A 72,089-nucleotide genomic window follows, 5' to 3' on the forward strand; every position below is an offset into this window, starting at 1 on the left:
CTGAAAGAAGATTTCCATCCTATTGTCACGTGGTAGTGACAAATCCGATGACACAGATGAAAAGGAATGGTCTGGGAGTGCACTGAAGAAGCTCTTTATTCGGCTAACTTGCGCTCGCAAATGAACTAAGTGATTCGGCGACTGCAATAGCAACAATCGTACTCGGCTGTCATCGAACAACGAATGCCTGTCGCGCATGTCAACGCTCAATTTAGAGGCGACGAAGAAACGCCTAGATAAAGCCTCAACCGGTGACTAGCATGACCTGGAAGATTGTAGAAACGCACAAGACTGGTTAGAATATTCGAAATACAGCTCGAGGCATCTTGAGCGACAAAGAAAATGATACAGCATCGTCCAGAATCGATCCGCGCGCTAGATTCACAGAGATAAGGTCGCATGCCAGCGACTGTCTAAAATGAACAAATAAAGATTCGAACGATTCGCGGCACTATTGTCATTTTTGGCAGCACGTGTTTCCAAGCAACACTTGAAGCTATTTGCATATTTCTGACCTCTTAGTTCTCCGGTCGAAATATTGTCGCATGACAAGAAGTACAGTCAATTTCGTAAATGTATGCGGGAAAAATAGGGCCAACAAAACAACCCATCCTGAAATTACGTGAAGGAGAAACACATCGGGCACATAATGGTGCTGTCGCACCTTGGCATTGAATGTCTCAAAGAAATGCTTTCTGCTCAAAGAACTCTTTGCAATCGAATTCTAAATTAAGCTGCCGGGAAAAAAAAAAAAAAGCACCGCAAGTGTACACGCGCACTGCGTCTATACAGAAAAAAAAAAAAGGGGGGGGGGGGGGGGGGGGTACTTTGTTGATGAACACGGAACTCACAAGTTCAAGCGCAGAAAATTGAATTATTTCCAGCAAGCTTCCTTCCGATTTGCCAAGCGCCATTTTTTTGTTTGTTTTTTTATATAAACCAACTTAGATTTGTTAATGTGTTTTGATTCGATGCATTTTAGATAGATTTTATAAAATAGGAGAAATAATTCGTTTTCAGATGGACTTCCACTTTTCAGAACGCATTCTTATTGACGACAAGAGAAAACCTGAGAGAGTTTCCATCTCAGCGCTGAGCAACGCATTGGAGGACGCATCAGATACGGTACAAGCGCAATTTCAGCCGGGTCCAGTACCGCCATCCCTAGTTTTCTAAGAAATCGGTTTCCCCATATATCGAATTGAACCATCGACATTTATGAAAATGGTAGATATACCCTTCCCGTCGATCTATGCGAGCTCCAGCTCAGTGTCTTGGTACCATGGTTGCCAACACCGAACTAACCTGTGAAGTAATGACGACTTCTGAAATTTTATAAATATAATATTCAACCCTTTTTCCTAAAGACAAGAGTTCATTGAAATCGTTCGTCTTGCTTGGGAAGTCGGCGGTCAAGAATATCTTCGGAGAGCCATTGGATAAGGTAAGAAATGAGACACCGAAGCGTAAGTCACATGCCTGGACCACACGCGATATTGGAAGGTGTTGCGCTGCTTTTACCTCACAAAGATCTTACATTTAGTCAAATATATAGGCGGATTCTTTGTTACAGCGGACAGCTCGATGCATAAAATGGTAATCAATTGGTCTGTAGACAATTTAGGATATTTAAACTTGTGACCTAGCCTGAACGAGTCTCTAAAATTTGTTTAAAGCTTACACTTAAAGACAGTGCTAACGCTACTCCGCATGCCTAAAAAAGTGTTTCACAATTCTTGCTCCGGATTATGCCATAAGTCTGTTATCTTCAGCGCGTTCTAGTTTCAGAAAGGTCAAGGCAGCCTCATGTAGTTGAGTGTCTCCAACGGTTATAACTGGAAAGCGCGGAACCAACCCCTTCATGACTGGAAATTCTAAACGTGTCTTGACAGCTAAGGGAGCGCCACATCGCTGCTAAACAAAGCGAAAATCTTCTTTTCTATAAGCTTAACTATTACTCTCGTAATTAGTTTCTTTATAATGACGCACCTAAACATTAGCTGACAGTCATAAGACAATGCATACATTTCGCCCACCTCCATTTGGAAAGAAGAAATGCAGTTCGGTGGCGTATGAGTGCGAGCGAGGATGAGATACAATTTGATCTAATTAAGCTCATGGGCCTCCACTGCATATGGCGCTCAAGAATAGTTCGTTACCATTGTGATAAGGACGCACGACGTGCCCAAATTTATTTTCGGGAGAGCGCAGACAGGTTTCTGGCAATTCAGAAAGCTGCTGCGGAACCTACCTAGTGGCTCTCAAGACTAGAGCCTGTGTTGTGTATACGTGAATTTTAGTGGGGTGAAGCCAGGCCCATGCTGGCGATCGCGACGGTGTAGTATGCAAATAGCGTTTTGTGTGCTTTTTGTTAATTTCGTTTTGGTAAAATGCTGTGTGTCAAAGCCAGGCAATAAAGAAATAAAAGCGGTTGTGTGGCGGAGTGGTTGCGTGCTCGCCGCGCACTGCGAAGGAACCGTGCTCGATTCCGCGGGTTTCCATAAAACTAACTGTTTCATTACTTTATTACAAGGCCAACACTGGATTTTCTGCGACACGGGGCGCTTAACGTTATCGCGTTAAAATTATGGAGATAGTTAAGCTCCGCCTTTATGACACAATAACGTAGGTTACCATCCTACATTCAAAACCCCGCTTTAACCACACTGTATGAGCGCTCTTGCGTGTCGTGTAAAAAAAAAAACGCGTTTTTCGCAAAGCGAAAATGCGCCACGCGGCAAACGCCCGCGCCATCGTCGGCGAATTTACTCCCGCATAGCACAGTAACCGAGCGCCGTTTTTTTTTTTTAATTATTTTTGCACAGCTGTATGGAAGACGGCGCTCGCTGTTGCTGCGAGCTTCGCGCAGTTCTTTTTTTTTTTTCTTGCGCCAAGGGTGTCGGTCTCGGTCTCGGGACTCGAGAGATCGACAACCACCACCTGGTCGCTGCTCGGGAGCCCAGTTCCGAACATGTCGCGTACCCCTTTGTGATTTTGAGTGTTTTACTGTTTTGAACTATTTCTCAATTTAAACCATGATTAGGTTGTCTCTAATAAACTGCTAAATAAATGTTACTCCTCAACCATACTAGTTAGTCCCCATCTTCAAAGCAACGGAGCTACAATCCCACAGTGTGGACGGCACCCTTCGTCGCCAGGCACGCTTCGTCGTCTATTTCGCTGCAATAGTAGGAGGAGTCCAAGACTCTTAAATACAACAGAAACTGCTTTCATGGTGTCGACATCGCTTGTTCGTGGGTCGGTTTCGTAAAGGTACTGTTTACACACCCGTTGTGGTTAATGTTTCGTTTATCGAAAGCTACATCTCTAACACCACGACTTATAGTGCCGCCGCTAGCACTTCATATTTTCGCGTGGATATTCCTGTACGAATAATCTCACAAGTAGGAAATGATCCCAAATGTATTCGATAAGTTTTCGATAAGTTTTGGTGTTTTTGTTTTGCTTTTGTTTTGTTTTTTTTATTGTTTGGTTCGGTTTTGTAAAAGTGCTATTCACACGCACCTGAGCAGCTGGAGTTTGCACTGAGCGCCGAATGAGGTAAGAAAGGCCCTGTTCCACCGTGATAATAATAATTGTTGCAGTAACCTAATATGGTTAAAAGTGCAGAAAACGAAGCTATTGTATACTGATTGGTTGAATTGGGTTGTGCTTCTTTCCACAACCACAGATTTCTGTTTCATAGTATGGATCAACGAATCGAATACACAGATACATCCCGACAAGTTCATCCCGCTAGTGCTGATTTGGGTGCCAACAGCTAAACTTCTTTTTGAATTTTATTGATGAACTGAATTTTATAAACTGTGCGTCATTCATTAACTTAAATATGAGGCCCTAAATTATTTTTGGGGGGAAAGATTAAAAAGCACATAGAAATGGCAAGCAGCTTGTCTGAATACTTCAGTCACGTTTCTAGATTGCCACTAGTATTAAATTGCAGCATCGCCAGTGGGGCTCGATGGTCCAACAAACTGCCCCATGGCAAGAGGCATGCCGTCCGCGTTGTCGACCACTAGGTACGCGAAAGGCCTATCGGCGTGAAAGGCGAGCGTGGCACTCGACGCTTCAATGGCGCTGGCTTGTTCGGAGTCCGATGAGGCTTGCGACAGGCTTGCCGCTAGTGCAGGACCCACATCGAGTGAAACTGCGTTCAGCATATTAGACACGTACGCATGGCCGTGCCGGCTGACTGCACCCATGTTGGTCTGAAAGCGATCGAAGAGGAACCCGTGTCCGAGAGTGGTCAGAGCCGACTTCAGCCCGCACACAGCCGTCACCTACCGATGGAAAAAAATATGGGTACACTATGAACAGGAGACAACAGCTCTGCGTATTTATGAGCATTGCGCTTTCAGTCTCCGGCCTCGCTCTCCTACAAGCCATTAGCACTTCATTAACTTGGCCTCTAGATATGATTTCTAACGCAGAAGTGTGAAGTGCATATATTAGATGGGAAGTGTACAGGGGAGATGTTTAATCGTGAAAGTATAAAAACAAATAATGTTACTATATTTCTTGAGAGTGCAAGATAGTCAAATATCATTCATTTAATAAATCCTTGGTCGCAATGATTCTCAAAGCCCATTTCCAACTGTCGACGTGACACTCACGCGGAAACGTAGGCTGCATAAGGCAGCTATAAAACTCGACAAGTCACCCTCAAAATTCGGCAGATTGCTTATTGCAAGGGATGCAATGCCTTCAAACTACAGAGGTCGAACCAAATATTTATAACGAGTCCGGCGAAAGTATTGGCAGAATATCTTTGCAATTGGTATTGTAAGAAAGGTTAGGAGACGCGGGACTCTACCTGGCTGAAACACGAGTTTTTATCAACTCTGTGAGGTCGCATTAAATTTCATTCCTATGTGTGATTTTTGATCGGAAAAATTCATTTACAATCACTGTGAAAAAGGGGCGTCCCAGAACCAGATGTTGCTGCTAACCTTCTGTCTCACTTCGCGCCGTGATGAACTCCAGCCTTCCATTGTTTGACTCATGATTCAATGTCGTTTTTAGCGCATGTATTTTGAGTAGTTGAATGCATTACCATTTACGGATAGTTCGAGCACATAGACCGTTTCGACGGTGCAATTGACTAAAACAGTTCTGCAATACCAGCGTGGCAATTATTTCTTCAAAAGTAAAAAGCTTAAGGAGTGTCCTTTTGGGCACTGGGATAGGTTCTGCACAACTAGGAATATCTCTTAAAAGAGAATTATCGTTTCTGATTGCCCGGCATTACAAAAGATGCTGCGATAGACGCCTAGAAACGGGCTTTATATACTTAACAGAATCAGTACGCTTCCACAAAAACAGAACAAATAGCTGACATTTACTGCCGGGCGATTTTTCGATACAACTTCGCTAAGTGCATAGTTGTCTACAGGAAGTATGAAACTCAATAAAGTCAGAGCTCCTACTATAAAGTCGCGCGTGCAAGTGGCTAGGGGCTTTACATGTAGCGCTATGCTTAGCTGTCGCAAATGCCCACCTTGAAGCGAGGGAGGGTGACATCGATCAGCGTAGGGACCATTTGCGTCTGTATATTCAGCAACAAGTCTGGATGCTGGATCAGGGCCTCGCGAACTCTCCTGAGATTGGCGCCTTCAAGAGGCTTCAGCAGGAGCAGGCTCAAGTTTCCCGATAGGAGTGGCAATGCCAGTCCCTCGAAGCCATTGTCCCCAAACGTCTTGTAACCGAACGTTCCCACCGTGTTCATGGACTCGACAGACTGTGAGCTGCCTGAGGAAGTGTAAAACGGACGCTGGATTCTCGCGCTCTGGAATGGCTGGTCGAACGACAAGTTCAGTGCGACGACTCCAGCCGTCAGGAATCTCGAGTTGGAGTCGATTTCCGAGGTCTTGTCAAGCAGCAATCTCATAAGTACCTTTAAGAAGAAAAAAAACAGTGCCCATGTACACACGTTATTTCTCGTGGGTATTTCTGATTAGCCCCAAAATCTGAAATCTAAGTTCATCTGGATAATGTTTTCTCGAACATTGGCTGCCTAAGGCGCTAATGCATGTTTTGTAGAGCCGTTGAAAGCATAACGTGGAAGCGAACTTGTGGGCAACTTTTGGAAATGTAGTTCGTGAATAAGGCGGATGATGAGTGTAGGATGAGGATTAATTTGCAAAATTCGAAAAATATGGAAATACCTGTCGTGGTAGCTGTTACCCCATTCTATAAGCAACGTCCCTTTGTCCATTTCACAACATACAGCGACCATGTAACCTCTTGCGTCGTCCAACGACGCCTCAACCTTCTCCATGCACTACGCTCTGCTACAGCTGCAAAACCTCGCTTTCCGCACTGCTCCTACAGTTAGCTATTCACAACAAATACGCCCCATGCATCAGCACTCTAGTCCTTTCTGTGTTCCATGTACTACTTTATTTTCGCTACTTCGTTTCATAAAGACTACTTCTATTCTCCTGCCGCTTCACACTTCCCTATATGCCCCACTGACTGCACATACCACCTTAGCGAAACCGAGCGTTCCTCCCGTTAACGGCAACCGCTGAACAACAACTCACTAACGCTTACCCGAGAGGTAACTCGGCAAGCCCAGGAGTTGATACCGACCAGGGCTGCCCTCTGGTCAAGGAAGTTGACAAGGAGAACGTCGGCGCCGTAGTAAGTCTCCAGGGCATCCCGGTAGGTCCGCGTCACGTCAAAGTCGCGCTGCACGAACGCAGCCGCTTCAATGCGGACGGTGTCGTTCGGCAGGTGCGATAGTCGATGCAACGAGTGCGCCAACACGTAGCGAATGTCCGAGTCCCTGAGCAGCTCCCAGTGCAGGGTCTCGAGGAAGCGGTCTATGGTCCTGGCCACGGCACCTTCCAGCACGACCGCGAAGGACAGAGCGAGCGCCAGAGGTGACAGGAGAACATTTCGTTCCAGGTGCTCTCCGGCGTCCCTAATGTAGCATGCACTCAATCAGTCAGCGCCTAAATTGTCAGCCCTCGACCAGTTCAATCAATCTACAAGCATGTGAACGTTGTTGGGTACTCAAACATGTTGATGTATATCATTATATGGTATGGTATAGTGATGCATGGTACGGGGAGGCATGTTATGGAACGGCATGTAATGTCATGTTCTTTTTGGTGTCGTATAGAATGAGCAATTTTCTACAATTTGCGTTAAAAGCAGCGCAAAAATGTCAACCTCAACATAGCAGGAAGGGCGTCATTTTTTGTTCGTCTCCCTCACCCCTTGTTCAGTGCTCTTTCATCCTGTGTAGCCATCTTCTCTCTCTCATTCTACCCTTGTTCCTCCTGAGCCGCTTTAAATATTTGCGCGATATATCTCAGCCGGGGCAAAACTGTTCCAGCTTTCTGCTCTATACCATGCATAGCTGGAATTATTGCAAAATTCAGATCTGTGCTTTGGCTACAAGAGAAGCCCTAAAGAAGAGTTCCGATCGACCATCTGTAGTGGCGACTGTAAACGGCCCTACAACTGTGCATCTCGCACGCTTTTTTTTTCTTTTCAGAGGAATGCATTGTGTTCTTGGTTTGTGTGCGACATAGTGCTATGCCTGTTGCTTCAACTAAAATAGAATTTAAAATGTGCTAGCATATTGTAATAATCGGTTATGTGTTTTTATGCGTTGAGAATAGGAACTTGCGAATATTAGAAATTTTAAATGCGAATTGCACATATTTTTTATTCGATTCGTATTCGTACTCGAAAAACTGTTATTCTAAATTTCCGAATATTTAAAAATGACCGAGCGCACCAAAAATTTTCGATTACACCGCAGTTTTTCTGCACTGCGCACTTCACCGCAGCGCTTCACCACGTTGGTTGTGCAGTGAAACATCCTCAAACCACGATGGGGGAATTTTGTGAAAGGAACCTTCCTTTTTGTGAAGGGGACCTTCCCGACAGTGAGCGCAAATCGAAGCATTTGACGTAGCCTTGAAAAAAATATGTCATCTTACTTGAGTTGTTTTTTTATATGCAGACATTCATCATGCATCATTCATCAGATAAAATTACTGTGACGCAAACGGTTCTTAGCAGTTTTTTTTGTTTTTTTTTTTTTCAAACCCGTTCGATAATTCGAGCTTTCAGCTAATTCGGGCATTTTTTCCTGGTTCCTTTGCCACAGGAGTATCTGTTGTACATGCGATTGTCCCACTCACCGCTTCGGTGGCTTGACAACGGCTAGCGTCACAGTCGATATAGTAACTGTAACATATGCGAGAATATGTAGTGTAGTGCCCGGGCAAGCCGCCCAGATTCCGCTCAGCCGAGCGTCAAGCTTCTCCTGCTAACGCCCCTTTGCAAGCCGCAATGCTGCTCCGCAAAACAGTAGCCTATTGCAAGGAAGCATCAGCGAACTTCATGTTGACACACACCTCAGAAATCCAAACTGACGCCAGTCCCCTAGCGGCGAATCGCCTTCACGCCGCGGCATATTTGAAGCGGGCGATCAGCGCGCTCGCTGATTTCACCTCTCGGGCCACCGTTACGTGCTGCCTCTAGATTGGACAATTTGAATATCAATAGCTTTCCAGGCTATATAAGCGAGCGCACTGCCGCTGGAGACCGAGACCTCCACGAGCGTTCGTCGAGTGTAGTGCCGCACGCGAGGGGACGCGTCATAGTCTCCTCAGCTCTCGCTGTGCGACTACGGTTCTGTATGGCTAGTAGCCTCCGGCCCCCGTGTCAATCTTGCACTGTAAATAATGTATAACGGCGCGTTCATCGCATCGACGCTGACTCGGTTTCATCGCTACCGCCAAGGTAGCAAGCAGCTCTCGATTACGAAACGGGTGACGAGAGCTACGGGCCAATACCCTTCGACGCAACAGTAGCGAGCAGCGACGTATGACAGGTTAACTTGTTTTTAGTTATGACATTTTACGACACCTCGTCATATTCGGTCTTGTTTGTCATATCCGGTTTATTCTGAAATGGTTTTGGTGCAAATATTTCCTGTAACAAGAATTTGTTTTAACATCCCAGCTAAGGCTGCCGCCTCGACTTCTGTTCCCAAGGGTGCGGAATCGAATCCCGGCCTCGGCGGTCGCTTTTCGATGGAGGCGAAAAGCAAGGCGCCCGTGTGCTGTGCGATGTGAGTGCACGTTAAAGAACCCCAGGTGGTCGAAATTAACGGAGTCCTCCACTACGGCGTCTCTCATAGCCCGAGTCGCTTTGGGACTTTAAACCCCACAAACCAAACCAAACCAAATACAAGTAATAAGCTAAAAGCTTTTCTTGCTGTGTTTCTCTTTACGTGCGACTTGGGTGAATTCACAGACGTTGTTTGCAGAGCTTCGCCATGGTTCGTCATGGTGCGGAGCGCGGGCATGACCACGAACGCCTGAAAGCTAACATGCAGACCGACGCGCGAATTCAGTTCAAGTATAGTTGTCTAGAAGCTTCTAAAGCTATAACAAGTATAACTCAGGAGCCACAAAACCACGGCTGAGAACCATAACGGACGCTTAAAACCCACCTCTAGCATGCTCACCGCGTTGGTATATTATTGTTGCCTAGCTGGTGACGGACCATCCACATGATGAGCGGCATCATGCACTCAGACGCTGAGCATGATCATGATGCGAGATGCTCCGACTGCTAATACAAAGAAAGCTTTTCAATAATGCACGTTTTCGTAAACACAAGCATTTTGTGGTGCATCACTCCGCATAACAAGATAACGTCGATGATAGTAGCGACTTCTGGCTATCATAAAGCCAACTATTTCTGCAATAAAACAGTGTTTTTGTTAGGCCTAGAAGAAGGTCTAGAGGAAGAATCATGTAACGAAATGAAGAAGAGGGCATATTAGTCATCCCTCCCATCCCTTATAGGCAAGCTAAGACAAATGGAACAGCTTGTACCCAATTTCTAGCCTGCATACGTGCCGAAAAACGCACTAACAACAATTCCGAAGCGAGAGGCTCCCCTTCAGCGCCCACCGCCATGTTGGCGACTTTAAGTCATCATTGGTGATCTTGAGCGTGCGTTATGGGAGCGTAACCCACGTGCATGGTTTCTTTGTCTGGTTTATTCACCGTCTGATTTCTTTGGCAAATTTCGCTGCGTCACAGCAGCAACATCCGGTTTTAGCGTTTTCACTATTCAGGTAAAAGCGGAAATGGCGCCTTCAAAACGAAGCACAATCACCATACGGACCCGGATTCTTTTCGAATATGGAAAATAAATCACTGCTTTGAGTGCCCGTGTCAGCTCGTGGGCACAAATATCCCATTCGTTCTGGTCGATTTTGGTTCCAAATGATGTCTGCGAACATCACTATTAGCACCTTATCCTGATCTTCATCGTCAAGCGAAACTTCATGTCACAAAAAGGTGGAGCTTAAAGCACGGTTATATGGGCAAGCAATTTTCTTCTGTATATTTACGCGCATGGTCGATATGGTCGATCTACGCGTAGTTGGTCATTGAACCAACTAGCCCAGGCAAAATGCTTGATTCTATGCATATGGCATCAGTAATTTTTTTTTGTGTGTGCGTTATAAAACCTCTGTACCCGAGAGGACAGCCCACTAATAATTGCATAAAATGTACTCACTGTCCGCGGGAGGCGTGATGGTCCATGATTTCAAGCGTGAGTGACGCTGCACCTCTGTTCAGGACATCCCTGGCCGCCGAGCTGAACACTGGGGTTGGATCCTTGCCGGCAACACCGTTCACAGCGACCAGGACGAGAAGCAAGCTGCAAGCTTGAAAGCGCACGTTGCATGGTAGGGCGTTAGGTTGCTTGTAGGCCGTTAACAACAAAGCTGAAAACAACGTAGTCTTCAAAAAGGCATCCGCCACTGTCGGTGTTTCAACGTTCGCACATGCGATCCCTGCGCATATCCATGACATCAGTATCGCTAACAAAGGTATTGCTGCTCAACAGAGTGGCATACCGTTTTAAAATTCGCATAAACGAGCATAAACATTTAAAAGCTCTAAATTAATGTTTGAGGATGTAATAAAAGTCTGAACGCAGAAGCCATCTAGTACACACCTGTGTAAATAATTTTCGACATGTCCCATGTGTGATCCCTCGTTGACCTGCTGGCACTCTGACCTCAGCTGCGATCTTCTTCTTCGTTGTAATGGCACGTACACACAGTGGGGGATTGGCCAGAATTCGTTGTAGGTGACATAATATAATTGATCTTCACGCCGATTTTCTTCCACTTCATTTTCTTCAGATGCAAAGGTTTTCTCAAGGGGACATAAAAATACACTGCTTAAGTCCAGAATGAGATGTTTCTTGCTTTTTGTTGTTACATTTTCTTGCTTATGTCGATAATCGGGCCTTCGCCTGAATTTTGTTCCCAAGAATTTGTTAGTGTTCACGTTCCGCGATGTCTAACCTTGCGCGGCCACAGGCAGTGAAAAAAACAAAAGTAAGCTCTATCGCCAGGTGCACGGTCAGGTGACTGTTCCGGAATGGCCCCAGTTTCGGAACCCCACGTGATTTTATTGCTTTTACCAGGTGACGCTGCAATTTTTATTCCTGGAGTAGCTCTTTACACTCCCGTCTTCAAACGTTTTTACCCTGTGGCTCAAACCTTTTTTAACGATTTTACCCTTCATCTGATTGCCCGCCCTTGCTTTCTACACTTTTTTCTTGTTTCCCTTTCCTTTTTTCACCTATACATGTGCCTTTTTTGCTCAAATAAAGCTCGGTTGTTAGTCAGCCTTCTGTACTTAAATTCCTCCGCGCTGTGTAGTGTCTTTCTTGTTAGCTGTTTTTTACAGAGAGAAATAGGTGTCGCAGCGGAAGGGTATACGAAATAATCTCCACCACCTGGGGATCTTCAAAGTGCACTGACATCCCGTCGAACATGGACACCTATTACGATTTTCCTCTACATAAACGCTTTAAAATGAATTCTGAAGGACCTCCGACGCCGGCACTTCAGTAAAATTGAAAGCAAAGTCCTCGATTGACCCGCCGCGATGGCTGATTGGTTAAGACGCTCACCAACTCGCGCAATATCATGTTCGAACCCGATCTCGTCGGCCGCGTTTCGATGGAGGCGATACGCAAGAACTGTCTGGTATTAAGTGAGCTTTTGTGAGCAGGTAGACACGACAACGTGCAATCCACACCGCAAGAGTACGGTGCAGTCTGCATGCGGTTCCATCGGCTCCGGTGATATGTACAACGTTCCGTACTCACCATGAGAAATTCATAGGTTCGAATGCACTCCGCTTGGGCTTTTTAAGCACTACATGTGCCCACACAAGCGTTAGATAGTTTTGCTAGGCTCTATCCAGAGTGTAAACTAGTAAGACCGGCAATACTTGTGAAAGCATGCAGTTTAAATTACGAACGCCAGGGCGCGTGGACTGAGACGTCATGGCCTGGTGGGCTGACAGGAGTCGGGAAGCACGATAAAGATCCCCAGGTGTTAGTAATGATTCCGTACCCCTTCACAACGACACCTCATTCTTTTTCTTTTTTCATTCCCCCTTTCTAACTTTTCTTACGGTGCTTTTCAAGTGTCCACCTAGTTTTCCCTTCCTAAATATTACTGCCTCTCCCGTAATCGAGTGATGTAAGCATGAAATGTTTACGATCATAGCACGTTGACGGCAGGGACAACAGCCTTCTGCTGCGACGTAAAATTCGCAAAGTGATCACTTTCTGCAATACGCTTCATTCTTAGCTCTCATCAGGCCCCATCCCTTACAAAAATGAGTGTGTAAAATACGCCTTTAGTTTTTTTACTTACGTAAAGTCAGTTAATAAAGATCTCACAAAAAGAACGCACTAATGTTGTTATCCAGTCCACACCTATCAAATATTGACACTCGAATTGTTGACTGGGTGTACTGATGTTGACTGGCGACTTGTATTGAAGTGGCTGACTTAGCGCATATTGTCAACACAGCACTAATTCTGCGATTAACATTGAAATTGTTGACTGAGTGTGCTGCTGTTGTGGAGTTTACAAGTTTTTGACTACACACAAAATGTCGACCTTGCTGTATAAGCATCCAAGTTGTTGACCACTTCGTCAACTATTGCGCAGTAGTAATCAAGTGACATATGTGCAAATGATTCAGTCTATATGAAACAGGTCTAATCAGCTCTCGTTTTTTTTTTTTCGAAAAAGATTTATTTGAATGATATTTCATTATTTGAACATAAACACAAAGTTCTCATTACAGAGTCACATAACCACACACTGCACTTCCATACCAATGTACAAGCGACGACGGGATCACTTCGTGACACGGTAGGCCACAAGTATTAAATACAGGCGTATTAAAGTATTAAATACACTCCACAATTCTCACTTAAATCTGATGCCGTGCGTGGATTGAAGGTGATTAAAACATGATTTTTCACTGCAAAGTAAAGGCCACCACATGCCTCAAATGGTTCAGATTATGAGGAAACCAGTTTTGCTTATCAATTTTCGGTGGGATTTGAACCCAAAACTTTTGTTTTGCGAGATTGCGAGCAAGACACACTACCGACTAGGCCGCACTTGGAAAGCACCCCTTGCACCCTTTCGCGGAGTTTGTGTGCCCTTAATATTTTGCGTTTTTTTTCTTCATTTTTTGCTCCCTCCCCGTATGTAAAAATATGAGCTCATCTACCCCCGTGGTGCATACAATATTCATCAGCCGAGACAATGCATCACTTACAATATTTATTCACTCTCAGGCAAATAAGTCTTCAATAGCTGTGCCACCTGTGCTATGTGCCCTAACACACGGAAGTTGTCTCACGACTGAAGGAAATGTACAATTCGATTGAACAGCCTTGATCCGCAATTTATTCTTGAAAAATGCTCTGCTGCTTGTTCCCTGTTTGCTGTAGCGAGTATAGCGGGTAATCATATACTTGGTAGTAGACTTGAGCAGGTTGCGCCCCGTACGCCGGCACACCGTACGGTGCCGGTGTGACGTACGGTTCCGGAGTGAAAAATTGTGCTTGTGGAGGCCTGTGCAAGAGAAAACATCCAAACGCTCAGTTTCAAAGATACTGTTAGGTATCATGCGCTGCGTTAATCAATGTTACGAATTCTTGATCCCAGTCATATCATTAACCTGAAGAAGGGCCCCTGCCCCTGACCTTCACTAAACTTGACTCGAACAAGGTCCAGAAATGTATTCTGCTAAACAACTAATCAGATTATCAGCAATACAAAATATAGCACTTTATTTTTGTTTGGTTGTTTTGTGCACTAGCAACTTAATGTTCAGGCACGTGAGTACGCCATTCTACCCTGCTCCTGTTTGAACGAATCGATGGTCCTTTAAGTTCTCTCCGTGAAGCGTGACCAACAAAAATTTCGGAGGTTTAAGCAGGGGTTAAACCTAGTGATACAAGCTAAAGCTGTGAGAGTAGCCACGGTAATCATCAACTTACACATCGAGAACTTAATTATCTCGTCTACCCACCTGACTATCCGCCATTCACGGTGTTAAATAGCTGAGATGCTCCTTGCGCGTGTCGTGACGTCATTGAACAATGACGGACGCTCGTAATAAGTATCGTTTTTTCGAACCGGTCAGCCGGCTTATATAGAATGACCAATTGAGGGTGAAGGCAAGGAATATCGTGAGAATCCATAAGAGAACATTCGCTTTGGGCGTTTCCCAAAGTGATGAGGCGGTGCGATTACAGCACGTGGCTATAGGCTAATACTGGCGGCGTGTTCTAACTTTGATCCCTTAAGGGATGTGACCTTTGAACCATTCAACCATTAACGGCAGACAAACAAGCAGCTGCGACCCCCGGCTGCATATCAAAGCCTCGTTAAACAAGTCGTGAAGCTACGCTCACGTCACTGCCGCCACCATTGTCGCCTCGAAGTGTTCATAAACGACGATTATGCGAAATAAAACTGCACTGCGTAAACGAATCAAACGACGTCAAGAAAGGAAAATTTACTGTCACTGTTCATATGTAGGCATGGTCCCAAAGAATACCACAGATTCCCCACTGAGTCAACGCCTGCAATTATCGAAAGAAGAGAAAACTGAATGAACTTGCACAGAAGGCCCTCGGCTCCATTACGGGAGTTCCAGACAAGGGGCATCCTTGTAGCTATAGTTACGACACGCCCCGATGCGATGTGAAAGAATGTTATGCAATGCGGTCCGACGCAACGTGGCGTGACGCGTCGTCTGCCGCATTAACGTAAACGCAGTACCGGACTTCGTGACTGGCACCTACCGTTGCGGCGGCGCGGCGCGCGGCGAAGCGGCAGCACGCATATACGCCTGGCGCACTCGCTCCCGGTGCTGAAGCTTGCGCTGGTGGCGATTGTAGTGTCGCGTGATCTCCACGATCTCGCCGAGCACACGCGAAGCCATGCCTTTGACGACCAGCAGTACGCACACCACCACCACGGCCGCCACGCTGAGCATGATCGACTTCTGCTGCACCGTCTTGGCGAAGCTGTTCACGCAGTTGCGGGTGTTCACCTGCGGTCACAGAATGCCAACAGCGGGGCGACGTTTTAATCTTTCCGTTCTTCACAATCCTGCTCTTACACATTCTTACTAAATGTTCTCAGCATAACGTCAATAGTATACCGTTATTATCTGCCAATGGCGGTGAAACATTGGTGCTTGGTACTTGCGCGCTACCAAGAGTAAGAAACAAGTCTGCATAGTGAAGAGTAAAACAGGAAGCCTCGCAGTATCTGGACTATTTCAGACATTTATTTCAAATGTAATCCGTGCAGAGATTTTGCTGTTTGTCCTATCCATGCAAAAGGCATTCGTCGTATTTTAATTGCTCGGGCACAGAGCCCAGCTTCTTTAGCATTGTATTAAGAGAAATTGACAGACAGCTGTTTAGCATTAAGAAAGAATGCACACAACTATGTGGAGGATATACAGGGCTATGCAGATTGCACTTCGCCCAATGGAATTTTCACTACGGTTGCTACAGCGTTTGAAGCAATGATTTTAATTTCCGCACGTAAGCAGCTACAGGTCGATCCAATATAAGGCAAAAGCAATTCATGCCCACCTCTTGATAAATACTAATGTTAAGCTGATAGCACATTGTGGGTTTACAGCCCGCCAGAGAGGGCGAGCAAAGAAATGACGGCACACAAACTTGCACCTGTGGCCAGGGGGACAAAGCAACGGGCGGAAGCGGAGCTCCAGTTTTCAAGGAAAACAAGCGCGCACATATTGTGGGGGCAGTGCGAACTAAACCGGATGTCGCTTTGGATGTGTGGTTTGTCATTTGCCCCCATCAATGTTCAGCTGCGAAATATTTCCCGCGCCGACGCTGAGGAGCTGGCATTGACAGATATCATCGTTTTTTACGCCTGGCTTCAATCGCCAATATTTCACGACGCCAGAAGGAGTTTTTTCGTGTTTTTTTTTTTTCGGAGTGGAGGCAGCTAGCCGCACTATTGTGCTCTGCAATGAAGCTCCATAAAGTGTTTGTACACAGAGATCATGTCTTGTATACGGCCACCTCATGAACGTTATACGAGCTTATGAACTACTGAAAAGTTGCAGAGCTTTCTCACATTATAATTAAGTGTTAGCAGCACATGTACAGGCAGTAGAGCAAATCCTTGAAAGCGAATGATAACGATCCATTGAAAGAGCATTTCAACATGACACATTGCACGTGGATGGCCAAGGTGGTGGTTGGAGGAAATGTAATTGTTTCTATAAGCGACTGACTATACATGATATCCATTCGACAAAACCAGCGCCTTCTGGCGGATCAGTTCTATAAAATTACGCGCTGTAAAACTGCATAGACGTTCGATGCACAATGAGCGAGAGGCACATCCACTAAATTACATTTTCGGATGGTCAAGGAAAGGGTTCTGCGGCAAGCCACCACAAAACAGGCGGTAGCAAATATGCAGCAAGCCACGGACGGAAGCGTCACACTGCATTCTTTAAAGATGCACCGGGTCGAGCCCAAGGAAAGGGAATAGGCACGACTGATTTCAGCAGCAAGAGATCGGCAAAGATTAGCACTGATATGCCTGCTAACCAACCTTCGTCCAGGCCTCCTGTTCGCTCATAGCGAGCACATTGTGGCCGCAGAAGCGCCGCTGCAGCACCGTCTCCAGGCTCTCCTTTTCTGGGTCGCGACAGCACGAAGACGGCACCGAGCACCGCTCGGCGCTGGGGTTGCTCTTGGAACAGTTGAAGTACATGTTGCTGTTCCAGTCCAGGTAGGCCGCCTCGGTCACACCGCAGCATTTATACTCTTCCTGTACATATACGTGTAGGACGCCATGCACTAAGGAGGATCTCCCTAGAATGCCTGCGACGATTGCCGCTATTTTGTAACATTTTGACGCGTTCTCGCTCGATTTTGTCGTGACGTCAGGTGTGACGTACGAAAACAGGTAGGAAAAAAACACGTAACGTAGTCACAGGCACGACCCCTCTGACCACGAGGCCACCCATAGCCACCCCATTTATTCCCGCCATATAAGCGGAGAAGCATCCTGTTCACTCTTCCAGAAATGAGTTGGGTGCGCGTACCGTGCTCGGTTATTTCACCGCGCAGCCAACCCATATCAAATAACCGCAAAAAAGGCAGTTGAAACACTAACAGAAAATCGAGGACATCTTAGCCTGAGAAAGATTAACACTAGCGAAGTTTAATTTAATGTCTAAGGCGTAGTGATTTAAGAATCAGCCTCCTTTGCATCGCCTTTCCAGGAGCTGATATATTTGGTTGGTTGGTTTGTGGAGTTTAGCGTCCCAAAGTAACTCAGGCTATCAAAGACGCCGTAGTGGACGACTCCGGAAACGTGCACTGACATCGCACAGCACACGGGCACCTTGCCTTTCGCCTCCATCGAAAAGCAGCCGCCGAGGCCGGGATTCGATCCCGCATCCTTGGGAACAGTAGTCGAGCACCGTAACCACTGCGCCACCCCGGCGGGGTGATTTCTGTTCTTAATTGTATTGACATTTTAGTTGTCTTTCTCGCGTATACAACTGCTGCTGGTGGTACATGAACCGCACATATGCGAGGAAATGGCATCATGGGTAGGCTCTCCTATTAAAAGCCCCGTCGTAATGCCTAAGGAATACGTTCGCAAGCGGTAGCGTTTTAAATAAGACGCCAAGCTAGGAAGGCTCAGCTCAGAAAAAAAAATATATATTAACCCGTTCCTACACCACACCTCTAAGCGGAGAAGCATCCTATTCACTCTTCCAGAAATGAGTCGTCTATGCGTTAAAGCCCTGGACATATCCGAGTGAGGTTCACTCCGCCACTTCCAGTCACAGTCAGCCGCTCAGCGACGAGCGACAGGGAAGGATCTTCCTACTCCAACCGAGCGTGGAGTGCCGCGCCGTAGCCGCTGAGTAGGCAGTGTGATCATGACGGTTTCACAAGCTGCCGTTCAGCAAGCAACGCTCTTGGCCCTCAAGAAGCCCGGGAGCAGACTTCTGTCACAGTCTGCTCCCTCCACAAGGTCTGCTTAGGCTACCCACGCCGTAGAAAGTGTTCGGCACCATCCCACAGCGCAGCAGGCATTCATAACGCCTGCACTCCAACCCAAAAGCGCAGCGCAATGCGCCACGAAGTAGCACAGACCTTAGATACCGCGCAAATTTCCAGTGAACTCAGCGCATCCACCGCGGACACGTACTCTTTGTCACGGCACCCTCCACAGACGCCGTCCCTGCTCCTCTGTACAAACGAGGACGTCCATGGCCGCAACTTCGAGAATACGCAGCCCTCAATTCGGGGCCCAACCTGGACAGCATTCGCCACCGGCAGCTTGGGCATTGAACCAGCCGCCTCCCATAAACACCTGTGCCCACGCCTAAGGCAGACATGTCTCTGGTACAGAACATAGGAGCACTGTAGCCTTATATAGGAGCAAGTTCGCTACATGTTTAGCAATAGCAAACGGAAAAACATGTGCCGAAAACTTTAGAAGCTTTTGCTGCACTTCTGAAGACTACACTGTTCCTATCAATATCATGTACCTTACAATATTCCCAAGTTGCATCACAAAATTAGCCTTGGTTTGATCCCGGTTAAACTTATTAAGGCGTGCGAAAGCACTGCTTGGCATGATTTGGCGTGTTTTAATTTGTTTGGCAGTTTAGCACTGAGATGCTGGCACTCAGTTTGGCGAAATGTTAAATCTTTATTTTTGGTGCTTAAGGAAAGAAGACGCTGTACCAGCTTCACTAGTCGCTGCACACCAACGTTTAAAAATAACGGCATGAAGTTGGAGGTACAGACGTCCAAGGTAGCACCGAAACATTACAGCAATGTTACATATTTGTTTCAATCGAACGATATTTTGATGATATTAATGTTCTTTTTTTTTTCTAATGTTTTAGCAATGTTACATATAAAGATTAGTAGAATATTTCGGGAAGCATATATTCAACATATATCTGACGTGTACGCAACGTAACTGTAATATTCTTGAAAATGATAAGGCAACATTGCGCGAGCATGTAGGCTCACCACTTGTAATGGTACACTTCTTTTGCGCTTTGCAAAGACCACAATACAGCAAAACAACTCCATAATACTGCCCAACTCCTACACTCACCTCTAAATAAATAGCATAAAGTCAAGCTTTTATATCCATCGCCAAGGCATGTCCCACGAGGGATAGTGGCGAATGGATAATATGCAAAGCTTCATAAGAAAATAATAGGTCTATGCATGCACTCTGTGGCAGGCATCATCTTAAAGATTTAGTTGCAAAGAAGTGTTATTTAAGAACATGTTTAATAGAAAAAAAACATGCAGAATTTCTGAGACTCAGTGCTTGAAATATATTTGCTATCTTGTTTTATAGTTATGAACGAAACATTATTTTAGCGTGTGGAAGATTATATTAAAATAACATTTATGTGCAACATTCCACTAATGTTTAAAATGAAACATAAACATTATATAACATTACAGTAACATCTGAATGTACACATTACGATAATGCTTCTTCTCAAATGTTCTAGTAATGTTATTGTATATCTCAAAACGTTACGCAACGTTCAGGCAGCTTACATAACACTTCTATAACGTTATTATAATGGTTAGCGCTACCTGGGGTCGTCGGTTCGAATCCCCATCGGGAACTATCCTCCAAATTACCTAACAGATGGATGCTAAATGTGGAGCTAAACGGTATGATCATCGTGAACGCTGCGCGAGTAACGCTTACGTCACAATTTCGACACCATAGACGCCACATGGAGGTCCGGTAATGATGACGTACTAGCAAATGGCGCGCCAGGGGTGATAGGGGGGAGGGGTTCTGCCAAATAGCTGTCTGTCGTGCATGTCATCATCCCACTCACAGCATCGGTGCCAAGACAACAGCTTGCATCACAGTTGCTGTGGCAACCTTTGAGGCACTGGAATACATTTTCTCAGCTCTGACGATCATATGAAAGCTTTCGCACAAAAATCATCGAGCGCTAGCCGCTTGGGTCACAGCATAACAAACTTGCTCCTTGTGATCCTTACAACGTTTCCTGGCCGGAACGCTTAGCGTCTCCAAGTCACAGAGGCCTCTATCAGGGCGAAACGCGGCGTTGAGAACCGCGCACATAGAGTTTCGTAAAGAAATATTGCCTGTAGGAGGCAACACGGCGGCGCGCTGCACTTCATCAGTCATGGAGAAGGGCAGGAATACCGGGAAAATGAGGTTTCATATTCGGATTGGCTTTGCTATGCATAAAACGTGGATCGGGTCATAACAGTTCTACTCTTCTCTACGCATATCTTGAAGAAATGCTATCAAAATTTCTATACCAGCCACCCCATTGCGTCGAATTCATCCAAGAATTGAGAAACGCGCTATTGAAATCATTCAGTCTGCGGCCAGATTAGAGCACCTCAGCGTGGCTATCAATCCGGGAGCAGATTCAACGTTTTCAGTCCAGCGCTACAAAGGCAAACACAATTGCCATCATGTTCCCGGTATTGCCGCATTGCATGAGGTGCTCTTCAACAAATTCTCATAGGCGATGGCGCCAGTTTTCGCTTCAGGTAGTATTGAAAACTCTATGACCAGCTAAAACCACCAGACATACGACAGCAGGTGGTGTAGCACAACTGCATGGGATCACCCAGAAACTTCGTTACGTCTTACACCAGTGCTCAGAAATAAAATAAAAAAAAGAAAACAGCAATAAAGGTTACACAGTGCCGTCAGCTGCCGGCATTTGCTTGTGTCGGTACTGCAGCACAATTTCAAGACATGCTTTAACAGTCTCACAGCAAGCTATGCAGCTTAATGTCCGCGCGAGAGAACGAACGAGCTAACACTCTCAGATGACTCGCGCATCTAGGCCGTTATCTGTTGCCTTCTTAACGACCATCAAAGCATTTTGAGTGAGCGCATGTAGCAATATATCTTGCAACAGTTTATTTCGAGCCTCGTAGCCGTATATATAGCTGAAAAAAGCCAACATCCCAGATGCGCAGTAGGAGAAATATTCATATATTGACGCACGTATACCAGCTCCTTACGAGTATGAGCATAGAAGGCTTGGCCACGCAAGACCCACCCAGCAGATATATCATCTCGGCTTCTACAGTCTCTCGAGCGCTGTACTTTTCCATCATGAATAACCAACACGTCAAGGCTGCTACGGTATTGATATATCTTCGGCTGGTTTCCGAAATTTTAACATTGAGTAACTTTCTACTCACCTGGATGGAATCGACGATGCGCTGGAAGTCTGCGTTGTCTCTGTAACGCTCGATCAGTTCGATGCTCACAACATTTTGCAGATCCTGCGAAACAAAGAGCAATTGTGGTACAGCCCCGAGGCGAACTTTTCTGTGTTGGATGCTTCCTGTGGAAGCCGCCTCGGGATGGTTGCAGCAATATTTCAGTGCAGATTAGATCGTCACAAGGAGGTTTAACGTAACCCCCTGTAAGTATTTGCTCATAAGCTGCGGAATTGCTGTGGTATGCACGATCAGTGGCCGTCAAGCAACCATTACGGCAGTTTCCTTCTGTTCAAGCCTCAACTCAAATCCGACTGTTTTTCATCAACCGTTTATTAATGCGAAAGCATTAGTGTGATGTTGACGCCGGAAATGTCCATGTCCGCAAATGTGCCAATGGAAGTTGGTCCCGTCGTGACGTCACCACCAAGTGGTGTCATGAGTCAATGGCCGGATAAAAGTTTTAAGTCATGGTATAAAGAAGTGCTGTATCATCAACAAATCATGAGTCATTATTCATGCGACATTAAAGTACCGAGTCAAGTAACTCATGAGCTATGAGCTACGAAACAAAAAGTGCTAAGTCATGTGATGCGGGCAAGTATGTTTAAGAAAGGCGTCGACTAGGAGCCACCAAAGTCGCGCCAACCTGACAAACAGTTTTGGAGCGGAGCTCCACTTCTCGCATGCAGAGCTGAAGATCAAATCAGGCTTGGAAGTGACCTCTAACTGGAGGCTCAACCCTCCACTAAAATATACTGTACCTCCATTACGGCACCTCTTCCTGGTTTCACTCCCGCCTTTCTCCCTTCCCTTAAGGCGTGGTTCAGTCTTTAGATGTCCACGGAAAGAGTGTGACAGATACTGCGCCTTTCCTTCCTATAAACCATTCCGTTAAAGGTAATTGGACCTTCAGTTCTGCGCTTGAATTACCGCTAAGGGAATTGTTTACTGGACGGAAAGACACAGTATATGTCACACTTTCTCGGTGGACACCTGAACTATGCCTAAGAGCATGGAGAAAGGCTGGTGTGAAACCAGAAGGAGAGAAAGAGGTGCCATAGTGGAGGGCTGAGGAGTAATTTCGACCACCTGGGGATCTTTAACATGCACTGACATCGCACAGCACACGAACGCATCTCTGTTTCCTCTCCATCGAAACACAGCCGCCGGCCGTCAAGTTCGAACCCTAGTACTTTTATTCAGTAGTCAAGCTTCTTAACCACTGAGCCAGAGACAGCAGCAGGCCCGCGCATTTTCTTTTCCTTCTTCCTACAGTCGCAACAAGATTAAAGTGGGTGTCTGCGCAGGAAATAAAGGAAATCAGGAAATAAAGAAAGAAAATGAGTGTCTACGAAGCAGATGCACTGAGAACGAAAGGCGAATAACAGCACTTGAATGTAAACTGGTTCAGTGTGAGCAGTATTCGCGACGATGCAACTTGGAGATTAAAGGAGTGACTGAAACCGATCAAGAAGATCTTGAGTCTATTGTCGGGAAAATGGGTGATGCTGTGGGAGTGGCTATATCTCCTGCGGATGTCGAGACTTGTCATCGCGTGCCGACACGGAATGCAGAAGTGAGGAACATTATTGTCCAGTTTAGGAGCCGCAGGCTGCGGGACGATGTGCTTGAAAGGGCCAGGAAACAACGTCTGACGACCGCTTCGCTGGACTTGCCGCCTCCTAAGGCCCGTGTTAAAGACAATGCTAACGACACTGCTGACGACAGTGCTGCTGACGCCAACAGGGCTACTCCGATATATGTAAATGAGCACTTATGCCCCCGTTTGAAAGAACTTCTCTCCTTGGCTGTTGCTAGAAAGCGCCAGTTTCACTGGAAATTCGTTTGGACACGAAATGGACGGATCTTCGCACGTCAGGTGGAGGGCAGTACAGTAGTTGAGATCAACTCTGCTGAAAGTCTTAATATGATTGCGTAGAACTAGTGTAATAAAGATATGCAATCTTTCTTCATGGCTACGCACGAGGATTATCAGGAGTTTGTTTTACCCGAATCGCTGAAACTATGTCCTGGTAACCAACACCTAGAAACTGTTCTTCATATCAACGCTTGTTCTCTCGTTAAAAAAAATGATCAATTCACGCTGTTTCTCGAACAATTTGCCTTCAGATTTACAATTATAATGATAACCGAAACATGGTTTTCTGCACAGGATAGTGCACCTTATCTGAGTGGCTATAAGTTTTTTTCTGCGCATCGAACTGACAAACGTGGTGGCGGTGTAGCGATTTATGTTTCGGACACAATATCTTGCGATGAATTGCCCAATTTTACGGTTGTAAGCCCAAATTATGAGGCTCTATGTTTGCAAAACAGCAACACCCTTTTTTGTGTTATGTATCGCCCCCCTTCTGCTAATACTAGTGCTTTTTTAGATTTTGTTGACTCTGTTCTCGATTTTGCCTCCACTAATGGCTTAAGGCTGGTTTTAGGTGGTGATATGAACATCAATCTTTCTATTCAAAGCGTTGCAAAAAAAGAACTAGTGAACAGAATAACATCCACTGGTTTTCGGAACGTAATCGTTACCCCTACTCGTGTAACTCCAACGACTTCTACAGTTCTGGATCTGTTCATAACTAATGTTTGTACTCCCGTGGTGGCAGCTGGCACTATAAGCTCTGGCATCAGTGATCATTGTCCCATATTCATGGCTTATTCGCACTCCACTCCTCGAGCAAAGGCACGTGTCCCCATAATTAAATATCAAAGCATCAGTAATTCTAGCTTGGAGTTATTTCGGAACAGAATCCACAACAACGACTGGTCTGCGGTTCTGAAAGAAAGCACGGCAGACAACGCCTACAATACCTTTATGTCTCTGTTTCTGAACATTTACACATCTTGTTTTCCTCTAAAAAACCTTAAGCTTCATAGGCGTGCGCGAAAACCGTGGATCCATCCGGAGCACATTCATTTAATTCGTCAAAGGAACAAACTCTACAGTGCATTTTTAAAAACCAAGGACCCAACAGCGTTTGAAGCATTCAAAAAACTTCGCAATAAAATTACGGCCGAACTGAAAAAAGCAAGGGCACACTATTACCAACACCTGTTCAGTGAAGTGTCTATTGGTCGACCAGACCGAACTTGGCAAATTATCAATGACGCGCTTGGAACGTGCCCTAACCGCCCTGATATGCTCGAGATCATAGTTGACGGTGAACCAGTCTCCGGATCTGCATTATCTGACCGCTTTAACGCCCACTTCGCCGCCAGACCAAAGAAAGGCTCATCACTTAGTAAAGTTTCGTGCTGCCTACAGGCAAATTCCACAAAGACCATGTTCTTAAAACCCACAGATGAATCTGAAGTGTTCAACACGTTTCTCTCCCTGAAGAATAGTAAAGCCCTTGACATTGACAGCATCCAGATTAAACCTATCAAACATGTCCTTGATCTCTTATGTCCGTACTTAGTGCATATATTTAATCTTTCGCTAGCATCTGGCACATTTCCTAACGACATGAAACGTGCAAAAGTCTCTGTTATATTCAAAGGTGGAAACCGGAACGATCTAAGCAACTACAGACCAATATCTATAATTCCAATCTTTTCTAAGGGTCTTGAGAAGATTATGCTCACCCGACTAGACGGTTTTTTTACTAAGCACAATATTTTATCTGACTGTCAGCATGGTTTTCGGAAGGGTAGGTCAACGGAATCTGCTCTTCTGCTGCAAAAAGAAATCATCATTAAAAACATTGAAGCTAATAAGTTAACACTGGGAATTTATATAGACTTCAGTAAAGCCTTTGATTCAATATGTCACACAACCCTCCTTAACAAGTTAGATTATTATGGTGTCCGTGGGCTAACAAATACTCTTCTGCAGTCATACCTAGCTGGCCGATCCCAGTGTGTTCACATTAATGGCTACTATTCCGCTTTCCAACCAATTTCATCTGGTGTCCCACAAGGCAGTATTCTTGGGCCATTTTTATTTAATGTCTACGTTAATGATCTTATGCGTACTGATGATAATGCCGTATTTGTATTATATGCGGATGATTCAAGTTTGTTCTTTAGCTCAACTAATGAAGCCGAATTGTTTGAAATGGCGAATAGGGCGTTGTCAAAGATACTGAAATGGTCCGAAGTAAACAGCTTAGAAATAAATGGGAAAAAAACAAAAGCAATTTTATTTGCTCCTAAAAACAAACGTCTGGCCTGTAGTCGGGAGCTAAAATTAGGTCTCCTTAAAATAGATATCGTTAAACAGCATAAAATCCTAGGTGTGACATTTTCCAATCAGATGACATGGGACAGTCATGTTGAACAAGTGGCTAAAAAACTTTCGTCTGCTGCAGGTGCCTTATTTAGAACGCGCGACCTCTTTCCTATGTCTGTCAGACTACAAGTGTACCATGCCCTCTTCCGCTCACACCTTAACTACTGCACGCTAGTATGGGGGACGACCACCAAACAAAACATCAGTACACTTCTGCGTCTAGAAAAAAAAGCCATACGTTGCATAAACAAAGTACCATTTTTGCATCCTTCAGCTGAGCTATTCCGTCAGCATCATATAATCAATATTCAGTCTCTTTATAGTTACCATCTTCTCCACCACCTCCATTTTGCTAATGAAAAGTATAAAGAATTTCTAATTACGCTCTCGGGTGCAACATTACGCTGCAATATTTCTAAAACACGTGCACCTGAAAAATGGACAATTCCGCACCACCGAACAAATTACCTTCTGCAGTCATTAAGTTATACAGTGCCAATGTTGCTAAATAAGTTCAATTTAACCACTCTTAGTAACGCTGTACTAACACGCAAAGTTTTACGATCAATGTTTATAGGCTGACCTGTGTTTTTGCTTGTTTCCAGTGTAAAATGGTACCGCGTGTAATATACATAGTAGATTGAGTTTTTGTGTCCGTCATGTTGTAATTATCGGTTTGTTGTAATATTTTGTGTATGTAAACGCTAGTCTTTATATAACACCCTGATATAACTTATATTTTCACTTCATTCGTCTCATTTGTATGTCTGTGATAAAATATCAGTTTTTTTTTTTTTTTTTTCCCAAGTAGCAACTGATCTCTTGTACTCATTTTTTTTTTTTTTTTTTTTACTGCTGTCACTGACTGCTGTCACTGTTGCCTGCCGCCGGTCTCCAGGCCCCGTCAAGCTGTCCCTACAGCTTTTTGCCTGGAGACCGTCAACATTGTAAATGTTGAAAATAAAAGTGACTTGACTTGACTTGAACTCCGGTGCATTTGGCTGCGATTAACGGAACGCTGACTGTGTTCGGTGCAACTGTCGGTCCTCCACAGTCTATAAGCTTTCGCTCGACATTCGGTTCAGCACCGTTGAACCCCTCTATAGTTTTATCTTCCCAGGTATCAAAATTACTCCGTAGCCCTCCACTACGTCACCTATTTCTCTCTCTCCACTTACATTCCCATCTTTCTCGCTTCCCCTACCAGCGTGGTGCCAGAAGCGGGGAGTAGGGGGCCTCGTAGCTCGGTGGAAAATAAAGTTTTGATCATCATCATCAGCACTTTTTTATTTCCTTTTCTGTAAACAAACTTAATTGACAGGAAATTAAAGGCGCGGTATCTGCCATTTTCAGGGTAGGGAAGAAGCTAAGAGTGAAAGTGGAAAGGGAAAAAGTGGAGCCGCAGTGGAGGGCTGCGGAGTAATTTCGACCACCTAGTGACCTTCAACGTGCACTGTCATCGCACAGTACACGGAAGCCACTTCATTTCACCTCCATCCAAACGCAGTCACCGGCGGTTGGGCTCGAACCTGGATATTTATTATATATTAGTTGCGCTTTCCGGGAGCTTACTATTTTTGCGCTGTTGTCAAACTTTAGAAGCACATCGAATCTGTCGTGGCCTCCAGCACAGATGGTTCGGGGTTGCTGAGTGAAAATATCCGTCTTTCCCTCATTTCGCACGCGAGACCTCAAACACAGAAGAAACGGGGTTGACGCTCAAGCTCTCTTTTTTAAAGGCAACTCCGGTGGTTTTCCATCATTTTGAGTCGGTGCGTCCTGGCTCTGACACAAAAAATGCTTATCAAAATTTTATACCCCTTTTAAAATGAAAGAACAGCAAATCGAAGCCGAAACTGGCTTCATGACCGAAATGACGTTCAGTTGACAAATCGGTGACGACACATACACTACTGAAGAAACACTCGCACACACTTTGATGGGGAAAATAAAGCCTGGAAATCATAACGCAGAAGATAAAATGCCTCAGGTAGCCTAATAATGCCCTCAAAATTTTATAATCACGCGGAGAGCGGGCAGTAACGCGGGTGATTTATTTATTTATTTATTTATTTATTTATTTATTTATTTATTTATTTATTTATTTATTTATTTATTTATTTATTTATTTATTTATTTATTTATTTATTTATTTATTTATTTATTTATTTATTTTTGTTTATTTCCCACCCGTTATGTTTCTGACGTTAATGCTTTCCGCAGAAATCGTCTGAAATGAGGCTATGAAAACAGCACATTTTAAAATTGAGTTACTTACGAATGAATTATCGCACGGCGTCCAAATTTGGTAGAATGCGTCAGGGAAGAACCTACAGTAACAATTTTACCAGAATATGCGAATGCAGAAAATCCTCCGCAGTTGCCATATCGTGACAGTGTTAATGACTCTCATGCAAGTTCTCGTTCGCACTTTGGTGCTCGCTTAACTCAATTTCCATAATTTCTGCCTCAGTTATCTCACGCATACTCATCAGCACGCAGTAGTAAGCAGCCGTATTAGCTGAAAGATTCCCAAACCCTGATATAATAAAACCTCGCTGTGACCATGCCGTGCGAACTGTGGGGTCTAAGGGCAGCGTGTTTGACTCCGGACTTTGGTCTCGTCTTCTTTTATCATAACTCGGTCACACCGTGGGTTCCTGTGATTTATAAAACCCGCCGAACAGGTTAGTACCCAATCGTGTCACCAGACAACTGTGCCCTTCCAGTGGCATGCTCACGGTTTGTCGCTCGCTGCGCCAACGTCAGATTTTCAGGACAGAGCATTTGACACTGACGCGTTAAAATCCAGCGTCGGTGTTGCCCGCGTTGTGAGCGATAAATGGGCGAGCACGCCTCTGGCAGGTGGCAGTTGACAGGTGGCCCGGCCGGGTACTGATTGCTAGACGGGATGTGTGACGTCATGAGAGCGCATGACGTTATCGAGTTCATTGGTAGACTTTGGCAGCTCCTTTGATAAGTGAGGTGTGAATTGAACTCGGGACCCGTATCCCTATCAGACACGCTGCCCCTAACTCCCGAAGGCGCGTTCGCATATGGCTTGGTCAGAGCGGGAGTTTATGTCGAGTGGTATTTCAAATTAATATTACGTGTACGTGAGATAACAGACAAATCAATTCAGACACTAGTGATTAAGTGAGTAGGAAAGGAGAAGTATGATGCAACAGATGTTTGGTTTGGGCTAGTTGGTAGCAGTTTCTTGAAGACATAGCGAAAAAAAGACGGGGACAACACAGAAGTAGACAGGAAAGGCCTGTCCTGTCTACTTCTGTGTTGTCCCCGTATTTTTTGCGCTATGTCTTCAGGAAAGGAGAAGCACGCGAAAACGGATCTTCAAGGGAAGCCGCGGACGGAAGCCATAGCTCTGTCACGTCTTATGCGCTCAAAGGCGGGCCTCAAAGGGGCCCTGAAAGGATATCGTTGATATTCTAAAGCGACTACTCTATAGGGGGTATCTTTGTGACTATTCGGGCCTAATTTAAAACTGCATGAAGGCTGTAATTTACAAATAAATTTGAAAGGTGCTCGTGGCGACCTCCAGCGGCTACTCCATAGGGGGTATCTTTGTGACTATTCGGGCCTAATTTAAAACTGCATGGAGGCTGTAATTTACAAATAAATTTGAAAGGTGCTCGTGGCGACCTCCAGCGGCTACTCCATAGGGGGTATCTTTGTGACTATTCGGGCCTAATTTAAAACTGCATGGAGGCTGTAATTTACAAATAAATTTGAAAGGTGCTCGTGGCGACCTCTCGCCGCCGAATATATATAGGGCGACACCTTACCGCGCGTTAGTGTGCGGCCCCTTCCTGCTGACGTCAGCTGGGCTTTCTGGGTGCGCCGTCTCAATGGGCCCTCTCAAGTGACGTGAGCAGGACAAGGCGCGTGGACAGCCATCGCGATCTATTTTCATTATTTTCGCTTCCTCGCCGGCCTGCACTGAGTTGAGGAAAGAGAGGAAGCGCACCATTTTCGACCACCGATATCTTGCCGCTATTAGGGAAGCTAGCTGATTGAGCATCGACTGTTCGCGCGCACTTCCTAGCTTCGGTGTAGAGGTTTTCATGGTCGTGTCTCAAAGTTTTCACCGAGTTCCGGAATTACAGGCCCTTTCTCTGCTCAGTAATCTGTTAACTGCAAAGAAACCTTATCGTCTAGTGGATTCAAATGTGCTCAGCTGACGTCCCCAACACGCACCCTAGTTGCGAGGTATGGGGTGACCAAGAGCCCTGCAAAGCTTAGGGCAAAGCCGAGCGTCGTGATGAAAAGCATCCAGTCGTAGCAGTAGAGGCAGCTGATATTCTCCCTCAGCGCACCCAGGAAGCCCAATGAGGAGATGAAGGCGAGGAAAGAGACGACCACGAGCAGCGCCACATCGATGTTCACCACCAGACTGACCAAGAAAGAGCCGCGGGCCAACGACACGTCGTCCCAGCGCAGGTAGATGGAGTACACCTGCGGTCGTGGGCGATGCAGACACGTCTTGAAAAATTCGTCTCGGTGACACCCCGTCCGGGTAAGCAATCCTATATAGTAGGACTGAGATCATTCAAATCTACGTTCAATGGTTGGAACTCTTTCTTGGGCGAACGGCAGATTTCCGTCGATTTAGTTTTGCGTGTGCACATCGCGGCCACACTCTTGTATCCGCACCACAGAAAAGCTTTGAATTAACAAGGATACCTTCATAAATATTCAAGGTATATATACCGAGAAAGCGAAAGAACGGCCCAGACAAAACACCATGCGTCGAAACAGAGCACAATAAGCAGGGCAGTGGAGAAATAGCACACGTAAAAAGCAGCACCCGTCAAAAGAACATTCTGGAAAAAACAACACAGTAACAAAAGAGCGCACGGACAAAAGAGCAAGGCGGCAAAATAACGCAACACAGGTACGGTAGTGTAAATTCGCTCTATTTATTCTCAATCCTAATTAATTGCGCTCTGTTCATAAAATATCCCTGGAAACATCAACGAAACTGTCCTTTAGAACATCAATATTTCAAATTTTCCATTATTATTCGCAGCCATTAGTGTCAGACTTTTGTTAAGTCTGAAATCGGTGCCAGTACAAAGTAATTACTTCCAATCGCGCAACTGATGTAATCTAAGAATTATAAAATAGCAGTTGTGTTTGTTTCTTTAGTGTTGCCGTAATGCGTTGGGGTATTTAGGGAACATTTTCCGCAAAACGACTCCATGATAGGTGCACGTATTTTCTCGAAATATACGCAAGCGTAGATATAATAGATATTGGTTTGTATTTCGCGCAGGCAATACTACTGTGATTCTTAGTTGTTGTTGGCATTATTTATTATCTGACTTTATAATAGTATCTTAAGAATTACACCTTTAAATATGTTGAAGTTGTAACAGATATAAAAGTATGATATCATATCAAAACCTTGTGGTTTCAATCTTTTCTTTCTACTTGGGATGTTCAATGTAGTTCTGCTTCTTCGCGCCTGGTAGCCACGAGCTGTTCTCATTCCAGTCGCGGCGCCGTCCAGACCTAAAGAGTTCTCCGGTTCCACTCAACGAACGCCGCCGTGGGAAACAAGGGGTCTGACGTGTCCCACTGGTGAATTCTCTAGCTCGGAAAGAAGAGATGTTTTTGCCTACCCCCATTTCGCCCAGCCCATCAAGGGTGCGATCAATGGCAAGCGGCTGGTGTCTTCCGTGTCATCGTAGACACCACTCACGTGACCATACGATTACTTTACGGAGCACAGTATTCCCACGGCGCTAGACGAGCCCCATTCCGCGCCGCTGACGAAAGGGAATAGTTATCGGCACCGACCGGAAGCGCACAACACGCGGCGCCTTTCAAGTCTTCTCCGGCTTGAGTCGATGAACGTGTGGAATGCGAAACGGAGGAACTTTCACACCGCTTGAGCTTTGTGCATTGCGTAACCATGGGAAGAAGCACCATGTCCTTCCGAGAAACGCAAAACGCACGACAGAATGGCTACGAAAGACTACCGATTGAGGTTTTAAGAACCATTTTAAGTGTCCATGCAACCTGAAAGACTCGAACCAGCATACTGATGCGCGTCAATTATGAAAAGGATCTTCAATAAAGGGTAAACGACAAATACAATGTAATCCTGCAATTGAATGTAAGATTTTTTTTTTTCCTCGTACCTTGTGTTAATAGCTAACAGCTAAAGAAAGATATAGAATGGCTTGCACTATTATGTGGCGACGCCATTATTAACCAGTTATTTCCAGATGAGCTACGGCAGTTTGCACTTAGATCAGCCTTCCGTGGAGGCATTCCTGAAGATATTGAAGGTTCTGTACTTTTCATCGTATCGAATAAAAAGAAAATTTTAGAAAAGTCTACCGATCTCGTAGCCGCTGACGGAGTGCCGTTCAGGGTATGTATGGAATTTATATATTGGCATAATGCTACGATGTAGGGCCATTTTTTTAATAGTCCACGAACCTTATTTTAAATGCTACTGTGCAGGTGTGTTTCAGAACAAAGCAGACAAAGAATGTGAACGGGGCTTGATTATTAAACGATTAACTTTTGATTTTATTTTACGGAGAATAATATAATGTGACATTGCAGATAATAAACACCACAGGTTCGACCTGTTTTTAGACTTTCTTAGTGTGGTTCGAAACATCGAAGGTTAAAAATACGCATTTGAAAGCTCATTAAGATATCTTTCTATCTTGTATTGCGTTTCTTATGCGTCAAATAGAGAGTTTCTATATTTTATGTTATAAAACACGTGGTTTTAGCAGCACTACTAAGCATAACTACGCCATTTATATTACTATGCAAACGTTCGTCTCCCTGTGATGTGATCTGGACGCTTGATCTGGAACTTGTTCGTAAACGCGCACTACATTGTTTACAAAAATTTATGGGACGTAACCCTATTTAGTGGTCAACGGAAAGAAACTCCTGTGTTGCTACCTGTTGATAGCCTTTATCATTGGGGACTCGTTACTGATTGAAATATTTGAGAAACTAACAGCGCTGAAGCTTGTAAACACTAAATATTCACGCGGTATAGCTTCACTGTCGGTCTTCAATCTGCATTTAAAATTAGCGTTTTGCTTTGTGGTTTCTGGGTGATTCTTTGGAGCTTGGAAGAGAAGAAGAGAAGTCACGACTCGGCCTGCTTCGTAGCAGTTCGCTGTTGTTTAGACACAGCTAGATGTGCTTTCTATTTCTTCTTTAAATGCCGTTGGGATGACGACAAAGACAAACGTTTAAAAATGAAAAAGCTTTACGTGTCAGAACAGCATGGTTAGAGTGAGGATGCACAAAATCGTAGAGTACGAATTACATGGAGCCACCATGAGCTCTGTCGGTCAGAAGGTCACGACGAGAACCCATTAATTTTCGACATCATCTTAATCCCTCGGCTCGTCGCTGAGAGGGCAGGTCTTCTCCTGACGCAACGGTAGCCTATGGCTGCCTAGATTGGCGGGCCCACGTACCGTTCTTCCAGTGGATCCCACCGGACCCGCTAACACACAAAGCAAGAAGACCACACAAACTCGCATCTCGGCCAAGAGCAGACGACCGCTGCGCATCAGAACCCGGACGGTTCTCTGCTAAAGGATCCGCGAATGGTTGCGTATAGAGGGTAGTTGAGCTGCATGCTGGTGATTAGCATTTTGTTGACGGAGAAGAGGTATTATATGTATAGTTGTGGCCACATGTGTAGTGTGGTACGTGACCGCGATACGGCACCTTCGCGCGCGTTGTCCTATGAAGATTTTTTTTTTTTTTTATCGTGTTGTGACCTAAGAAAACGCGGGTAGCTGCGAACAGAAATCAGTTGCGATCGATCTAGTTTCTGTCGTGCCAAGTGTGTGTGCCACACGATAGCGTGCGCAGCGACTCTGCGACATCAAACTTGTCGCCCACGGAGTACATAGCGCGTCTTTTCAGCGGCTAGCGCTTTTGGACAGAAGTCCGCGGAAACCAATCAAGCATCTCGTTAGGCAGTCTTCCTTAAACTAATACTCGTGGCAACTGCTTACAACGTTAATTCTCTCGTGTCAGGCGCATGAATGGCATCTTCGCAGACCGGCCGATATAACGATTGTGCAGTCGCGCGTACGTTGGTCAGTTGGTCGCAGTCAACGTCAAATATGTTAGTCGTCGTCACTTTCCGATCGATAGCAGTAGGTCAACGGCAGCTGGCTTCGAAATCGGACGTGATCATGCTACAGCACGCGATACATGAAATGTATACTGCGCGCATGCGTCTGCTAGGTTGCAGTCCTACACTTGCGTACTCGTTTTGGCAGCTGCCGCCGCACGCCAGTGTCGGAACTGGCACTGCACGCTCACGTGACCGCCTGGCACCACTGCGGCCCTTTTCAGAACTAGTGCAGCCAGTGCAAGCCAAATTGAAGAGACCTGTAGTTAACCTCCCTGCATTTCTAATCTATTTTCTCTCTCTCTCTTTATTCGGCTAACGGCGAGGAGGAAGGAGGGAAAGGGGGCATTGGCACAAGACCGTTATCGCAATCTGTGTACGCACTCTGACGAGACCAAATTCACACTTCCATTGCGATATATTATATTTTCGTGCCGTAAATATGTCCAGCCCCTCAGCGCGAGGTTTCAACAACACGACAGCGACGACACATGGTTCGCAGGCCGACGGGAACACGTTTTTTGCCTGCTACGCGATGGTCTCGAGCTCGGTGACTCTATTTGAGCGTCAAGTCATTATTGCTGCAAAATATGTTGGAGATCAAACATAGCGGGAAGATTAGGACTCATGGCCGTGAGACTCTCACAGCGCGCCAGCTGCAGGAGGTTTTGAAATGTGTATCGACCCGGTTACAATGTATGATAACGCTTCCAATGCAAGACGCAGGCAGCTTACGTTATGCAAGCCGTCGAACAACACACGCTAATATTCACGCTTCATGGGGTACACCAAAGTACGCCACAGCGGCAATCATCGCGTCCCAAAGCGGAAAATGACTCACACTCATGCAGACGAACACCATGGCCATGATAAATATCGCCATGTTGATGAAGATGACCGGGTAGCGCGACCAGGGGCTCACTTCAGTCGCCTCTAGCGAGCCACGTCTCGTCATGTCTCCTGTCTCGCAATGCGGGCTGTCGAGCGTCCTATCTCTCGCCTTAGAGGCAGGCCTGCTTCCAACGATGCGGTACAGCCTTCTTCTACTTCTTTGCTCACGCGCACCACAACGTGCACGGGTTGTTGCAGCGCATTTAGACGTCGGGGAAATAATATCCGTGAATTTATGTCAAACACGCTTGCAGTGTTTCACATCAATCACTTGTTTAATGAAACCATGCCGTGTACCGATCAATGTTCTCGGTTTAAAATACAAAATTGAGATTATATGTATTCACAGTGTATTCAGCTTATGCATGCTTCCGTACGCTGTATATGAGATATGCTGTCCAATACGTTTAAGCACAACACACTGAATGCATAATAGTATCAATACTATGCTTATACTCCTGATCGCGATCAAAATTGCCCTCTGTCCGTATGAGAAAGGCATTACAGGGAGTCCACTGTCCCCGACTAATAGCAGTAGGTGTCCTCAAAAATACAGGCCGCAAACAGGCAGCAGCGCTTTTAAGAGCACAACGAGAATGATTTAGCCATGACAAGGAACTCGGAATGTAAAATGGTGCTTACGAACCGACCAAAGCGCATACAGCGAATACAGTGAAGTAAACATCATTCAAAAAACGATTTCAGATGCGCAATACAGTGTTCTTATAGTGCCAAATAAAAGTGTGTTATGATACAAGTGAGCCCCCGATAAATTCAGTGTTTTAAACTGTAGGTGTTACAAGTCACTTTAGAAAATTACGCAACAAAAGGAAGCACATGTTCTTCAGAAAAACACGATCCAAAAACATGCAGTAACTAAAAGACGATCCAAAAACAAACAGTAACTACACACTACACACTAAAAGGGCTTCATGGCTCATATTCTATGTTACACGCGGGAAATGCGCTCACGCAGCGCAACAAACGACGTACTTAAAGCATTCTTTGCTCAAGTAGCACCAAAATAATTCTACGGGCAAAAGGAAACAAGTTACCGGCAAAACAAGGTGACGCGTTGAAAAATGCGGTGAGGTGGGCGCACCCGGCGGCACATGACCGGCGCAGCATCAATGTTTATATGGAAAGGGAAAGGAAAGGGGAAGCTCAGATTTGTGACGCTCCCTGATGATCACATCCCAACATCTGCAGTCGCACTTCGGGTTCTTCTGAAGTGAGGAAAACGGAGCCAATGCACCAATTTCTGGCAAAAGAGGCAAGAACCCTTATTTATTTCTTCTCTGCCTGAAGGGGGGGAGCTGAATGTGCGCTCGCCCACTGGCTTGCTAGGTATGCCGGTAAGGTCTGGGTGCTTTGCTCTCGTCAGGTTCTCCGGAGCGCCTTGGCGGGCGTCGATGTGAAGAGTCAGGGCCTCGGGCTACTCGGACGTTTGGCTGACGGCCAGTTGACATTTACAACTGCTGCGGTGAGATCCGGCATCGCTGACTCGACCAGCTCGATCATACGTCTTTACCGTTTCTGTTCGAATCTCCCTGTTTATTCGGCCGAACTTGAGGAGGCGCCCGCGCCGTCCTTCTCCCGAGCCTCCGCCGCCACCAACGCTGTGGAGCGGTGGTGGGTGGCTTTGAGTGGTCGGGGTTAGCCTCTGGTCAGCCCGTAGTGCACGCCGCAGTCCTCTTCGGCGAAATGGTATTCTTCCGGGCTAGTTTGTATGATTCCTGTTGTGGGTGCCAGCTTGAACTTTGAGACGAGGAAGGCACAGGAGACACAGAACACGGCCTGTACGTCGTTTTGTTTTCTTCCGGCCGGAAATGGCAAAACGACTGCTCCGCACTCCTACCAACCGGCCGGTGCCTTGTTCCGCTCCACCGACGCCCTTGGAGACGTAACCGGGACCATAAACCACGAAACTTCTATCTATTCTGATTCTCTTTTCCATCGGGGCAAGCGTCAAGGGATATACGCTCTGAAACCAGTGTGCAATTCTGTTCACGTTTATACATCAAGTAGATTCAGCTGCTAAAATGAGAAATCATTGCTTTTTTCTTTTCCTTTTTATTTTATGTTCAAATTCGAGCTTGAGACTCAAAATTACCCAAACTATTCCACTCTCTGTCCGCGAGTATTTTGTGTCTGAATGCACCCAGGTCAATCGCCTGCTATGCCATTACGACTGAGGACATCATCATCATCATCATCACAAAATTTGTGATCCCCCGATACAAAGGGAATGGCCGCATCAGCATCAGCATCAAGACCAAGAAGCATGCAAAGGTCAAGAAGAAGAAGAAGATGGAGAAAGCGGCAAGCAAGGATCCCCGAAACCTTGCACAAAAGTCTCAGCAGCCCAGCGTGCGACGCACCGAAGCGGTCTACAAGTCGTCAGATGAGCAAAACAAGGACCTCTCGACGACCATCCACGTGCACGCCAGCTTCCGGCTGCGCGCCGTCATCGTGGGCGTGAACCTGACGATCGTGCTGCTCTCGCTAGTCGCGTTCTGGTGCGCCGCATACCCCATGCTGGTGCGGTCTTCGCAGCGCAACCGTCTCCTGCACAACCTTACGAGCAAGTCCTTCTCCTTTACACTGCTCATGCACCTGGACACCTGCATCATCGCCCTCAGCGTGGCCCTCGGCGCGCTGTCTGCCTGCGGCATGGTGGGCGCACTCCGCGAGAACATCGCAGTGCTCGACGTCTACCAGACACTGCTGGCCATTCTCATCGTGCTCACTAGCTTGCTTGCCATTGCCGTCACAATGGCACCGACGTCGATACGCAACCATATCAAAGATGGCGCCTACGTCGAGTTTATCCAGGGCTACCGGCACAGCGAGTACTTCCAGTACATGATCGACGCTCTTCAGACGTCCTTGCATTGCTGCGGCTTCTCAGTCGACACGTTCCACGACTGGGAGGAGAACGAGTACTTTCGCTGTGATACGGGAAATCCGAGCAACGAGCGGTGCTCCGTGCCCATCTCTTGCTGCCGCAGCCGGGTCCTGGGCGTGAACGGTTCTGAGCCCGTGGTAGCCCCGAGGTTCTGCGGTTACGGTGTACTGCTCATGGAGGAACAGGAGGCTTGGAAGCATGTCTACACACGCAGCTGCGCCGACGCCGCGCTCACTTACGTCGTAGACAACGTGGTAACCTACGTCGGCCTTGGAATGCTGTTTAACATGTTCCTGCTGACCATGCTCATTACGTCAATTGTACTGCAGGACCATCTCCATGCGATCAGTACCATCTATAATGCGTACTACACGAATGTGATTCAAGGGCAAGAGGCAATGCAGGAGGCTGGTCTAATCAAGTTGCCCGAAAAGCCTACCGAGCAGCCACCGGAGATGCCAGCAGCCGAGAAGCTGAACGAGATGCCCAAGGCATAGTTGAGACTTGTCTTGGTTGGGCGCTGTGCCGATTTCGGTATTTACGGTTATTAACACCTGCGTATGACCGCTATATTTAGTAGCCCATCAAACAGTGTTCGGATGGCCTTCTTTTGCTATCCTGAACTGTTAATTATTCGCGATTATTTCTCCTGTATTTTATTTGATTGCCGGTATACCGTCCCGCACACCTGCGCACTTGTCAGATATATGTTTGCCTGATAAGATGGTGGCATTATTTTGTCTCTCCGACGTCCTGGGTGTTGCTCATTTCTGTTAGAAAAAATTCGGTAGTGATAGTGAATGCGCGCTCAATAGCATGATCAGGCGCCAAGCCTAAGTTATGTGCACATTCTCGTTCGTCGACTGAAAAGAAAAATAGGCGGTGCGCCAACTGAATAGCGCATGAGTCAAGAGAATACGTGAGAGCGTAGGCTGCGGGAGAAAATATTATAGAATGACATGAAAGTGTTTTTGCCGGCCAGGTCTGCCCTCCGGTTGCTAGTGCATTTAGTTCCCTTCGTCTGGTCGTTTTGTTTGATTTGTGGCCGCGAAAGTAAGACCGTAGAGTCGAATTTGTCAGCCTGATGTCTGGTCGTTTTAGCCTTATTGAGCCGTAATATGTCTCGGCAGTTGTGAGCCTCTCGTATCAGTCACCTTATACATGAGCGTGCAGAAGCAATGCACCTTACCAAAACGAAAACAATGAAGTTGTGTGGTGGCGTTTACTAAGCAGGCGTGCCGTTTTTCTTAAAGCCCCACTGTCCACCCTCCGGTCGGAAATATTGTCTTCCCCGGGGACTATGAGACTTCGCCCCCAGAACGCAAGGCTGCAAAATGTTCCCAGTTCTGTCGTGTTTCTCTGCTCCCGTTTCCTCGCAAACGCTTTTCACTCTCTTACCCGGTCGTCTAGCCTCTGCAAGCCAAATTCCCCTTCCTTCTCCGAGTTTGGCGGGAGGTAGGGCGTGGTCTCTGCGTGTGCGAAAAAAAAATTAAAAAATAAACGGGAGAGGGAGCGCATGCCGCTGCAATGCATCGAAATATCTAGAGTGGAAAATAGACCTTTGTATTTGGCCTTCCTGGAAATAAACGGGGCGTACGACAACGTAAACAGGGAACTCCTGCGGAACATATTAAAAGAAGGTATCGGTTATGAGTTATTTGAGTGCCTATAGGAAATATACCGGGATAACAAAGTAGAAATTACATGGGAAGGGATAAGAAGTACGGAAGATGTCAAAGTATGCGAAGGATTAAAACAAGGCTGTCCTCTATCACCGCTGCTGTTCATGCTTTATATGATAAACCTGGAACGGAGGATACAAGACAGTAACCTAGGTTTTAACCTGTCATATAGATTAGGTGGAAAGGCGGTTGAGCAGCGCCTCCCCGGTTTGATGTATGCAGACGACATTGTGCTGCTAGCTGAGAGTCTGGAAGAATAGCAAACGCTAGTTAAGTATTGCGGAGACGAAGGGGACGCTCTAGACTTCAGTTCTAGCGCAGTTAAGTCGGGTCTGATGATTTTCAACGGCTCAACTGATTAGGGTCTTAAAATACAAGGCCATAAAATACCCAGAGTAGCAGAATATAAATATCTGGGGGTATGGGTAAACGAAGGATTGGCATACCTTGGAAAGCATGAGCGATCACTTAAGGCCAAAGGGCGAAGAAATGCCGGGATAATGAAGCATAGAGCATTGTGGGGATACAACAGGTATGAGGTTTTGAGGGGTATTTTGGAAAGGAATTAGGGTGCCCAGACTTACTTTCGGAAATGCGGTTTCGTGCCTAAAATCAGAGGTACAGTCGACATTAGAAATAAATCAGAGAGCCGTTGGACGATTAGCACTAGGTGCCCACGGCAAAACCACAAATGAGGCGGCACAGGGAGATATGGGCTGGGCATCTTTCGAAGTACGGGAAGCTCAGAGTAAAATATTATATGAGGAACGCCTGAGGAAATTGGACAGTAACAGATGGGCAGCTAAGGTATTTAAATACCTGTACTTAAAAAGCGTTGACTCACAATGGAGGAAAAGAACTAGGAAACTAACTAGTAAGTATGCTAGTCACAAGGACGGAGAAATAAAGAGCATGAAGCAACAGGTGAAAAACACAAGGTAAAAATTTTATAAATTCGGTGGAAAAGAAACAGAGTGTGGAATTATACCAAAAGTGTAAAATGCAGATCAGGAAGGAAGCTTTCTTTGATAACTCAAGAGGCAGTGCCCTACTTTTTGAAGCTAGATCAGGGTGCCTTAGAACACGCGGCTACAAAAAGAAATTTAACAATGAAGATGACGCATGTGCTGTATGTGGTAACTCCAGTGAAACAATTGACCATATTATACTCGAATGTAATGGTATGCACCCGGAAGTTGATGCAGGCGCAGTCACTGTTCCTGAAGCTGTGGGGTTTACAGTGGCCGGGTGAATAAACCGGCGGTGGAAACTAGCAAAAAACGACTGGAAGATTGGTGGCTTAAAAGCAGAGAAGTGGCATAATGTTAGTAATGTAGAAACAAAAATTTAATAAATAGAATGGTGGTTTAATTAACCAATCTAAATCAATAATTAAGATACAGGGAGAAAAATGAGCAAGATAGCTACTGCTACCACCCCGTTTCAAAGGGATCCATCAGCCCGACCGTAGCGAGGGAAAAGCGCGCAGCAAGCGGTGGACACAATTAGTGGTGTACGCCCATCCTTCACCCGTCAGTCAACGAGACGGACCAATGGATGTCGTTTGCGACTACGACGTCATCCTTGCGGCTCGTAGAGAACGGAGAAGCTGGTTTCCCGATGGGGAGGAGGAGAGAGCTTTGATTTATATTTTTGCTGATTTTCGGCGCGTGTATCGCTGTAGCATTTTGCACAGACAATCTCCGGTACCAGATCTAAGCACTGGGCTCCTTTGCTTGAAAAGTAATACCCTGGACAGTGGGCCCTTAAAGGCCCCCTGCAATGCTATTTGCGGCGAAATTCTAATGCAAGAAATCTATAGAGGTGTCCTTTGTGAGTTTTCGAGCCAAATTCTATAACTTTGCGTGGAGCTGACAATGCGCAAATAATTTTTAAAATGTTCCTGGCGACCGCTCGCAACCGATTGAGACGACATCTCCACGCGCAGGCCTCGCTACTGACGTCAGTGGGGCAGCTGGGCTCGCCCGCTCACCGGACACGGGCGGGAATAAAGTCCCTAGATCCGTTTTTTAAACCTTAGGCTGGATGGGGCGTGGTGGGGCGCCGTCACATGTTTTTTTTTTTTTTTTTTTTTTTTTTGCGCGCTGGAGTGGGTGTTGTTTTGTTTTTCGTTTATTTATTTATTTATTTTTTATTTTTTTTTTTTGGGGGGGGGGTATATTTTTCGATCGCCCATATGTCCGGTGCTAATCAGAGAGGATCGATGGGATACATATTGCTCGTCCACGTTTTATAATTTTAGTAAAAAGCTTCTCATCGGCCCTTTAGGTCTAAATTGCTCAACTGAGACGAAGTCATCCTACCATGGGACATCACTACCGCGTGGTGAAGTCCACCCAGGAGGCCTGTGGTTGCATTGACACTTAGCCTGACATCCGACGTTCTGCCGGCCATCTTGAGACCAAATATGCTACACTTGCTAGATTTTTCAAAGCGAAACGATGGAAGCATTTGCAGCCCATGGCTCTTATGCTGTAACATAACAGCCCTTGTTCCGGTTGTAATTTGGCCATTCCCAAGCAGGTCAAAATCCACGCTCTTTCGGATACGCTCATCATCAGTACATAAAACAGCTCCCTGTCAAACGTTGTTTATCATGAATTGTCAGTTTTTGGCTACGCGTAGCATTATTCTCGTTTGTTCGTCTTTATTTCTTCTGTCATCTAGGAGAAGTTTCCAATATTCGCACATCGAACAGCCTGTGCAGATGGGTGTTCAAAACAGGTCGATTGGCTTGCAGGCCATAGCGGGATATGAAGATCCTTCTTCCAGGAATTCCGCCTGAGGAACCGGCCGCCAGGTCGGGGTAGCCTATACCCATCTTTTTACTAGTTCGATAGCCGGCGGTGGGTTTCAAGCCTGCCGCCTCCCAAAATTGATACGGGTGACCAAACTTTGAAAATTAAAAATTGAAAAATTGAAAAAAAAATTATTTCCAGTAATATACAGGCAATGGGCTTCAGGCGAAAAGCTACAACGATAGCTTGAGAGATGCCTGAGGCCCAGTATTGGCAGAGCAACAAGACGTGTGACATTAAGTTGAAGATATATATATATATATGAAGGAAAGAAGCCAACAGTCGGTGAGGCCAAGGAAAGCATTGGGGATTATGTTTTGTTTTTTTTTTTTTATTTTTACTTGGATAATCACAGAAATGAGTAATGTAATCTGCTTAGGGGAAAGATACGTGAACACAAAGTAGAAGAAAAAACAACGTGCCGATGGTGGGGACCGAACCCACGACCTCCGAATATCGCGTCCGGTGCTCTTCCAACTGAGCTACATCGGCCGCTGTCCCCCCTGCTATTTTCTCGGGTATGAATGTTGTCTGTATACGAACCTTGAGAGTGTTCACCAGCGTGAGAGTGTTATCCAAGTAAAAATTAAAAAAAAAAAACATAATCTCCAATGCTTTCCTTGACCTCGCCGACTGTTGGCTTCTTTCCTTCATGTATTATAACGAGCACCATCATTTCCCCTTCGTTTATCTGCTTGTAGCTTACGGGGGTCTCGGTTCTGGCAGTCTTGAAGCCATAGGTAGCGCAAGAGGGTTCTAGCACAGCTTTCGCCCTCGCTCTTGATCACGTTCTACGTGACACTGGCGGTAACACAGGACGGTCCAGGTCCGCCGCTATGGTTGAGGGCGGCGCTGGTATATATATATATATATATATATATATATATATATATATATATATATATATATATATATATATATATATATATATATATATATATGAAAGAGCACAGAAAGAGCGCATGTATACAAATGAAACAGCAAGTTAAAAACCAGCACAGTAAATTAACGGCCCACAATAATGTAACAGTATGCACAAAAAGTGGCAAAACGTAAAGAAAATGAAGTGACTATTCTTATAATAATGTTTAAGGCAAGGAACGGAAAGTACAGAGAGACAGTGCGGAATTAATAAAATATAGCTTAAAGTCTTTAATTGAGGCGGTAAAAATGTTTGGGTTGTGTATGTTATAATGAATTAATATTCATGGTAAAGTAAAACGAAGGCTCTGGTTACCGTATAACGTCCTCGTTCGAGGAACGTCCCATATTTGTTTACTTCTGGTGTGAAAGGGTTTTTCGTAAGGCTTAAGTCCAGATATATTCTTCAAGAAGTCAGTTAAGCATTGAGGTGAAAATTTAAGGCTGTGAAGTAGACGATACTCAAACATGGTACGCACACGATGAATCCTACATTGCGGAAATAATGTTTCTGTGTGGGCAGTGTAGCATGCACCAGCGATCAGTCTAATTGCCTTCTTTCGGAGACCAAGTATGATGTTTAGATTTGTTTTGGATGTTGCACCCCAAACAAGGTGACAGTAGTTTACGTGTGATTGAATTATAGCGTGATAAATAAGGAGCTTATGCTTTGGGGAAAATTCGTTACGCAGTCTCGAGAGGAAACCAACACATCTAGTAAGCTTGCTTTCAATATACATTATATGGTCAGACCACCTCATGCGAGAGTCGAATATAACACCGAGCGATTTGAACTTGTCTGCAATTTCAATAATGTTATTTTCGAGATGCAGAGTATTGTTTACTGTAATATCCAGGCTAAGGGGACGAAAAAAGACTGCTTTGGTCTTATTAGAGTTATCTACCAGACCATTAGCTGTGAACCATTTGTGGAAATCACAAAGAACCAGATTTGCACTATTGATTAGTTCGTCGCCAGAAGATCCCTTAAGAAAAAAACTTGTGTCGTCAGCATACTGAATACAACTTGTGTGATAGGCTATGCTCGCAAGGTCGTTTGCATAGACATTAAAGAGGAACGGGCCGAGAAGGCTACCTTGCGGGACACCACATTCAATGAAAAGAGAGCTAGACTTGTGATTATCGGCCGAAACGACCTGCTGGCGCATGTTTAAATAAGAACGAAAGAGTTGGAGGGAAAGACCCCGGACACCATAGCTTTCAAGTTTACGGAGTAGTGTTCCATGATTAAGAAGGTCGAAAGCTTTCGTACAGTCGATGAAAATACCAAAGGTCAAACTTTTAGCTTCGATATTATTTCAAAAGCGATATTATCGCTTTTGGACCTTCCTTCCGTCTACGCTGTCTCATTTATGCGAGAATAATCACTGAATGCTTAAATTTATTTTTTAATAAGCTAATATATATAGAACGGTGAAGTGGGCTAGTTGGGACGGGCCCATGCCATACTTGAAATAACTTTATTGCGAAAGCAATACTACTTTCACTTTTCAGCCCTTCGCGTAGCGAGGCGGTAGCTACCATTGACCTTTAGCGTGACCGTTGGCGCGCCGCCAAGCACTGCTGCGAAAAAACAGGGGCCCCAACTCGCGCCGTCAACTCGCGAGGCGGTAGCTACCAAACGCGGCCTAACTCCCGCTCCTACCGCAGCTACCGCCGGGGGAGCAACGTTCCTAGCGGCAGGTGGAACCAACGCAGTCTCCAGGGATGCTTTCATTTCTGCTGGCGTAAAGAATGCCGTTGCAGCCGGTGCCGAAGCGGCAATTGTACATTCCGCATTAAACTCACCTACAACCAAGTATATCGTTGCAGCCACGGCACTCCTTGCCTCGCTACTAGTTATACATAGAATAACCAGGTAGCACCCCGCAATAAAAAATAGTGGAACCATATGCCGTGGCCAGAGTGAACCACTGCATAACCATAAGCATAACCACAAGCACCACAACCAGCTACACCACCAGCTGACCCTAGGCGTAGCCATAGCTATTGCTTTCGCAATTACCAGGCTTAACCACGCTAAACCACTGCCAGTTTTTTCTATATTTATACTGATACGTTCGCGTCGTGAGTTTTCCTCTTGGATGTCGCGTCTCAGATCGCTTTTTCTTATTACCGCACAGTATGAACGTTTATTTAAAGAAACCACCCAGCGAAATAAACCCCGGTTGGCATTTTAAAACAGGCAGCAGGTGCTGCCATCAGGCGCATATCCGCAGAACGCTTTTATAACTGCAATGATTAGAGAAGACGTGAACGGCTCATTTTCATACGCGTTATTTTAACAATTTTCACTTTAAGAAATGCTGTTTGTACAAATGCCAACCAAGGCTCAGCAAGTCCGGCTCGTGTCTGCCTTAATAAATTGATTTCAACATTCTATAATTATTCGCTAGATGGCGCCACTAATATCAAATTTTTTTGCCACGGTGCAGGAAAGAAAACGAAAGAAGTCTATCTTGCACTATGTTTTCTGCAGACGATGAGGATTTGTAATTTTAATCAAATCAGACAAGGACATCCCAAAAGAGGGTCGTACGTCATCTGCGCATTAAATTTCAGCGAGAATGACTAGAGGCTGGAATGAGAGGACGGTATTATGCTTCGCGTTTAGTGTTGTAAAAGTCATATTTTTCTTGGTGTCCCATCAACGGCCAGAGCGTTTGGGTCATACCAGTTTCAGGAACTCAGCTTCAAATAGTGACTAGGTTTTGTATGTCATTTTTCAGGTGTCTATGAATTGTCGCGCCATCTAAAGCAGTAAATAGACGCTTTCTGCTGTTGCCGTCATTGCCTTTTGGGAATCATTTATTTGCTTTTTTCCCACTTAATTAACCCTACGATTGTTATACTTAAGAATTTTCGAATCTGCAAGCCTTCAACAAGTTTAGTTTACAGGTTATTGCGCATTTATTAACAATCTGAAAGTTATTTCCTTTATGGCCGGTGGCGCCGCCACTATTCGTAAACATCCGAGCATGGTGCATCTGAGGTCTGAGGTTTGACCAATCAAAACCGCCGTTTTTGATACATGGGCCATGCAGGCAATTTCGCAGCTAGTATCAAAGAGCTCTGTCAAGGATAATGGTAATAACCGCTGCGTGCAACCTTTCCTGAGACAGGCTGAAATGAGCTAACCACAGTTCATAAATAGCTGAAGTTACACCGAAATATTAGAGCAATGTTGCATTTTTGTTTTAGTGGAATGTTATTCTGGCGTTGCCAATTTCCTTTCTTCAAAGGTTTTGGCAATCTTACATATGAAGGGTAGTAAAATGTTTCAATAAACGATTACACATAAGTCTAGCCAGTATGCAACATATATGTATACCCGCCACTTGTAATTAGTATACTCAACTTGCACGCTTTGCAAAGACCGCAATTAATACAGCACAACTCCCACACTCACGTCCTATCCATCGCCAAAGCGCATATCATGATGGATATAAGCATGAATTGCCCTTGTATGAGCTTCCAAACAAAATTGCAGGACTATGCGTGCACTTCGTGGCGCGCATAATTTCTAAGACTCAAAGAAGTGTTGTTTAAAACCATGTTTAGAAAAAGTTCAAAAGTGCTAGGACTCAGTGGTTGAAATATAATTTGCGATGATTTTTTATAGTTATGAGGGAAAAATTAGTTTAACGTATAGAATATATTAAAGGAACATAAAACGTTGTATAACATTATAATAACAGTCAACATTAGCATGTTTTTTTTTTTAAGTTCTCCTGTTTTTTCGTCACAGCGACGTTAAGGCAACACTCAGGCAACTTACATAACATATTTTATAATATAATTTTCGGTGCTACCTGCAAAAGAGCGAACTGCATACCATCCACCTGTTTCGCTGAAAAAGTATACGTAATTACATGTTTGTCTAGGTGCAAAAGAAGAAGGGAGAGGTCTATTTTTATAAGGCGAATGTCTTAACTGCAGCGTTGAACCAATCCGCCTTTTTCACAATTGGCCGTTGCCCTTCGGTGTATGCGCGCCCTCCCCTGTTTGAAAACAAACCACTAGGTCCAGCTGCGCATGCGCAGTTCATGGCCTCAGCGATCGGCGCAGCGGGAGCTGATCTCAATGGTCATGTGCAGTTTATATTGGTGTGAGGCGTATGCGACAGATGGCGGTACCTGTCAAGTACAGACATCGTCATTTCGCCAGCGGCCGCATCTCCCAACGAAGTTTTCAACCAGTAGCAGACGAATTTTCAACCACTCCCAGAGGGCGCCACATACTGTGAAAAAGGCGGATTGCCGAGGCAGAAAATATGAGCACCAAAAGGATTTCACTTTGTGGATATAATGAACAAATTTCGGATGTAACTAATGTGTCTTATGAAGATATGTCTATCTAAAAACCGGATATCTCCTCGCGTCTCACTGATAAAGCGTATACTTCACCATGATTAAAATGTCAATATTTATTTCCAATTGTTTTGTTTTGGTTGTTTTCATTGTTTGGCAGTGCGATTTACAGTTCGGAAATACGCGCCGCGCTTAAGGAGGTTTACCTCCTTGGTTTATATCCTCCTTAATGTCGCTTCACATCCGTCAACGCTCGCTCGCATCGGAGGCCAGCCGTCGTCAAAGGCACCGAAGCTGCGAGTGGAACAACGGCATGCATGACTGAGATACTCTTAATGCTCGGCCCTTCTCTAACTAGCAGACCTCCTACGGCGTCAGATTTCTCCTCCTTCCAGATAGTGCCATACCATTTGGCTGCCCAATTGGCATGCATCTGCTAACCTAGAAGCAACAGCTAGGCATTTGAACCGACGTATGTATGCCCTAACGATCGCACTGCACCACGTGATTTAGTGCAGCGCCCGCTTTCAGAGCAGGAGTAGAGGGTTGTAGAGGGTGCTGCCAAAAAGAAAATAAGAACTGAACAGTACAACTCCTACTTGTAAACCATGTGACAACCACCATGATGGGTGCAAGTTTTTCTTCAACACTGATAGATGTCTATCCATTTCTCTTTTCCTTTCCACCTTCATATCTTTCCTCAATGTGCAATTCAGGTGATATCAGAAATTAATTATACAAGTGCCTTTAGTAAGAAAGTAAAAAAATGTTAAAATTGAAATCAGGATTTATTCCTTCAGGCACTGTTAACTGCACTCAACATCGCTCCAACATCCAGTTTTTCCTCACACAGTGAATTTAGTTTATTAAAGTATTTCCTCAACAAAATCAGATTCTTATAGTGCTCCTAACAGGCTTTTGGAGATTTGTTAAGCACCATACAATACTATTTAAGTGCGTAATGTGAGCTGCCAAGGGAATATATATAGTGGAAGTTCCTCCCTATAGTGCTGCTCCACTTCAGTCCCACCATCCACAAGAGAAGGAACTGAATGCAGTTCAACTTAGCCTTACAAACTAAGGGTGTCTTCTGGCAGCATTTGTTCTATAATGCGAGATTTCTTGTAGTTGCTACAGCACAGCTTCAGTAATAAATGTGTGCCTGTGCGGTCCCCACCACTTATAATACAATGCAATGAGGAAACTGTACACCAATATTTGCAGGTATAAAAATATTAAACATTCTCTTTATTTCAGCTTAATAAGCAGTGAAGCAGGCACGCACACACCATGAATCTCGTCGCGCTTAAATGCAACATGAAAGACAAGACGCAACTAAAATGATAAAATGAATGGCAGAACATGATCCTCAAACACTCCATTGCTGTGTGCCACATTATCAGAATGACAAAAAAAAAAAAAAAAACAGCTCAAACAAGGAAACAAGGAAGCCCAGGGCATCTGCCCTGGGCTAATAAATAACCTATAACAAAAACCAAAAACCAACTAAACACAGTATAGTAGGTAACTTGGAATTCAACAACCCAAACAAAACAATGACTGTAAGCTAATAAAAAAAAAGAAACGGCAAATGAAAGTTGTGTTCGGCACATCAGTCTTTGGTACAACTGGAAGCTGCAGGCAAGCAGGTGAAACATGTCTTCGGCAACATTTTTGCCAAAGTGCATATAATCCAAGGCGTGAGCATTGTGTTCTGCATTGAGAGACATAAACATACATTTTTAGTTGTGCAAATATAGAAGGCTGTTATTGCTCTGTCATCTAAAATATCATTATGCATAATTACGATATATTATTGTCGTAATCATCATACCTATAATGCTTTTGTATAGAAAATATACATTTTAGACCAAAGTATATATAGCACTCTCGCAGGAAAGCATGTGGCACTTCAGAAGAATAAGTTTGCATCAGCTACTGAGCTTGCAAGTCTATTGTAGCCCTTTGCAATATCCCTTCATTCGTGCAACATATGCACCAGATGCACGTGCACGCATATTCCTTGCTACGCTCGCAAAATGTACAATCTTGCGCACTAAGAAACACTTCAGCAAACTGCCTCACCGCCAACATGGCAGGATCGTCAACATTATACGCATTACGAGATTCAATGGAGTGCGGCGGTGAGGCATTACAAGCCAGCCGCAGCGCGCAGCAGTGCAAGCAAAAATGCACGCGATTGCATGACACATCTAAACAACTCAATAAAATCAAAAACCCGAGTCATTAAAGCAGCATGAAAATAAAAATAGTCCCTTCCCTCCCCATCTCTACCAGCGACTTAATACCTCTATTAAAAAAAATATAAGGAAAATGTACAATGCACCTGCAAAAATGTTAAGTACTGTGAAGCCCACCTAAGATGAATGCCATTCTCTGCACTTTCCAATGAAAGCAGTAATAGTGCCTCATAACGGGTTGAATAATCGTCCAATATATTCTGCAATTCGCTGCCTAAAATGGCATTCACGTTAAATGAGCTTCCATTGTAATGGCAAGTTTTGCATACATTCACAACGATTGATCACTAAATGTTCGTAAATGTGACAAGATATCCTATAATCCTCGACGCTGGTTATGACAACTCATACATTCACTCACTCAACAAGATTGCAATCAAACAGACTAGGCGAGTGGAAGTGCTTAACATGACGACCCCACACAAAACATCTGAAATGCTGAGCCGGCGGCGACCATTATTAGAGGATATTTTGGCATTTGTGTATGGGATTTGAAACTTTGCACGCAGATAAAACACTACTCCCTTGACTTGAGTCGCAGTTCAATCAGGCTCTAACACAGTGGAGAGGACCTCTTCTTATAATCAGCCAGGTCACCAGCTCAAGCATGCTTGGTCAATCAAATCTACAAAGCGAAAAGCTGTACTATCCTGATTTCCAAGTCTCACAATGCTGCATATGTTTACTGAAAGTGGCAAACGAATAATGAACAGCACTTGCAAGTGCAAATGTAGCACTGCAGACTAAGCTATCTATGTTCCTGACAACAACAGCACTTTTGATTTCAGTCAGCTTTGATAGACTGACAATTCCATCATACCACTTTGCAATTTTCCCCACATGCTTTGAGCCACCGATTGGCGAAAGAAACCATCTTCGATGCATACTGAGAATGAGATCATTCCCCGGTACCAAACAGCATCACGCTACCCAAGAATGGCACATTTGAGGCAACGACAAGAGGTCACTTTTTGAGCAAATTCAAAACTTGCACCCTAGCCTACAATATCCTAAGCAGCAGCTGCTTCCACCTAAGGTCATCACAAGAGAGCACCACAGGCATTCTCATTTCTTTACATCCTTCACAACCGGCCGACAAAGGGGGGACTTAATCACATGGCGCCTCCCCCTGACAGCCTGCGACACAGGAGGAATGGTGTTTCATGAAACTGAAGCAACTACACTGACTTCCTTCTACACCAACAGCTCAGTGTAACAATACGCTGCCAACAACCCTCGTAAAATCTGCTGAAAAAGCATACCACACCACAGTGTCGGCAGGGAATTCACCACTTCTTCATAAATAAGCACTGACAACCAACACAGCAAAGAGCAAAGCAACCAATACCTCTCTCATTCGAATGGAGTATCTCTTTCAAATGAATCATATTTGTGTAGCTCAATCAGGCAGGAATTCCATGAAAAAAGTCGTGCTTCCACTGAGCGTCACCAGGAGAATAGGCCATTAGGTGGGCAAGATATTGAATTAAACAAATTATTTCACCTTTTCAACGAACCTATACGCTTTTGCTATCAAAACTGTTCTCACACTGTCAAGGCCCTAAAGGATGCAGGCACAACAATGTATGGATGATACACAAGTTTGTTGACACAATCGAACGCAAAAAAAAAAATAATTAGATGCCCAGTGGGGCTCACAAAGGCACCGAGACCACTCAACATTGCACACACAGAAGATTTTGCTGCCATGGACTGCCAGTGCAATTTATATCTTTAAGAAGCCGGCCAACACTTCCAGCTTGAGTACACAGACAGAAAACGTCTCCTGCGATAGTAAGTACCTAGAGACGAAGTCCAACAGAGCAGCCTGTTCCCAGCAGGCACATCACTCTGGACGTGTCCTACTCGTTGCAAAATGGACGAGGGCAAGAACGCACCAGTCCTGGCACAAGGGAGAATGACGATGTGTTTACACGCAGTATGTTGCTCGTAAACAACTCCGCGTGCCATTACAGGATGAGGGTGGGGGGAAGCACCAGCAATGCCCACAGACGATACGGCAACAGCTGGTAGAAGAGTGGGCCACATGATGACCTCAGCGCTCAGGGGGTCAAAGTGAAACCAGCTTGGGCGGGTTCATACCATCTGGACTCGAAAGGTCACCATTTGAGTTGCGCTGCTGCTCGGCACATGACGTCACTGGTGAGAAGGTCAGAGGCGTGGTTCCCGTGGGTGTCGCTCCGGTGCCTTCAACGATGGACTCGAAGCTGTACATGCCTGCCGATGGAGTCTGGATAGGAACGCCCGCCACTTCTGTCAGCAGCGATGGGCATGATAAGGGAATGCTACCACTGGTGGTAGTGGTGGGGTTGATCAGGGCACTGCTTCCGTCCGAGTTCGTGAACACCGAAGTGACTGCGAGAGAGTTTGGACGGGAGAACTTGGGGGCACGGCCTGGAGCTGCTGGAACCCTGTGGTTGTTGCGAATGGGGCTGCCACTAGAATCGCACGACGTAATGGGCAGGTGCTGTGGTCGCTGGTGGGACATTGTGCCTGCTGTAGAGGTGACAGCAGCACTGGTGACAGGCTTCATATGGGACACTTTGCAGGTGGCCTTGTGAGCTTCAAGGATGAACTCAAGGTTTTCCTTCTCATGCCTAAGAGCTGCAAGCTCCTTTTGCAGTTTGTTTCGGGCTTCTTCAAGGCCTTCTGTTTCCTGTAAGGATGCAGTAACTTATGTCAGAAATACAGCATCATTCAATGGGCGCCTATCATGCAATTTACGGTACACTAAGGGCTTGAAACTATGCTGCAGTATATGTAATTAAGGATAATGATGACAAGTATAATGAATTTGCAAATCTCCTCAGTCTGTCCTTTTCCTTTCACTATTACCTGCTACACACAGAGCAGACCTTAATTGGAAATCAACAAGTGTTTTTCGTAGTAAGTCGTGTTGGTTTTTGATCTGAATGCGTAGTTATGGATGTCTCGCTATATGAACATTTTGCTTAAGAGCGAAGTGTTTTGTCTGAGTGACGTTGTTCACATTAACAAGGTACATCCGTACTGCATACCACATGACTCTCTTCAGCTAACCTAAGACAAGCATGGCACACAAACAAGAGCAACTCTGCCATGTCAGTCTCCTATTGCTACTACAAACATGTAGCACCACTTGTTCGCATTCTTACGATGAAAAACCAGTAAGATAAAGTGAACCACCATCTAGTTTAGTGCCTGTGCTGAAAGCATCAAAGAAGTAGGACTGACCTGGATGAGGCTGTTTGTATGGTCCATTCGCCGCTTTCGGCACCGTGCTGCAGCTAGCTTGTTTCGCTCTCGACGGACTCGCCTCCGCTCTTCTTCTTCAGGACTCAACTGCAGGACACACCAAACAGGAAGAACGTCAAATGAGGCAACCAGAAAAAATTTTGCTGAAAAAAACATTCATGTGAAACGAGAGCCACAGCAGGCTGCAGAGAACTACATATTACTAATTGCAAGGGCGCATAGAAGCAAAGTGACCCACAGCGGAGAATTGAAGTTCAAACCTGACAGCAGTGGTCACATTCTAATGGAGATGAGACGCAAACGACACGCAAGTGCAGGATGATATCAGCAAATGGTGCAGGTCTCAATTAATCTTACGACATTTCTCACAGCCCATTTGGCACTGTTAAACCCGACAATTCAAAATTCTATACCTAATTGAAATCCAAAATTCATGGGCTAGAGGTAAAATGGTTGACATGACACAAATTTCACACAAAAATGGCTAGCAGTATTGAATATACAAAAAAAAAAAGAAAGCTACAAGTGCAATGTAGCAGCTTCCACATTTGTGAGAAAGGCTTGAGAGCATACAGTAAATAATTGTGAGGGTTGTTGCATCGTTCTCACAGCTTTCACTGCATGCTAGTTGACTGTTGCTACAAGGACTGCACGCTGTTATTGTTGTGTGGTAATATATAAGCCTTTCAATAACTGCAGCCTCAAAAGAAAACAAGGATTCGTATAGTAGAACAGCTGTGTACAAATTCCATCTTATCTTTTATTTTACATCTTTGTTCATCAGCGAAAACAGCACTATGGCCCTGCTATCACTAGGCTCAAGCTTATGAAAGCTATCGTGGATCATGTATTGCTTCTGCCAATAAACGAAGGGTGGAAAAAACTTTGCACAGTCCCACCCAGCATCCCATTCTGTCCACGTGCAAAAACACACCCAGCTTCCTTCTTTAGCAGGTTAATGAGAACTGACCTTCTCGCTCCTGTTGGGCCTCCTGCCACCTCCGCTACGAGCAGGTTTGGGTGGCAGTGGTGGTGATGGAGTCGGTGTGTTGCTGCTGTGCCCGGTCACCTGTGGTGGCAGCTGCATCAGTTGGGTGGTGCATGGTGGCAGCCAGTCGTCCTCCACCTCTTGCTTGACCGTCACCATCGGCGGAGGCTGCTGCGACCAGAAAGGAGCAGCCTGGTGGGCTTGAGCACAACACATTGTGGGGGAGTGGGGCACGGGAAAATGGAGCACTATCGCAATTACAGCTATATTCTACAAAAAAAGAAAGGGGGCCTTTCATAAGCAGCAAAGAGAGCCTAGTTGTTTCACGACCTTGAGCAGTTGCTATATTTATGCATATGGTACACAGAATCAGAGCTGTCACTTCTACAATAGCACTGCAGTGAAGGGCAAGCACAAATTTATGGCTTCACAATGCATCGCCACAGACAGCCTGATTGAAACGCTGGTCACCTGGTGATCAAAGCGTGCAGCTGGTCTTTGCCTATAATGCCTTAAGAATTTTGAAATGGTAGCTAAAACAGTGGGCCCAGCTAAAACTGTTCACCCTCATGCAGTCTGTAATAGGGTCAGTCATGCTCACAGTCACATAAAAGGGCTCCTAGCAAAACGTACCAGGAACAGAAGAATTAAAAGTGCTGTACACTTCGACTGAGTTTGTGATTGACCATTACAAAGCCTGAGAGAAGCAAGAATAGGAAATAAACAACTGAGTTAAGGCCAACCTGCTGCTGTTGCTGCTGCTGGTACTGGGCAATGTTAACCACAGGTGGCACAAAGCCAGCCTGGTGCTGGTGCTCCATTGGTGCCGGAGGAACAGACTGCAGTTCCAGGAATGACTCCTCAATGTTCTTCAGTGTTGTCGGGGTCAGTGTGGCAGTGGTGCGTGTGGGGATCCCCGAGGTGAGCCCCGTGAACCCGGAAAACTGCAAAAAACAAACAAAAAGAAAACCACCATTGCAACATTAATTTCAATCCCGGCAGAATTTTGTCGCAGTACAAAAGTACCAAAGCTGCCTTTGCTAACGACACTCAAGAACTGGATTCTAGTTAAACGATTGAGCTGCAGATTAAAATTTTCTTTGCTTTCAAAAGGACAGGACCTTAAGATTACATCCTTTAAATTACAGCCACAAAAACATTTATATCTGCGATTACAAGATATTCTGATGCAACATGTTAGATAAGATGCTGACTTCAACACTAGAGCATTGCTCTTTGTATAGTGAAAGATGCAGTTATGGGAAAATATCAGCATGGCTGTGAAACAACATTAAAAGCAAATGCTGTACTATATATGCCTGGCTAGCCAGTAGCTGAATACTCGGCGCGGAGTGCATCAATGAAATAAATACAACAGAAAGTAATATTGCTTGCACAGCAGTCTTAAGACTGAACAAGGGCTTAAAATGCGTCATTCTAATTCATTCATAAAGGCCGACCATAGGTTCAGAGATGCACAGTGCAGAGCATGGAGCACAAACACTGCTAAATCGTGTGCAATCATATTACTGTTCTAAAAGATTTTCCTTAAACAGAAAGGCATGCTATACTGTTTGAGGTCACTGAGACTCGGCGGAGCGAGAGATGGCGTACGGAACGACGGCATTGTGGGCGAAGATTACGGTCAAGAGACAAGGCCGTCGGATCGATCAGACACACTACCGCGAAAAAATATACGGCCCCGTTTTCCCAGAAAGCAGGCTGCCCGGAAACAAACCACAGAAGAAAAACAAGCGCCGCCACCCGTCCTCATCAGGCGTCGCGACAGCCGGTCCCCGCGTAGCCATTATCGATGGCGCCCAACGTGAGGCGTCGAGACGCGGTCCCACGCCGGGGTTGGGCGCGTCCTGCTCGCGGCGGCGCCCAAGCATGAAGACACGGGAGGGGTAACGGCGTTGTTTTTTTCCCCCAGCATCTAGCTGGCTTGAACATCGTGTCGCAGCCAGAAAGAATAATGCGGTCGAAAGCTGCGCACCGCCAGAGCAGCTCGGATGTCCAGACTTCCAAAACTGAACGTGCAACCTCATGAGTTCCCAGGATTACACAAATCAACCTCCAGAACCGAGAGAGAACCCGTGAACCAAGATTCGTGGTTGCGCGGCCGCCACACGACCGCTACTACAGCGACTGTTCGTTATGGCGAGACCTTCGGAATATCGCATGTGGCGGTCGCCACGACGTCATCTGACAAGGCGGAGCAGCAGCACCTACACGTACGCAGTAGAGAGCTGTGTTCAGGACACGGAGAGATATCCGCTATGCCCACTGATATGCCACCAACAAAACGACCACCACAGGTCACGACCACCTAATCACCAGTGCCTAGTTTGTGGGTTTAAATAAATGTTTTTCCTCCTCCTCCTTCGAAGAAGTTTCTTCCGCCATCCCTCCCCTCCCAGACAACAGGGTCAACGGAAAGAAGAAAAAAAAAGCAGTAGATTTCCACTCGCCACAGAAAGCAGAGAGGGCGAGGGACAGCCTTTATTCGACTGCGGCGTGTAGGGGCGAGGATACTGAGACGGCCAGAGAGGAGAAGCCGTGTGTTTACGTGCGTGTACCGACCAGGCACCGCCAGGCGACACAAAGCGGGTCAAGGGTGCCGTAGGAGCACCAACACGCTTTCCTCAGGACGGGCCGCCCGCCCCTGGGGCCCGAAACAGCGGAAAACCCTCGTTTTCTCGGACGGCCGCTGCAGCGACAGGTGTATGAGACGCGCGTGTGTGCACCACGCGTGTGCCACATTATTACTACTACGGATGGCCGCGCGGAAACGTACCGCCGGCAGACCTCGTTTCCACGCCCGATTCACTTCCCCCGCACTTCGTCCGCTCTCCCTGCACTTTTGGTCGCAACGGTGTAGTTTCCAATATTCGCTTCGCGCCACCGTCGTCAACATGGCCGACTTTCAAAGCCGAACAGTGGCGAGCCATGACCTTCGCAGTTCCATGGCGTGCTGCAACGTATATACCAAGTTCAATAAGGGAAACCAAGTTCCCTTTTCCCTCGTATGCCCCCTGATGTAATGTTCGTATGCGTTAACCCCTCATGTGATGTCCCGAAAGGGACCTTTGAGGAAAAATAAATAAGTATGCAGCGCTCCCGATGGCCCCGTTGGGTCTAAAAACCCACTGCTCCAGAGGCAGGTTTTGATTCTTTTCCGGCTCTCGGTGGTAGGCTCAGGCTATGCTGTACCTACCCGCATAGAGTTAATATACGCCTACCCGCAAGCGTTCGGCGTAGTTCAGTCGATGAGGCATGCGCGCAACAGTGAAATGCAATCGTGAGTCCACACAGCCCGAATTCCGACTAAAGGACACGGGGTAGGGGAGCTGATGCAAACTGCATCACGGATGTAATAACGCGGGTTAACCGCGAAACTGGGATGTTCGGAGAGTATATAAACTTCGTATTACACAAACCTTCACAAATCCGCCTCATTTCTGTCCTCGGGCGACCATTCTCTCGCAACAAAATATGTGCCGATGTCGCGCACGGGTGCTTGATCGCCCGTGCACAATTAATTTCACTGTCCCCAAACTGCTGACTGGTCAACTTTCGTTTGTCCCCGTGTTACTGTTATTACTGTACAAAAACGTTATTTGCCGCTTAATTGCGAGGGCGACTGCAGGGGTCGATTGTTTTCGTGACCTTGGTGGACTCCCGTGGTGTTCAGGAGCTCCCACCCTCCAGCATTCAGGAGACAAAGGCCCACCTCATTCCTTTTGCGCCCAAAATCTTTACGCACATTCGTGTCGCACAGCCCACGGGCGCCTATATACGTTTCATCACACAGCCAGCGCCTTAGAGGGAATGGACAAGTTCCGAGGTCAGCTTTTCCGCGTGAACGTTGAACCACATTATATATATATATATATATATATATATATATATATATATATATATATATATATATATATATATATATATATATATATATATATATATATATATATATATATATATATATATGTGGTCCAACGGTATATATATATATATATATATATAGTTCTACACTAAATTCAAAACTGACTGGTCATCCTCTCAGTAGAATGGGCGTCTAGCGTACCTAAAATAAACATAAGAAATGTAGACTGATTAGCACGTACATGACACTTCAAGCGTTCCTCTGTTACGTTCAGAGCACGGTGCGAACACGAACAGCAAGTCGAGACAGGTACTGCACTGGTGACGGCACCCTTCCGACAACTGCCCTATAATAGATGGTCTCAACTGTCCTGACAGTACTCTTAAAAAGATTAAGACAAATCACCCACTTTTTCATAAAATGGGCAAGAACGTAGAGGAGGAGGCTAGCCACGCGTTTCCTATTCAGAACTCGCTCCTTCTCTGCACAGCAATTCGACCCGTTTTTAAGAATAAGAGGTGTCTTAGAATGGGACCCTATCAGTTAGGGGAATAGGGCAATTGTAGGGCGACAATGCGCACGCGCGGATTGCCGGGATGAATGGGCGAGGTGGGCTGCTTTCATTCTAGGAATGCGCACTCGCACCCCGCTATTCCCTAACGACTTAACACGTCGTGGCGGCACACAGACAAGGGCTGAGGTAACTTTCCTCAGGCAGACGCCATCGATGAAAATAAATTGCGATAAATGCCGCCTAAAGAAGCGCCCTTCGGTGACCGAAGACACGACGCGGCCGGTGTAATAAATTAGTCATGAGCGCACACAAAAGAGACACACGGCGACATGGCAGAAGCGGACAGTTCCGACGACCGTTTAGGATGGAAATGAGCTCGTAGGTAGAGGTGGCTCGAGAACACGTACGTGCCAGCATTATTTCGTAGAATATTAGACACTAGGGGGGGAATACATTTGACAGCTACGAGTCTTGCGGACATAGCAGAGTGACTGATGACACTGCAGCAAGCTCGGCGCCAGGCAGAGAAGCAGCGTTAACCGCGCGTGGCTATCTCGATGACCCTACAACAGCAGCACACGGAGAGGTGGGGTAGCCTTGGCAAATGCGCCAAGCGCTGACAGCTCCTCTCCTTCCCTTGCTTTGAATCCAGTCTGGAGGCCAAGCGCTCTTTTCAGCGCAAATGCTGGCTGTTTCGAAACAGCTGTCCCCTCTCCGTAAAACCAGCGCCGCGCTGCTCGGCATAGAAGAAAGGAAGCACGTGTAGTTTTGCCGGGGAATATATGGCGCCAACAAAGAAGACGCGTGTTTTGCATGCGAACGACAGCTTGGGGGTGCAAACAGCATATCCCACGCGCTGTTAAAGACAATGGAGATATGTTTTGAGCAGCGGTAATGACCTCTCGCTCTGCTAGATTTTTATTTTGTTATAAACCGCGTGTTGTAGCGGATGCTTGTCATATCGGAAAATTAGCGGGGCAAAAAAATAGCGCTACGCATTCTTGCAATAACTGCCAGATAAAACTTGCACTGGAGATTCCAAGCAAATGTCAAACTCCAGCCTAAAATCCAACATCGCATGAGGCTGGAAGGTTTTTGCTCCTTTTCTTACAGCACTGCGAAGCCGAAATCAACGTTGGGCGACTTTTCAGGGCGGGAATGCTGTTCCAATAGAGCGATGGCAACACCCGGCTTACCCAAAGCTAGTGCGCGCATGACAATGATGTCTTTTTGATCTACTTAGCGACTACCGATCCCCCCCCCCCCCCCCCCCTTACAGGCCACCCAGAGTGGGTATCTTATTTAACTTTCAGATCGATGCGCGCACGCGGAAACCGGGCAGCAACAGGCGGGAGAATAAGGCAACACAGACAACCGAGACACAAAAGAACACAAAGCAAAGAGAACGTCCGCGCGCGTTCCCTGCCGCACGTACGACGCACACACGCAGGTGGGGACGCCGAGAGACAAAAGCGAGTGCGATAGCGCCGCTGACGAAATCGAGAGAACTAAAATGTAAAAAAGTCGAGGAGAGAGACCTGCTGGCTGGCGCAGTCAAGCAAGCCACTGCCGCCGACGACGCTAGGAGAACGTGCGACCTTGGAACCGCAGAAAAGAAGAAAAAAAGACGCACTTCGCGAAAAGACACTGTCCCCCTCGTTCTACTGCCGGCGCAGAGAAAAAAAAATAAAAAAATAATCGAGAGCTAGAAAGTGTACGGGTTGCTGCTGCTGCTCGCTCGAGGGAGAGCCATTGCTTATATTTCAAGGGCGCGCCACCGTTAAATCCAGCAAGCAAGCGACAGCGGCGAACCAAGCGTAGGTGGGCGCAAAGTGCGAGAACCCCTCAGATACCCTAAGGACAGGCGGTGTACGGGCGCAGTCGGGACTTGATGGGCGGCGAACCCTCCCACCACCGCAGTCGTCCCGCGGAACAACCCAACCTCCTCGAAAAAGACGGGAGCAGGGGTCACAACACAAGCGAGATCGACGACCCCAAACCGAAGCCTCTACATCGATTCGAAGACAACGGACGGACGGCGCCTCCCGCGCGAACATGTCGAAGCATGTCGATGCGCCCAAAAGGACTTGCACCCCCCTTTTCCAAGAGTCTTGTGCAGACGTCAGCTCCTACGCCCCGGCCAAGGAATAATGTATGTGTATCGACACGCATAACTACATAAAGCACGCGGCACCCGACCGGAACGCCCGGTGGTCTCACTTTCGTCTCGCCGATGGAGCGTAGCAGCCGTGGCGATGTCAATTAAAGACGCGCCGGTTGACAACCCCCGACCGCGATTAGCGTGCCACCGTCTCAACTTATAACCGCAAGAACGCTGATTCTCCCAAAGTGGAACGGAGATAGTTCCGTAAGACACCACTTGAAACGCGTCTAACATAAACATTCGCCACGTTCCGGCACTCAGACGACCGCGCAACAGCTATACAAAGGATTATGCGCGTTCAAATAGGCTTCAGAAGAATCTGTGCACTACCTGACTGTTATGAAGACGCCGCCGCCAGCAATGGACGAAGCGCACGGGCCCCCTCGCAACGAGCAGAGCAGCAGCCGTCGGAATGTCAGCTAGGAGAGATTTCAACGCTGTATCCAGGGGGGGTGGGGACTCAGACTCGGAACAATAGGCGGGACTCGGCGGCGACTTGGCGACGGCGCAGTTTCAGGACCTCCGCGACGTTTCCCTAAGAAACCCCTCGCCAAGCACGCACGCGCACGCCGGAAAGGCGATGATGCAACGCGTGCACAAGCTCGCGACGGCAGTGTACACTTCGAGGAACGAAAATATGAACAGATCAAAGGCCGGGTGGGCCGGGCGCCCGCCAAGTGTTTCAACCCAGGAGCGCAACAGAGCCAGTGCCCTCTCTCGCAGCCGGAGCCCTGCTCTTTCGTCGTCTGCTCGCAGCGCCGGCCGCTTGTTTACCGCTGCCTCAAAACACCTACGCGCGCTCTACGCCGAGCGGCACAAGCACCGAGAAACAGTGTTGCACGGATGCGGGGCAAAACACGAGGAAAAAAAAAAAAAAAAAATCGGAAAAGAGGATGCTACAATGACTCACGTCCATGTCGAAGTCCACGGTGGTGGCCTTCATTAAGAGATCGTCCGTGGTGCCCACATAGAAATCGTTCTCGCGTATCTGAAACTCATCCATGATGTTCGTCGACCACACGCCGTCGATATCCATCACCGACTACACCCGCACGACTGAACAGCTACGAAACTGTGCGGTGCACAGAGTGGCGGCTTGCTTTTCAAGAACTGCTGGCGCGCTTCCTCCTCTCTCTCGAAGCATGTGCACATATCGGTGACGTCGCAGGGACGTCACGGTGACGCCGCGCTCGAGCACGGCCTCCTTTGGCCGCGCTCTTGCCAAATCGCCGCCGCGGCGAGATGCCGCTGCCTATCTCTTCGTGGAAGGAAAAAGAGCGCCGTGCTCTCTCCCTCGCGCGCGCTTCCAGCGATGAAACGGTATCCCTCTCCACCCTTTTGTGACGTTTCTCCGGTCGGCGCGACGACATTCTCGTCGCCGCCGCCTTTCGACTACGGTTTCCTTTCTTTCTTTTCATTCGTTCGCTTCAGCGCTCTCGACGTCGCGGGCGATCCTACCAGTACACGCAACAGAAGAGGCGCGCCTAAACAAACACTCGGAGCGGAAGCCTCACAAAATGCCGCGAAAAAAGCGCGCGGTCACAATAAGAAACGTACGACATTTGCAAAGAAAAAACGTTATTTGCCATAATCCCACAGCTCATTATCAGCTTCAGCGCAAAAGCAAATTCATGTGCAGTTTACTGAGAGGTCCGCTAAGGAACCTGTAAATTCTGCTCAAACTTGCGCCTTTCTTCCCCCCTGTAGAAAGAATTTAACAGAGGACATAAGCTGCACGTCCAATCGTCGACAAGGCCCCGCGGCTAGTAAAAAACTATAATAAGTAATAAACGTTCTCAAAGAGCGGGCCCACAGAACCGTTCCATCCTAATGAATACGACCGCAATGTTGCAAATATTAGGGAGAGCAAAAAAGTCTGGTATTGCAACTTCTTGGTAGAACAACGAAGTAACGGATGAGGCAAAACAGAGAAAGGGAGGTCAGTGTTGCTTCTGCTGGTTAGGAACAGTTACTTCAACAAAGGCAACCGAGCCTTTTGCTCCTTTTTTTTTTTTTTCTTTCATATATGGGCCTGGGGAACGGAGGCCATTCGTAAGGCCTGCGCCGCTATTGGTATTTTTAATCTCATACGTGTAGTTTTAATATGTTTTCAGCTTGTGTGTCACCTGTGTGTCTTTGCTGTCCGTGCATTCATTTGCGCTCCTACCATGAATTCAAGCAAGACTGACGAACTAGACCGTTTCAAGGTCCTGTCAGTGGTTTTCAACGCAGCAGCAATCCATGAGCCCGAAGGCTTCAAAAATCACCATTTTTTGAATATTTATTGAAGCGGAAGTTGCCTCAGACACAGGACCCTTCAGTAAGCACGCTCACCTTTACGAGCCACAGCTACTGGATTCTTTGTTCGCCATTTCTTTCGTCATTCGCTAAAATTTGGCGGTATGAGTCCGTCGGCCAGTGGGACCTCCCTCGTGATTTTCACTACGTACTTTTAAAACATTCGATACATCCAACAATTAGTATCTTGTCTGCCGGCCTGCAGATCTAGCCTCCACCACTGGGCACGCGTAAAAGCACACAGCCTCTCCGGTACAGTACATACCACCTCAGTTGGCAGCTCTTCAAACGCAGAGAGCCCCTCTGTGTATTTGCATTCAACGCTCGACACACGCCAGAGGCAAAACCGGAATGCGTATACTACCACTGGCGGCGGCGTCTCGCCGCACAGTCGTCACACAAGCCAGAACAAGACCGTCCCGCCGCCGTCCACTTCATACACGCAAGCAGAGTACATATGAGCAAAGGGAGCTTCCATCGACACCATTGCCGGAGGCTTAAGCCGCGTTCAGACTACGTGCGCAACGCACGTATCGTTCGTAAGGATCGTAAGCGTAAGCGCAAAAAACGTAACGTGTCTGTTCAGACTGCTGTCGTATTGAGCGTAAAATGCGCAACGTACGCAGCAAGCGTGGGCGTAAATGTCGGAGGACCCGCGACTTTTACGACTATTACAGATACGTCTGTTACGCGCGACCAATGCGCACAGCCGTTTCGGTTTTCCCTTTCCGGTCACGGGGCTTCCGGTCCTTTCAGATTTCGCGCGCAAACCACTAGTAGGCGACATCATCCAACGCTCCTACTCTGCTGCAGTGTCTCGGCTCGCCGGTGTTATTGGTGTTTTGTCGGTGATTGTGTCTGTGTCGGTGATTGTGTCTGTCCGCAGCTTGATCATGTGCAGTGCGGAATCTTCGCTGTGGAATTATCAGCCTCTCATAAAAAAAGTTCGGCAGAGGCCGGCTCTCTACTGTCTCTACTACGAGTAGCTGAAATCGCACAGAGAGAAGTGCAAAACGATGCCTGACTGCAAATTGCCAGTGCGCTGAGTCAAAGTAGTAAGTGGTTTATCAATCCGTTTTTTCATGCGCGAACAAGCTCTCAACAAGCAAATCTTTCCTCTCGTTTAGAAAAGTGAGGTTATGGAGGCGGGGGATGCCCGCTTCATCCCCGTGCATTCTCGCAGCCCATCGGCTCCGTTGACAAGTGAGGAAACAGTTGGCCTGCAGCGAAAGGCCGATGCGGGGAGACGTTGCGGTCGGGCCGCAGAACGGAGCTGGTGGGGACTCGTCGAAGTTTGAAAGAAGCTCACCGTAAAAGAGAAAAAGAAAACAGCATTTTCTGAGGGGGGACGAGGTTCCGCGGACGTTTCCGAGTCTGCCGCGCGCCCCGGCTCATTGTTTGGAGTCAGTAGTACGGCCTTTGAGTCACCGCCCCGGCCCGTCTCCAAGATCGCTCCGGGGCACTGGTAAAATCGCAAGCAGGGATGCAGGCGGACCGTACGCCTGTTTTGGTGCGAGAGAGTGCGATCACGGGACACCGAGCACGAGTGCGCAGTGCGTCGACAGTGAGAGCGGGCGCGTGAAATGTGCGAAGGAGTGAGCGGTGCGTCAACACGGTGAGCGGACGTTTGAAAACTGTGTGCGAACGTGCGTGTGTGAAACGAAGTGTATTTATAATCGAGTTGTTAATTGTTAATATACCCATTGTTCTTTTTCGTATTTTATTTGTGTGTCCAGTCTTTTCTTTCACATCTCATTTTGAGCTTGAAGAGCCCAGACCTCCGCTATCAGCCGCTTGCTAACCAGCGCCATGTTGAGAGCGCTGATTGGCCGGTCGTAAAGAACGCATCTTACCGAACGGCCCAGTGTGAACATGCGCGGTCGCAAGCTACGTAAACGGGAGTTCCAGCCACTATGCGCACTGCGATAAATACGATACTTACGACGGATGCGCACGTAGTCTGAACGCGGCTTAAGGCGTTGTACGTTCTTTAAAGCTACCCTTCCAGCACGACGACGCCAAGGATGAGGGAGAAAAAAAAAAGGGTTGCTGGTCGTCGTTGTGCAGCCTCGCGTGCCGTAGTAAAACCGTAAAACAACGTGCTTTCTGAGAACGACGGAAGAGGCCAAGCAAAGCGATGTTTTCCCGCAAGCCGGCGCTGTCCGTCCATTGATTACCGGCCTTCGCCGCCGTGCCGCAACGTACAAGCGACTCCGCCTCGGAAAAAGAACGAGCATGAAAACAGGAACGCCGCAAACGAAAGAATGAAAAGAGGCTAAAGACGATCCCCGAGGCGACCACTGCAGACACCACACACGTACGCACGCCGCTCCACTAGCCTCGGGAATGTACAGGAAACACGCTGCCTGCAAAACACGGGGCGGTACGAACAAAACGCCGCTAGTGCTGCCGAACACCAAAAGTGCGGCGTTCTCCAAAGGGTCAGACTCGCCGGAGGTAAACAAGCAGCGCGCCAGAAATAGAGAAGAAGAAGATAAAAAAAAAGACAAGCTTACTATAGAAGTAAAACGAAAGTGACAAGATGAAAGAAAGCCGCATAGCGGGGACTACGAAAAGCATAAACGACCACTATGCCCTTAACGAGAGTCGGCAGATGAGCCGAGCATCCCTCTCCGCAAAGCTTCTCGTTTCCGGTGCGGACGGAGGAGGATGCGCGAGCGTGATTGATACGGCGTCCCATTAGCGCACTCTTTGCACACTGCCTACATTACAGTTACACACACACCCTGTGCAAGAATTTCTCATTACTGCGTATTCGAGTGCGAATTGCGGCGTCGCGGTGGCTCATCTGAAAGTCTAGTTCAGGGAGTGTGGCGTGGAATGGCGGTTGTGACGCGCTGACCCAGCGTCACTACTGTACTACCAAGGCCTCTAGAAAACGGGACAAAACTTATGACCACACCGACGAGCGTTTAAATCTCTTTTAAAGGGAATACCTTCCTGCCTTTGAGTACTTAGTCCTTAAAAGAAAAAAAAAAAAGAAAAAAAGCATATTGCAGCGGCCTGCAGGTGGGCCCCACGGTAAAGTTAGAGCTCGGTGAATTTAGAGATGTTTAGGTTAGCGCACCTTACAGTTTTCACTGCATTGGTTAGATGTACAGCCTTTTTCAAAAGTTTAGAGCCCAGGGGGCTTACTTCTTAGCCATACTATGTGGCACGTGATGCATTCCCAGGTTTCCAAATTTGCTGAAGGTAAGAAGATTTTTCGTCCTACCCTCTTCAATGGCTAGGACTTGCACGACTGTTAAAGACGTCATAATATCAGGTTTAAAAGCAAAAACTTTGGGCCCTAAACTTTTGACAAAGGCTGTACGTGGGTTTAGATTCGAAATCGCTGCCTGGATAGCACGCCTTTTAGTATTCCTACACTTACGGTTAGCGCGGCCGCTCCAACACAAGGGTCGGTATAAATTCGATGGAGCGGCTGGTTATGTGTATCGACTCTACTCGGCACAAACAGATGTGAATGCGAATTTTTTTACGCCGCGCAGTGCCACAACGGCGACAACAAAACATAAACGACGCTAACGACGGAGAATCTTTGCGAGCACGTTAGGGGCACCCGGATTATGAACGTTGCGTGCTGCGTGGCATTCGTAAATCCAATAAGTTACGAGGACGGCAACCTTCGTCTGTCTTCTGCCCCCCGAGCTCCGAAAACAGAAACAATTCGCCAAGCACTCGTCATCGCACTACAGCTTATATGCGCCCCATGCTGCATATGGTTTCATCTACCCACAGAGATTATAGAAAATGGTCTTTTGCACACATTCGAATGAGAGGTGTGTGCGCGAATATAAAAGGTTGTGCCATTCGTATTCTTGACCCCTGATTCCTAGAAGAAAACGGAAAGAGAAAAGACAACACCGCAGCGATTCCGGGTTATAATGCGGTGGAGAACAACAGTGAAAAAAAAAAAAAAAAAAAAAAAAAAGTCGATTTATCGCAATTACTTTCTTTAGCGGCGGAACATGGTCGGTGATAAAGTTCAAATGTGCATCAGCAGGGAAGATGCTGTTTTTGCCATAACCGATCAGGCTACCTTCGCCTTTCCAGCGGGCCCGAAATTCGAACAATCTGTAGGGAGAACTGCTACCAACGCTGACCTCAATGAGTCACATGTACACAAAGGCCTGCGCACAAGTGATCTCTGGGTCCATTAGTGATTTCGTTCACTGGAACTAGGTCGAGACGAGCCACCACCAGATACTGGCACAAAAAAAAAGGCAAGGCAATCATACCCCATACATCCAGAGACTTCCCTGAAAAGTGCCCACACAGAGAAAGCTGATAACACCTGGCACTCCCGTGGAAACACCGAACTAACGAGACAAGGCACGAGCAAGTAGTAAAGAAAAGAATGACTCACAAGGGAGATAAGCTACATCAAGAAGCCATGCATACAAGCGAGGGTCATTGGGATGTGACCCCCCCCCCCCCCTCCCCAAAAAAAAAAAAAAAAAGGCAAGGCAATCACACCCATACATCCAGAGACTTGCCTGAAAAGGGCCCATACAAAGAAAGCTGATAAGTGGCCCTCCCGTGGAAACGCGGAACTAGTTAGACAAGGCACGAGCAAGTAGTAAAGAACAGGATGACTCACAAGCGAGATAAGCTACATCAAGAAGCCATGCATACAGGCGAGGGTAATCGGGATGTGACCTAAATAAATACTCAACTTTTGATGCAGTACTGGACTTTCCCCATCGTCTGCGATACCTTTCCTTTGGGCAAACATCCAGAGTTCGTCACCCTGAAAGGACATTGACCCCCTGAAATGGAGTCAATGTCCTCGCCCTCTTTGTTATAACGAACCGCATGTGAGTAGTGTAAACATTAAGCCTGCCCTAAGTCAGCTTGCTAATGCAGCTGTCGCCATATTGCCAGTTGAGTAGCGCCGATCTCAGTGCAACTCAACGACGTGAGATTTACAGCCTGGGCCAGCCTATGGCTATTCATGGCTTATTAGCTTATTAGAGCACTTGTAACGATACCTGAACGAGGAGCGAGTTCAGGAACAAGACTGACGATGCAATATTTCGTAGTCAAATACTCCCCATCGGTTACTGTTGTGCCGTTGCATCTTTGAGCAACTGTTAAAACACTCAGTAATCTGCGATTTGCTGATGACATTGCCTTGCTAAGCAACTCGGGGGATGAACTGCAAATAATGATTGATGACCTAGACAGGAAAAGTAGAAAGGTAGGCTTGAAAATCAATATGCAGAAGACTAAGGTAATGTTCAACAGCCTCGGGAAGGAACAGCAGTTTACATTAGGTAGCGAAATACTGGAAGTAGTAGGCGAATATGTCTACTTTAGGACAGGTAGTAACCGCAGACCCGGACCACGAAAAGGAAATAACAAGAAGAATACGATTGGGATGGAGCGCATTTGGCAAGCACTCACAGATTATGACTAGCAGCTTACCGGTATCGCTCAACACAGGAAAGTATACAACAGTTGCATCTTGCCTGTACTCACCTAGGGGGCTGAAACGTGGAGGCTAACCAAGAGAGTTCTACTTAAGTTGAGGACAACCCAGAGGGCTATGGAACGAAAAATGGTAGGGGCAACATTAAGAGATAGAAAGCGTGCAGAGTGGGTCAGAGAAATAACTCAAGTTACCGACATTCTAGTAGAAATTAAGAAGAAGAAATGGACATGGGCAGGACATGTAGTGCGAAGAGAGGATAACCGATGGTCGCTGAGGGTAACAAACTGGATTCCAAGGGAAGGAAAGCGTAGCAGGGGGCGGCAGAAAGTTAGGTGGGCGGATGAAATTAAGAAGTTCGCAGGGGTCAAGTGGATGCAGCTAGCACAGAACCGGGTTAAGGGAGAGGCCTTCGCCCTGCAGTGGGTATAATCAGGCTGATGATGATGATAAAACACTGAGAATATATGTGAGCCAGACCACGATATCAACTATAGAATAATTGGATCACAGCCTCCAATGTATGCTTAATAAACATAGGCCAACCGACTTTGGTTTAGTTTATGGGGTTTAACGTCCCAAAGCATCTCAGGTACGAGAGACGCTGTAGTGGAAGGCTCTGGAAATTTCGACCACATCTGGGGTTCTTTACCGTGCACTGACAACGCATATCACACGGGCACCTTGTTTTTCGCCTCCATCGAAAAGCGGCCGCCGCGGCCAAGGTTCTATCCCGCGTCCTTGGGCACAGCAGTCGAGCGCCCTAACCACTGCACCACGCCGCGGGCTATATTTCGTCTCACAAGATGTTTGCGAAAGGCAGAGGCACCGCGGTCCACTGCCCCCCCCCCCCCCCCCCCCCCCCTTCCCTCCAAATTGGCGGGGATGACAGTAGGAGCACAATTCTCTATTATAGTGGGCACGGGCGAGAGGCACTTAGGAACACAACTGCAAAGGCACCTCTGCCTTTCGCAGTGCTGCAGATACCTTGTGAGACGAAGTATAAACAGAAGGAGCAGAGGATTCATTTCGTGCCAATACAACCTTGTATCACTGTATCGTGCAAAAGTGTACGGACCGCAGTGATTTTCACTTAATTTTATGCCATGATATACCCCGCTTGATATATACCGTCAATGTCGATTATGTTAGAGAGAAAAAGAAAAGGCATCTAAGTATCCAGGTTTCAATTTCGGTGTTTTTGCCCTATTCTAAATAGTAACACTTTATATCTACAGTGTACTATATCCTTTTTTTTTTTCTTTTTTTCAATGAAGCGATTAATCGGCTCATTTTTAAATATTTCAAAGTGCAAACGCACAGACGAAGACGGGACGAAGCGGAATGCACTGTAACCTACTAGCCGTCGGGTTAGTGGTTGTTATTGTTTTTATGAGGGCAACAACTGGCCCAACAGCAGCGTGTACTTCCCGGTTTTAACCGAGAAACGCCGATGAAGAATCCGAAGACAAAAAAAAAAGAAAGCAAATGCGCGGAATCAGTTAAAACCGAAGAACACCTATTTTTGCCATACTCCTGATTGTATATATGGTACCAACTCTTGAGGACGTTTCCTTCCCTTGACAACAAAGCAACAGGCCAGCAATCAATAGGCTGCTGAAGGGGGCAAGACGCTTGCCGTGTCGGCCAGGCCGGCCACACAAAGGCACCCCTTCATCTCCATTGCTGCGTAGTGGGCCGTTTTCGGAAATCTGTCAATCCCCTTCTCACCAATTAGGCTTGTATTTTCGTCAAAAGAACACGCTCTCAGGCCGCACTGCAACATTCTTTGTGGAGATAGTAGTAGAAGACTTGCTTGTGTGCCTCGTTCCGTGGTGGGTGTGTTGTCCGTTGTTGGGCTCTGGGGTGCCGAGGGGTGAAAGGGCAATTATGTTGTTCCGCAGAAATATTTAAGAAAATTTTGTGCAGTGTGGGGCCCCACATCGCGGGTATAAAAAGCCGCACACACATTTAGCCTACTGGCAGGGATCTCGGAAGTTAATTGGCGACATTCCTGAGTTTACCCAGAAAAGGAAACTTGCCTGTACAGGCCTTTTTGCGCTCTTTCGTTTCTCTAATCCTGTCCGCACGTGTTACTATGTGATGTCCAGATATGCAACTTCGCAGTCACGCAGGAGCAGGGAAGGTTTGCTGACACACAATCTTTCTTGGCCATATTATAAGCCTCGATGATTTCCCTGGTCAACTGGTCGGGGTGTTTGTACAAAATGTCAGTAAAATGCAAAGACGGAAAACAGGATTGGCCGTCCTGTTTTCCGTCTTTGCATTTTACTGACATTTTGTACAAACACCCCGACCAGTTGACCAGGGAAATCATCGAGGCTTATAATATGGCTAAGAAAGAAAGATTGTGTGTCAGCAAACCTTCCCTGCTCCTGCGTGACTGCGAAGTTGCATATCTGGACATCACATAGTAACACGTGCGGTCTGATTTTGGTGTTTTATTGTTTCTGTACCTTATATAAATGTGCTTTCTGCGATTAAACTTTAGTTGAGAGTCAGCGCTTGTTCCTGTTGTTTTTTCCTGTCGTCCCCGTTTGTTCGCGCTGTTTTTTTGGAGCAACTTAAACTGGAACACTCATATCTCTAACACTTGCTCGTCTGCATTTCGAAAACTTTGCTTGTTGCGCCATAAGCTAAAGGATGCCCCTCTCAAAGTTAAAAGATTAGCATACGAAACTTTTATAAGGACTAAATTAGAGTATGCCTGTATTGTATGGGACCCGTATACTGTCACCAACATAAACGCTCTAGAGCGGATCCAAAGGAAAGCCGTCCGTTTCATGTTTTCGCAGTACTGTCGAACAATCTCTGTCTCTACACTGATGCAATCGAATTCAATACCTACCCTTCAATCCCGGCGAAAATTCCTTCGACTGAAATTTTTATACTTATTGTTTAACCATAAACTTGGAATAGATTCTTCACCGTACCTGCTAGTATCGAACACCAGACAAACCCGACACTCTCACCCCCTTTCTCTTACCCCGTACTTTGCTAAGACTAGGTTATTTCAACACTCTTTCTTTCCGCAGACCATCAGTGATTGGAATAACTTGCCAGCTACCTGCCTACAGTCTCTTGACCTGATTTATGACCATGTTTAGCTTTGGTTATGCTGTGCCATTATCTTTTTCATTTACCGCTGTTTGTGCTTTGTTCTGTTCGCATCTTGGTATTATTGCTCACTCGTAATAACTTGTTTGTAATCCACTCCTGCTTGGGCCTCACGGCCTGCAGTATGTACTAAATAATAAATAAATAAATGTATCACCAACTCGCCCGCTTAACTATCCTGTTTGTAATCCTGTGTGCTTCGAGAACTCTTTTCTCACCGATATTAGTCGCGTTTTAGTTTCGCCGCACAACAAGCCGAAAAACACAATTTCAAAAATATACATAAACGGCCAAAAACATCTGCCGAATTTCAGTAAAGTAAACGGCCTATACATCTTTGCATCTGGCGAGGAGGGTGCCAAAGCACCTCCTCTGTGGACTGTTGCCAACCGGTTTGGCTGCCACCTCCAAAGTGCTAGAGACGCCCGACGGACAATATGACGACGCCCTGGAGCCCTCGTTGCAAAGATGTATGAAAATA

The 72,089-nt window shown here is 46.3% G+C and overlaps 3 protein-coding genes across 7 annotated transcripts in view; 1 reads left to right on the forward strand and 2 right to left on the reverse strand.

Moving 5' to 3' along the window:
- Positions 1–3,953: 3,953 nt before the first annotated feature.
- On the reverse strand, positions 3,954–35,052 carry LOC146175538 (plasminogen activator inhibitor 1-like). The gene is made up of 9 exons (XM_084580825.1): positions 34,939–35,052; positions 30,161–30,418; positions 21,667–21,750; positions 17,012–17,230; positions 15,208–15,458; positions 10,582–10,725; positions 6,574–6,946; positions 5,519–5,914; positions 3,954–4,301 (listed from the first exon to the last, which is right to left on the reverse strand). The coding sequence occupies exons 1-9, from the start codon at positions 35,050–35,052 to the stop codon at positions 3,954–3,956; spliced, it is 2,187 nt and encodes a 728-aa protein (XP_084436951.1).
- Positions 35,053–37,298: 2,246 nt separating this feature from the next.
- LOC146175539 (tetraspanin-14-like) lies at positions 37,299–38,393 on the forward strand. The gene has a single exon (XM_084580826.1). The coding sequence runs from the start codon at positions 37,299–37,301 to the stop codon at positions 38,391–38,393; it is 1,095 nt and encodes a 364-aa protein (XP_084436952.1).
- Positions 38,394–48,866: 10,473 nt separating this feature from the next.
- Positions 48,867–72,089, reverse strand: part of kay (transcription factor kayak) — a 73,886-nt gene continuing 50,663 nt past the window's right edge. For 2 of the 5 annotated variants that reach the window (XM_084581928.1, XM_084581931.1), the window contains exons 2-5: positions 54,897–55,097; positions 54,136–54,345; positions 53,145–53,252; positions 48,867–52,587 (exon numbers count right to left, since the gene is read on the reverse strand). In XM_084581928.1, coding sequence (XP_084438054.1) covers positions 51,982–52,587; positions 53,145–53,252; positions 54,136–54,345; positions 54,897–55,097 — 1,125 coding nt within the window. In that variant the 3' untranslated portion in view covers positions 48,867–51,981. Of the gene's footprint in view, positions 52,588–53,144; positions 53,253–54,135; positions 54,346–54,896; positions 55,098–61,627; positions 61,806–72,089 lie in introns of those variants that run through there. The other 3 variants (XM_084581927.1, XM_084581930.1, XM_084581929.1) reach the window with 3 other exon arrangements.

Source organism: Amblyomma maculatum, chromosome 10 (assembly GCF_055883805.1).
Source record: "Amblyomma maculatum isolate TAMU_Amacu chromosome 10, ASM5588380v1, whole genome shotgun sequence".
Taxonomy (NCBI): Eukaryota; Metazoa; Arthropoda; class Arachnida; order Ixodida; family Ixodidae; genus Amblyomma; species Amblyomma maculatum.

What these genes read in the sequence shown, in the direction of transcription:
- LOC146175538 (XM_084580825.1), bottom strand. Translation starts at nt 35,052, where the DNA reads ATGACGAGACGTGGCTCGCTAGAGGCGACTGAAGTGAGCCCCTGGTCG. An exon ending in AACAGGAGGCCTGGACGAAG is followed by an intron (nt 15,459 to 17,011) that starts GTTGGTTAGCAG and finishes CTGTGACCGCAG; the next exon opens with GTGAACACCCGCAACTGCGT. An exon ending in TCACCCTCCCTCGCTTCAAG is followed by an intron (nt 4,302 to 5,518) that starts GTGGGCATTTGC and finishes TTCCATCGGTAG; the next exon opens with GTGACGGCTGTGTGCGGGCT.
- LOC146175539 (XM_084580826.1), top strand. Translation starts at nt 37,299, where the DNA reads ATGGAGAAAGCGGCAAGCAAGGATCCCCGAAACCTTGCACAAAAGTCT.